The following is a 69,541-nucleotide window of genomic DNA, read 5'->3' on the forward strand; positions in this document are numbered from 1 at the left end:
AAATATCCATTAAAGAAAAATAAATCAAGAATTAGATAATAGAGTATATTGATGAACATGTTTTGATTGCAAAAGACAGAAAGCCAAAGTGAATTAGTTTCAAAAAGAGGCAATTCATTGATTCATCATTCTCTTGTCTCTCTGTCTCTGTCTCTCTCTCTCTCTCTAATGCACACACACACAGACACACACAGACACACACAAGGCTGGAACCATGGCTGAAGGCAGTCTTAAACTCATCCTTCAGCATCTTGGCTAGAGAGGATCAACTCGAATTTGAAAAAAACCCAGGGAAGGCCACCTGCATGGCCTGATGTGGCCAGTAGCCAGAATCCTATATGACCAACCCAGCAGGCATACTTGCCCCACAGCCCCAAGCCCCAACCAAGGAGTAAAGGTCAAGTATCAGAAGAAGTGAGAGGCACAGATTTGGCCCCAACCCCTATGATCTAAGCAGCCACCCCAATTTGTGTCTACTGCAAAACGGAGGTGGCGGTAACTCTAAGGAGGAGGCTGCTATACCTGACATCTAGCTCTGGGTTTCCTGGCAGCCAAGACAAAAAAGGAAACATGATGAAATATAAAACTCTCACTAACTAAAAAGGAGGCACATCTGACTGTCAAGAGAGATAAATATCTTCTAAGGTCTGAGGTCTGGGAAGAATCTGTCTTCATAGACTCTGAAGGACACTTAGAGCTTTCATTTCCTGAGCCCTGGGCTAGGCACTACCACCGATATTCTCACTTAATCCTAAGCCTCTTGGGGAAGGTGTTACAGTGTCCATGTTATAGACTTAGAGAGGTAAAGGCAAGGAAGCCCTCTCGGCCTCAGTCCCCAAGCACTGAGCCCCTCCCAGCTGCCACTGAATGTACAGCTGTCCCAAAGCTGCCAGGATGCTCCGTAAAGCCAACCCCTGGCAGCATCACAGCCTCCTGTTACCACCAAGCTCTGTTCACTTCTCCTAGGCATTTACTGGCCAGATTTGTCAGCAGCAGAGACTTTTGCCTGAGGACCTTCTCTGGCCACAAGAGCCCATTCTGCCAATGTACGGGACAGGCCAGAGTGCTGGGGGGGGGGGGCGGGTAATGCCACTCCCCTTGCCTGAGACTGATGGAATGGGAGGATAAATACCCCAGCTCCCTGGTCCTTTGGAAAGAACGCTGAGGTGGGAGTTCCCTGGTGGGATTAAGCTCCAGTTGTCCACAGTGTTCACTTGCTTGATAATACAGCCCTTATTAGCTTCCTTCCCCTCCCTGTCTCACTTCCCACTTCCTAATGGTGTTTCATGAGGCATTACCCAAAACACTTCTTGCACTTGAAATTTTTGTCTAAGGATCTGCTTCTAAAACCCAAACCGAGGCACCTGAGCTTTTGGGTTTTAACTATATATGCCAATGGTATGCTGGTAAAGAGAAAGCCATAATTCAAAAAGACACATGCACCCCAATGTTCATTGCAGTGCTATTTACAATAGCCAGGTCATGGAAGCAACCGAAATGCCCATTGACAGACAAATGGATAAAGAAGATGTGGTACATATATACAATGGAATATTATTCAGCCATTAAAAGGAACGAAATTGGGTCATTTGTAGAGACGTGGATGGATCTAGAGACTGTCATACAGAGTGAAGTAAGTCAGAAAAAAAAAACAAATATCATATATTAATGCATGTATGTGGAATCTAGAAAAATGGTACAGATGAGCTCGTTTGCAGGGCAGAAATTGAGACACAGATGTAAAGAACAAATGTATGGACACCAAGGAGGGAAAGCGGTAGGGGTAAGGGGTGATGAATTGGGAGATTGGGGTTGACATACATACTCTAACATGTATTAAATGGATAACTAACAAGAACCTGCTGTATAAAAAAATAAAATTAAATTTAAAAATTTTTTAAAAAAAGAATAAAGGAGGCAAATGACAAAAGTAAGAACTAAGACTTGAAAGTGGGAGGTAGGTATGGAGGTGTGTGACACCTGGGGATGTCAGCCTGGGAGTGGCTCTTTTTCATAAAAATCTAATTATGTTCTACAGACATAACTTTGATTTGTTTTGTTTTGTTTTGTTATGTTTGGTTTTGTTTTGGCCACGCTGCATGGCTTACGGGATCTTAGTTCCCCAACCAGGGATTGAAATTGAACCTGGGTCCCGGCAGTGAAAGCACCGAGTCCTAACCACTGGACTGCCAGGGAATTCCCATAGCTTTGATTTTTTAATCAAAATTTTAAAGTATGGAAGGCATCCACAGCAAGTGAGAGTGCGGTACACCTCAACAGCCAAGTAGGGTGGATTCATGGGGTGCAGGGCAGGGGGTGGGGAGAGGCACCACTGAGGGTTGAGACGGGAAGGCCAAGTACCCCAGGAGAGAGGGAACAACACAGCTGGTTGAACGGAGGGGTCCTAATGGCCTCCTTATTCTTGATCTGTACCACATTCTCGTTAGAAAGGTCCTTCGGTAGAAGCGAGGGTGGGGGAGATGGACAGCAAGGGACTCCAATTAGTAGGCTGGGCCCAGTTCTAGGGAGTGAGGAAGCAAATCGGATGGCGGCAGTGGTTGTGGGTATGAAGAGGAAGCAGGGGTGACAGCTATTTCTAGGGGACTCGCTAGCACACGATTCACTGGCTGAGGGGAACGAGGAAGAGGAGGGAGTTGATGGGAGTGATGGTGGGGAGCAGGTTGGAAGAAGAAAGATTCAGTCCTAACCGTGGACACCACCCCCAAGGCAGAAGGCTCTCCCTCCACCATCCAACACTAAAATCATTGTGTGCAAAGGTGAGGCTCCAAGGGGTAGAGTTAGGAGCTCAAGCTTGGGAGTCTTGGGTTAAAATACCTAAAAAGATAGAGCCGTATAAGAGAAAGGCATGGACTTTGCAGCTGGGCAGACCTGAGCCACTGTTGTGCCACCTCATGTCTGTGTGACATTAAGCACCAAGATGAGCCTGACCACGGCCCCCTCCCAGAGTCGCCAGGTGAGTCGGAGGAAAGAGCTGCTGTAAAACGTCTCCCACAGCATCTGCCAACACGAGCGAGCTCCCTCCCATCCTATGTCCCAACTCCCACTCCCCCGACAGCATGCAGGTCTTCAAGGAAGACCCTACAAGCTCTTCTGAGCTTGGCTCTTTCCTGCATCCCTCAGGCTGTGAGGTCCCAGAAGATTCCTGGGAGGCACCTCCAATTCCCCTACCATCAGCTCAGGAACGGAGACCACACGGGATTGATGCATCAACCAGAAAGTCAGCTTTATTAGCCCACCACCAGCAGAGAGGGAGGGAAGACGGCTGGGGCGAGCAGGGGCTGGACCCAGGCCTTCAGGTGGTGAGGCCGGCGTGTGGGCAAAGGCGGCTCCGGGACCCTCAGGAGCCTTAACTTTGCAGGAAACATAGTCCTGGCCGGATGGGTGCTGGGAGGAGAGGCTGGCTGTAGGGGAGAAAAGGTAGAGCGGTTAGGTGTGTTGGGAGCAGCAGGGGTGGGGCTGAAGGGTCTGTGGGGCAGGACAGGGGCGGCCCCCACTCACTGGGCGTCCTCGCCCTCCAGCAGGCGGTGGTAGGTGGCGATCTCCTGCTCCAGCCGTGTCTTCACGTCCAGCAGCATCTTTTCTTTTTTTCTTTCTTTCTTTTTTTTTTTTTTTTTTGCGGGCCTCTCACTGTTGCGGCCTCTCCCACCGTGGAGCACAGGCTCCGGACGCGCAGGCTCAGCGGCCATGGCTCACGGGCCCAGCCGCTCAGCGGCATGTGGGATCCTCCCAGACCAGGGCACGAACCCGTGTCCCCTGCATCGGCAGGCGGATTCCCAACCACTGCGCCACCAGGGAAGCCCCCAGCAGCATCTTTTACTCCTGGCTCTGCTGTTCCATCTCGCAGCGCAGCTGGGCCAGCTGCTCCTCCACGCTGCAGATCAGCTCCTGGATCTGGGCCAGCTGCAGGCAGTAGCGGTTTCTGGTCTCCTCCAGGGTCTTCTCCAGGGATGCTTTCTGTGGATGGGAGAGGGCAAAAGAGAGAGTCAACGGAGGGAGTCACTGCTGTACCCACAGGTCTTTGGGCATGTTTCCTGAGAGGTGCATGGATTTTTGACCCCAGCTGGGCTACTGATGGGCTAGACAACGTGGAGAAAAGTTATTCCACCATTTGTTCTGGACCTTAATTTCTCCATCTATATAATGGGTACAGTGATCCCTCCAACCCACTCCTGGGAAAAGAGAGAAGGAACTGTACTGCGGCGGTGTTCCATTACAGGGGGTGGTGCCATCACTGGCGACTTGGAGGCTGGGGCTGGGCCTGATCCTTCTTACCATGCAGAACTGGGACTGCAGTTTGACCTCCAGGCCCTGGAGCACCCTTCCGAGCTCATTCAACTCATTATGGCTGTTCTGCATCAGCTCTCTCTGTTAGAGGCCACTTCTTTGTTCAGCTCCTCTTTCTAAGATAGGAAAGAACAGAAGGTGTGGGGCACTCCAGAGGCACCCCAGCTGGGAAGTCCTGCAGGAGGACTGAGGACCCACATCACCTTGCTCAGGAACCAGGCCTCGGCATCTCTGCAGTTCTTGTCTGCTATCTGTTCATACCGGTCGCGCATCTCATTCAGGATGTGGCTCAGGTCCACGCTGGGGGCAGCGTCCACCTCCACGCTGACGTCCCCGCTGGTCTGACTCTGCAGGGTAAGCATCTCTAAGGAAGGGATGGGGGGAGGTGATCAGTTCAGCTGCCCCTTCCCTGGCCCCAGGTGCATCCGCAGCCCCACTGGACCAGCCTCCCGCTGCCAGGAGAAGCCTCACCTCCTCGTGGTTCTTCCGGAGGCAGGCCAGCTCCTCCTTCAGGCCCTCGATCTGCATCTCCAGGTCGGTCTTTACCAGGGTCAGCTCGTCCAGCACCCTGCGCAGGCTGTGGGTGTCGGCCTCCACGCCCTGGCGCAGGGCCAGCTCATTCTCATACCTGGCAAGACAAAGGTCAGGGCCTCAGGGTCCATCATGAAGCTTCTGAGGCTCAAGACCTGCTGGCCCTCGTGTCTGGACAACCTCACTGCTCATCCCCTACCCTCTGCTCTCTGTCCTCAGCCACCGCAGTGCTGCTTGCTTGGCCCTGAAGTCATCGGCTGCCAGCCTGGCATTGTCAATCTGCAGAAGAGGCTGTGGGGCTTCCCTGGTGGCGCAGTGGTTGAGAGTCTGCCTGGCGATGCAGGGGACGCGGGTTCGTGCCCCGGTCCGGGAAGATCCCACATGCCGCGGAGCGGCTGGGCCCGTGAGCCATGGCCGCTGAGCCTGCGCGTCCGGAGCCTGTGCTCCGCAACGGGAGAGGCCGCAACAGTGAGAGGCCCGTGTACCGCAAAAAAAAAAAAAAAAAAAAGAAGAGGCTGTGTATTCTCTATTGTGGCCTCAAAGATCTGCAGAGGGGATGAAGGACAGGTCTGGTTAGCCAAGGCCCTGCTGCTCAGGGGTGAATAGCAAAGAGGGGAGAAAGGAGCCTCACCATACTTGGGGTTATCTGGCTGGCAGGTCAGTCTTTACTCTCCCCCAGACAGCCTAGGGTGCCTTCTCCACCCAGCTCAGCATGTGCAGGGGATGCACCCACGTATCCGCCACCCCATCCTGGGCCCCATCTTACTTTGGAGAGAAGCTGATCCAAAGAATGCTTGCAGGGAGTAAGAGATTCAGGGTACCAGGTCCAGCTCAGATACGCTGATGCTAAAAAGGGACCCCTCCGCCACCAATTCTGAGTAGTCCATGGCCACTCCTCAAAAGCGGGCCTCAGTCTCCCTGTTTATAAAATGAAGACGGTAGCAAGCGTTTTTCTAGGGTCCACTGCAGCCATGACCTCTATCAACACTCCACCACCAGAGCCGCGCACCTGGCCACGCCACCTGGCCCCGCAGGTCCTCGATGGTCTTGAAGTAGGGGCTGTAGTCGCAGGCAGGCCTGGGCCTCTGCTTCTGGTACCAGTCGCGGATCTTCACCTCCAGCTCCGTGTCGGCCTCCTCCAGGGCGCGCACCTTCTCCAGGTAGGAGGCCAGGAGGTCGTTGAGGTTCTGCATGGTGACCTTCTCGTTGCCAGAGAGGAGGCCACCATTGCCACCACTGAGGCAGACGCCAAGGCCACCACCATATCCTCCAACGAAGATGCTACCCAGGGCCCCACCAAAGCTGCTGCTGCTGCTGAAGCTGCCACCATAGCCGCCCCACAGCCCGCAGACACCCCCGGAGGAGTAGCGGGAGGAGGAGACAGACGGGCCCCTGGGGGCCTGTTGGCGCTGGGGGCCCGGCAGGAGCCTCCGGCCATGACGGAAGACCCGAGGTTGGAGCCGCCGCCGATGCCACAGGAGCCCTCGATGGAGCTGGAGGAGGTGAACTGGCGGCGCCTGCAGGTGGGTCGTGGTGAGAAGAGAGAAGAGAAAGGTGCTCGGGGAGGCTGGGAGGATGCGGAGGCGTCCTCAAACCCCAGGAATGTTTATATGCACGTGAGGAAAGAGGGACCCTCCCAGCTGCTGACTCCGGGCCCCGCTCCGGATTTCATCACTCCCGATCCCATCCAGCTCCCCTCCAGATTATTCAGCCCGGGGTCAACTCATTCACTGTGGGCCTCTCTGAGTTTCCACATAGCTTTTGGGGGTGTGGAGCCGAGAGCAAACATACCAACTCATGTTGGTGGTGACTCACGCTAGGCAACGGGAATCTAGCTGCAGTTAGTTCCTGGAGCCTGAGGGGCTAGCAGTGCTGTGGCACAGGCAAATTTGTGGTAACTGCATCCCTGGGCAGTGAGTCAGCCCATGGCAGGACTCCCTGCCCCACGGTGACAGCCTTGGATGAATGGCCTCAGCGGTGCTGTCCAGGGGCTGTCTCGGGATGCAGCTGTGGGGACCCTACATGGCTGGCTGTGGACAGGAGAGCTGGGTTCATGGTCCTGCTCTGCTCTGCTCGCTGTGTGACCTGCGCCCCCCACCCGCCATCTACCCTCTCTGGGCCTCTGTTTGCCCTCAGTAAAGTGACAAGGCTGAACCGAGCAATCTCAGAGTCCTTTCCAGTTCTAAAAATTCTATGACTCCTATCCCAGTTTCAGAGGCTGCCTTTGAGCCCCCAGGACCTCCAGAAGTGGTGTGTACCATGAAACGAGCAGGTAGCAGCTTGAATCCCTGCTCTGCTCCGTACAAGCTGCATGGCATAGGTAGTCCTTTAGTCTATGAGCCTCTGGACCTCAGTTTACTCATCTGTAAAAGGGGAGGGCACACCGCCAGCCAAAAAGGAACATGCATGAAGGACCCTGCTGGCCCCTCCCCAATGGCCAGCCGTGACCCCCAGCCTCCCCTTCCTTCCTTTCCAGCCCAGCTACCCCTCACCCGCCCCTCCTCGCCCGCCTCTATGCTCTGGCACCTCCCTCCCACGTGTCTGCCCTCTCCTCTGCTCTCCCACACTCCCACCCTTTGAGCAGCTCCCCCGCCCAGCGCATTGCTTCACCTAATCACAGGCACCCACCGTAAACTGTGGTAGGAGGGAATCCCCATCCTGCTGCCGGTACTACCTGTGACCCCCGAACCCCACCGCAAGACTCCAAGACCCCACAGTGTCTCCAGGGCTTAGATCCCAACAGTTTTTCTCTGGAGCATCCACAGCTTCCAGGCTGGACTTGGCAACTTTATTCGTTCAGTCGAGGAGACGGGGGAAGGTGGCTCCCTGGTCACCAGCCACGCTCAGGTATTGCATGGAGTGCCCTACACATGCCACACAGTTCTGTGAGGGCCTTATTCCTGCCACCAGTTCACAGATGAGGGGGCTGGAAGGGTAAGTGAGCTTACCAAGACGCTTGAACCCCTGTCTGTCTGCTCGCCCAGCCCAAGTTCTTTCCAGCATCCTGAACCACTCTGTTTTTGCCCCTCCAACATACATCACTGTCTTGAAACAACCCTGTGAGGTGAGGAGGAGAGAGGGAGAACCAGAGAAAGCCAGAGAGAGAGGGTGATTTGCCCAAAGCCACTGGGTTTAAGCTGCAGAGCCGGGACTTGATCCCAGAGATGGGCTGTCTTCAACTGTCCCGCAATGCCTGGCAAACATGTCCATTATCTGCCTGGAATGAGCTCTGCCCATGCTGGACATGATATTGGCCTGAGGTCTGAAGGCAGGAGTGGGGGGTCTGGGCCCCAACAAAGAGGCCTCCTTGGGGTGCCCTGGGGGGTGACCGACAGAGCTGGCCACTGTCCTTGCTCTGCAGTGCCTCTGTGGAAGTGAGAGGAGGCGGAAGAGAGCTTGCCTCAGCCCGAGTCCTGCTGGACAATACCACCTTGAACCTTGGGGCGGGAAATTCTGTCTCAGCATAACCAGGGCTTTGTTTCTGCCACATCATGTCCCTCATCTGGAGGCACAGGGCCCAAAGGGATGAGCAGAGCTGGTACCCAGCCTATGCCTTCAGGGCCAGGCCTGGGAGAGAGAACTTGCTATTCCCTCCCCTAACCCCCAAAATAGGCAAAAGGGACCCTGGAATCTTAGACAAAACCCCCATCATCCCAGACTTCAGGATGGGCCTGGAGTTCGGGTCCAATCACAGATTCATCACCTTTGGAGCTGGAAATGGCCTTCAAGATCAGCAAAGACCACCAAGCCCCAACCAGAGAGCACAAAAGACTTGTCCCATGTTAAACAGGACAGAAGCAGAGGAGCAGACGGGCTTCCTTGGCGGTCCAGTGGTTAAGACTCCACGCTTCCAGTGCAGGGGGTGCAGGTTCAATCCCTGGTTGGGGAATTAAGATTTCACATGCTGCATGGAGCAGCCAAAAAATTTTTTTTGAAGAGGAAGCAGCAGCAGCAGCAGAGGAGCAGAGACTAGACCCAGGTCCAGGACCCTGACCGAAGTCCACACTGACTCTCCCGGTGGTCTCTGGGAGCTCCTCCTTCTCTGCACCACCCCCAACCCTCCACCTCCCTTCTCACCAGATCGCCGCCCCTGCCCCCATTCCTGGAGGAGTCGGGGGTGGGATTACACACAGACCCAGCCCTGGAGGTCGGGGATCTGCATGAGCTGAGAAGCTGCCGGAAGTTGCCAACCAACCCATCAGATCACTCAATCGACACCACAGCCCAAGCACCCACCGTGTGTCCAGCATTTGGGGTGCGGCAGGGAAGAGAGAGATGCTGACGTGGTCTCTGACCTTGGAACTTATCATTTGACCCTGGAGAGTAAACTAAGGCCAGGAAGACAACACAGTGCAGCAGCAAACCTGGGATGCTTGGCCCTCAGGATGCAGCTGGCATTTCCTCCGTGCCAGTGAAACCCACCTGCCCCAAGGTTGCCAAGAGCCAGAATCACCAGACCTGCTCAGCACAGAGTATAGAGTCCCACCAGCCCCTCCAGGCAGTGGGTTCCTTCCTCCACGCAGGCCTCTTTCCTCTCTCCTTGGCCCAGCTCCATCCCAGGTATCATCATCACATACCTGAACTGGCCAGGAAATACTATTGGCCAATGCCACACCTCAACTTGCAGTGATTCCCAAATCTGACTGAACACGAGAATCCCCATAGAGATTCCCGGGCCCCGCTCTGACCCACTTCATCAGCCTCGCCCAGGACAAGCCCGACGGTGGGGAGGTTTTACAAGCTCCTAGGGGATTCTGGTGTCCAGCCAGGCAGGGGACCAAGAGGCAACTGGGGGAGGGAGGAGAGGGGAAGGAGACTCCAGGGAGCCTGAGGGGAAAGGGGAGGCTGCTTCAAAGCCCCCAGCCACGGATGGCAGCCACAGTCACAGGCTTCAGGGCAGGATGAAGAAAGAGAGGAGCCAGATGAGCCAGGACAGAGCAGGCTGCAGTCGGGCCAGCAGGGGCCACATACTAGGTAAGTCATTCCTCCCCGCTGAGCCTCAGTTTCCTTCTCTGGCAAATAGGAATGGCAGCACCACTTCACAGGCACAGAGAGGTGAAACAAATAAAGCAGCTGTCACAGACTGGTGGCTATCACTGCATTTAGCGTCAGGTATTTATAAAGCGCCTACTATGTGCCACGCACTGTGTGGACACTCAGATGCAGAGAACGAGACAGAGAGGCCCTCGGGGCAGAATGTCTGGAGGAGGTAGAGACGTCCCCAACACTGAGTGTTCAGGCCATAATGGGAGGTAGGGGGCCTGCAGGGAGGGGACGGGCTCCCTGGGAGTGAACAAATGACCCCCAGGCAGGCTCCGGCCCCGTGCCTGGTCCCAGGATCTGGGTGAGTCTGTGAGTGCCTTACCCACCTTAGGCGGTCCTCCCCCACTGTGTTGGATCTCCCCCTTCCAAGGCAGGGCCTCTCACAATGGGCTGCACAACCAGGGGCCCTCAGGGGAGCCTGTGGCTGGGTTAAGCTGGGTGGCAGTCTGGACTCTGCCTGGGGACTGAACTGTCCTGGCTCTGGCCCCTCTGTTCCCCTCAGCCCCCCAAAGCCTGGGTGGCACAGGAGAACACACTGCATAAGGGCTGAGGGAGGAGTGTCAGGCCTGCCATTGTGCCCGGTTTACCACCCCTAGACTGGGGTCCCTTGGGGTCCCTCAGGGCCCCTCCGCACCAGGGCCTGGGTCTCTTGCTTCCCCCGGGCCCAGCGCAGACCCAGGCACAGAGCGACGCAGTGCCATGGACAGTGTCACTGCCGTGTCATTTCTCCGCAGAAAGCACCGTCAAGGTCACCCTTCCAGAGTGTGGGCGAGGTGGAGGAAGAGTCACAGGGGCTGACCACCCGTGGCCGGCCCGAGCCTGGGCATCAGGGGTGTGTGTCCCTCGTACGAGTGTGGGTGAGACGGCAGCCGGGGGAGGTGCAGACCGGCTCACTGAAACATCTTGTGCAGCAGGCGGGTGGGTGTGGATGAACTGTGAGTCCCTTGGAGAGTCCCACAGCTGGGCCCCCAGTCCAGCCGCAGGCACATGCCCCAGCAGCCCGGGTCAGCGTGGTGTGCCTGGACAAAGCCATACCATCCCCAAGGGGACCACAGGCCTCCACCCACAGGCACTCCTCCCTGCGGCCCCCACCTGCCCAGGCCCGGGCTGAGCAGTCCTGGAAAGGGCAGAACTTTCCCTCTCTGGGTCCCGCGCTCTGCCCTGTGGACCTCCAGCCCCGGCACCGCAGCCACTGCTCTCCTGGTGCAGTTCCCGGGACACCTGGCTGCTCCCCCATTGTGGCCTCCTGACCACCCACCCACTCGCTTTGTGGGCAGGGGCTTCCTCCCCCGCACAAGGGTGAAGTCCGGGGCTGCGTCTCCCAGCCCCACACTCGGACCCCTCCTCACTCACCCCATCAGTAAAAGTGGACCCCCAGGGTCTGCGGGGAGAGAGGGCCCTGCCTAAGAGCCTGGGTTTGGGCAGGGAGTGGGGCTCTGGCCTCTTTCAGCATAGCTGTCTCCCCTCCCATGCCCTACCCCACCCCTGACATGCCAGGCTCCAAACAGGGGGCTGAGTCACTGCCCCTAGGAGCCTCAGTGTCCCCCCTCCACACCATGGGGCACCTCTTCCCGGACCCTCCCCTCTTCCTGGAACTGTCGCTCAGGTAAACGAGATCACCCCCAGACGGACCATCCTCAGCCCAGGGCTGGTTCTCCCGGTTGTGGCTGGATGTACGGTGGGGGCCTGGTGGGTACGGTGCCTCCCTCCCTCCTGCCCTCCCTCCCTACCCTGATTGCCGCCCCAGGCAGCTGAGAGCTGCCTGTCCCTGCAGGAGCGGAGCCCACGCTCCCAGCCTGCTTTGAGTCCGGCATTTGCCTCTGCAGACACAGGCCCTGGACTCCAGGCTGTTGTCCCTGCCGTGGAAAGGAACTCAATGTCTTCCCTGCCCCTGGGATCGCGGCCGGAAGCGCTGTTGGCTGCGGCTCATCTCACCCGTCCGTCCTTTACTGTGGCTTCTGAGATCCACAGAGGGCCTTTGACCTGCCCAAAGTCCTCACACCCCGCGGCCCACGTCATAGACAGCGCTCACGGCCCTGTGCCACCTGCTCCTCCCGGGCCTCCGCTGGTCCCAAGCCTCCACCACGCCAGGCCTCTGGGGGGCTCTGGCTGCTCCTGCCCCCTCCCTGTCCCGGCCGCGCCCTCAGTCTCCAGGCACCGGGCGAGAGCACGTGTTTGGAGGGGGCCTGTCAGTGAACAGGGGTGAGGGCATACCTCCCCCCCCCACCCCGTTAACACCTTCCACCCACCCCCACTTCTTGAAGAAAACCAGGAAATCAGACCCGCCTGGCCCAGTGCTTTCCAGATTTACTCAAAGAAAGACTTCCGGGGCTCCTCTCCTGCTGGCTCAGCGCCTGGCCGTGGAGTGACAGGGGCGGGGCTGGAGGGTGTTGGAGCGGCTGAGGCAGGACGGCCCCTCCCCCTTCCCCAGGAGACAGTTTCCCACCTCTCCGACCTCCACGCTGCTGGAACCAAGAGGGGACAAACTGCCCAGGGAGGGCAGTGCAGCTCCCCGGGCACAGCCTCCCCTGAATGCCCCATCCTGAGCTCACCATTTGAAGACATATCCCTGGGAGAGGCCCCACCCTCTCTCCCACACTTGCGGTCTCTGGAAGCACAGGTCTCAGCTCACGTTCCTGGGGTTGAGGCGATGGGAGCATCCGGACCCACAGACCCCTTCTAGGGGTTTCCTGAGACTCACACAGGAACCTGGGCCCTAATCACCCAGCCTGCCTCCCCACCTTCCGTCCTCCATCCCCGCCCCCTTCAGAAGGATCCTGATTCCTGGCCTGGCCTGCCTCCCTGCCCCTCCCCACCTTGTCCCCTCTTAGAGGAGGACACAGCCCACAGGGCTGTGAGGGGCAACCGATCGGATGCTTTACCCCTGAGCCTCTGGCTCCTGAGATCTTCCTGCCCGTTTATGGATGAGAAAATGAGGCTCAGTGAGGGTGAAGGCATGCCCAAGGTCATGGACCCAATTACAGGCCAAGAAGAGGACACCTAAGGCTGCCCCCTGACACGCTGACCTCAACCTGGGTCTGGCACTGCCTGGGCCACCCTCCCAGGAATCACCAGCCCTTGGGAGATAAAAAGCAACTCCCTCCCCTCGAGTTCTGCCCAAACCTAGTCTTCACCCTGTTCTAAGATGACCCCTGACCTCCAAGTCAACAACAGTGGGTGTCCACGGCCTCCTCCCCCTACCCCCATTCACCCCACCACCACCGGTTCACCCCTTCTGCGCCGGGGCCACGTGAGTGGCCACAACCAGGGAGCATTCCATGTCTCAGTTGACAAGCTTTATTGGTCAGGGAGGGGGGATGGGAAAAGGACTGAAGCCAGGGGCTGGGGCTACAGTGGCTGTGGAGCCAATGGGGGGCCCCGGAGGGCCTGGCGGGGGGAGCAGAGTCCTCAGTGGGTGGCCTGGCGGACCTCCTCGCGGGAGGAGATGACCCTGCCATCTTGGACTTCTTCCACAATGGTGCGCACCTGGCGGGTGGTCACAGCTGCAGGAGACAGACACTCAGGGTGGGTGGGGGCCAAGAGGTCCTGGCTCAGCCCCCAGCCCCCTGAGTGGAGCCGGCTTTCTCCCCCATGGCCACTTGGTGTCCACGCCTCTGCTGGCCCCTCAACATCACATCCGCACAGGTGTCCCCCTGACCTTGCCACTCGCTCCCTCCCACCCTGTTCCTTCCTGGTGCCCCTAGGTGAATCCTGTCTCCCAAATAGATGGTTTGATTCTGACCCACATGTCCTTCTGCAAGAGGAAGACTGCACAGACTGGATGCTACACGAAATGGGGTCTGTCTCCATTTCTCTGCATTCTCAAGGGCATAGATTATGCTCCCTTCAGGAGTGGATCTCCAAGACAAGACCCTGGTCCACACCCTTAGGCTAGATGCCCCAGGGCAGGGATTTTTTCTTCCCCATCAGACTGGGATCTGGAGGACAAGGATCAAGTCCCTTTCTGCCATCAGACAAGAGACTCCAGACACAAGACTGCTTTTGTTCATCTGTAGGGTCCCAAGAGCAAAGATCGTGAGACCATGTCCCTACCTCCCCATCAGATGAGACTCTCCAGAGCTGGGACCATGTCTCCCACCTCAGACTAGGATCTCCAAGGTAAGGGCCATTTCCCTGCCTCTCGCCCATTGGACCAGATAGTGTCCCACTCACTTGATTAGGACCCTGAGCCCTACCGGGTCCCTTCCCCCACCCCTGCTGAGCAGCAGCCATCATTTCCTGGAGCTCCCGGACACCCTCCCCCAGCAACGTACAGGTGGGTCGCCTGCCCCGTGCAGCCCCACCCTCAGCAACCAAGATGCTTACGATCTCTGATCTTGTGCTGAGGCAGCCTGCAAGAAAAAAAAAAGAGAGAGAGAGAGATTAGATGTGGGTCTCAGCCTCACCTCTGCCCCAGGCCCCCAGCCCTGGCCCGGGGGCCTCCCCGCTCACTGGATGTCCTCGCCCTCCAGCAGGCGGCGGTAGGTGGCGATCTCCTGCTCCAGCCGTGTCTTCACGTCCAGCAGCATCTGGTACTCGTGGCTCTGCTGTTCCATATCGCAGCGCAGCTGGGCCAACTGCTCCTCCACGCTGCAGATCAGCCCCTGGATCTGGGACAGCTGCAGGCAGTAGCGGTTCTCTGTCTCCGCCAGGCTACCCTCCAGAGATGCTTTCTGCAGGAGAGAGGGAGGGGCAGGGGTCAGAAGGGTTCTCAGTGCCTCCTCCAGAGACCTGGGCGCCTCCCCCACACCCCCGAGGCCTGGCAGCGCCCCTACCGTGCTGAGCTGGAACTGCAGCTCGATCTCCAGGTTCTGCAGGGTGCGCCGGAGCTCTGAGACCTCGCTCTTGCTGCTCTGCACCAGCTCGCTGTTGGTGGCCACCTCGCGGTTCAGTTCCTCTGTCTGCAGACAGGACACAGGACAGGGCAGCGTGAGCCCAGCTTCCCTTCTCCAAGGCAGGTGACCCCCATGGCCTCCATATGCTCAGCCCAGGGTCCACTCTGTGCCCAGACAGGCACCTGGGCTCTCCCCACTCTCCCCAATCCCCCCTCACCATGGCCACCTTCCTGACCTCCCCTGGGCCTCTCAGGCCTCCTCCCAAACCTCACTGTGGGAGCAGTGCCTTCTCACCACCTTCCCACTTCCCAGAACTCAGAAGCCTTTGAAAGGATGTTAAGTTTTATGTTTAATCTCTGCAAATGTAAAGCACAAGAATAGGAAACTTGAGAACCAGCCAGGACAGTAGTCAGGCCCCTGGTGCTAGTTCCTGACTTCTTGAGGGACAGATGCAAGCTCCTGGGGTCTTGACCCTCTGGTTTTATTCCTGAGGGGTCTCCCTACCCACCCACCGGATTCCAGCTTCAGCCAAGCTCCAGGCCTGCGGATGCAACAGGGGACCCTGACCCCCGGTGTCCGTGTGGCTCACCGGGGATAAGGTAGCCAAGATGCCAGGCGCTGGGCTTACTGTGGGGACTCAAGCCTTGCACCCCATCCGCTGGGGGAGGCCTCTGGCCTGTGGCAGCCCCCACCTTGCTGAAGAACCAGTCCTCGGCGTCTTTGCGGTTCTTCTCCGCCATCTTCTCGTACTGGGCGCGCATCTCGTTCAGGATGCGGCTCAGGTCCACACTGGGCGCGGCATCCATCTCCACGTTGACCTCACCGCCCACCTGGCCTCGCAGGACGTTCATCTCCTGTGGAGGAGGGGATGGTGGGTGTGGACATGCATCCTGATCTCTCACTCCCAACCCTTCCCAGGCAAGTTCTCCAGACCCCTCCCAAGGACACCTCCTTTGTTCTGCCTGCCCTCTACTCTCTGACCCTCCGAATGATTTTTATTCACCTGCTCTATGTGGGCTTTGCCTCCACCATCAGGCTAGGGGTTCCCTGAGGACAGACTCTGTGTTGCCTCCATTAGACTGAGGGCTCTCTGAAGATAGAATCTAATTCTTAGGCCTGAGCCCCCAAAACATCCTGTCTAGTTTCCAAACTTCTACCTAGGGGCCAGATTCGAGGGTTTGAGCTGGGACAAGGGGGCAACCTCCTCGATTATCTCTGTCCTGGTGAGGGAAGCCAGCAGGGGCAGAAGAGGCCTCTGTGGGCCCCTGGGAGGCTCCCCAGATGCAGGGAAGCAAGGTAGTACATGGAGGAGGCTGCCCTGCGTGGGCATCAGGGCTCTGCAGACAGAGCAGCACTGTAAGGCGACCAGCCTGGACACCTGTGCTCTTCCCGCAGTCTCAACCTGGCACGGCCCCACAGCCCTGCCACCCACTCAGCATCTTCTTTGACCTACTGCCCCGGCTGCCTCACCTCCTCGTGATTTTTCCGGAGGTAGGCCAGCTCCTCCTTGAGGTTCTCGATCTGCATCTCCAGGTCGGCTCTGGCCAGGGTCAGCTCGTCCAGCACCCTGCGCAGGCCACTGATGTCGGCCTCCACGCTCATCCGCAGGGCCTGCTCCGTCTCGAACCTGCGAAGGGAACCAGAGACTTCCGTCAGGATGCTCGGACTGGCAGGTGCAGGTTCTGGCCAGCACCCTGCCTCCGAACAATGAGGGGGTGGAGTAGAAGCCCATCGCAGCCCTGGGGGCCTGGGACCACGCAGGGCAAGACCCCACCCCCACCTGGCTTCCTGGGTCCTCTCCCCTCTGCCTCCTGCCCCCTCGTCCCACTCTTCCATCACCTGACTAAGCCCAGCAACCTTCAGCATCTGCTGCGTTTGCTGCATCCTGGGCTAAGAGGTGCAGGACTCTTAGCAGGGACTCCCCCACCCCCAGCTCCTGGACCTTGCCACCAGCAACTGAGGAGTCCTGGGGTAGGGAGGGGTGCCCCCAGTTCCTCCCCAGCCTCCCTGGCCAGGGCTCACTTGGTGCAGAAGTCATCAGCAGCCAGACGGGTGTTGTCGACCTGCATCAGGATGTTGGCGTTGTCCGTGGTGGCCATGAGGATCTGGGAAGATGGGAGAGTAATCAGGTCACTGCGTGGGAGGAGCTCAGCACAGACCAGGGTTCTGAGACGGGTCTCTCTGTCTGGGGGCCAGGATGTGGCTGCCTCCTCCAGGAAGGCTCCCTTCCCACCCAGCCATTCACCTTTACTGCATTACAGTTGGTAAGAGAGGCGGGGCCCGCCCGAGTCTGATGGCTGAAACCTTGCCCCCCTCCCCCATGCCAGGCTCTGCCTTAAGCCAGAGTGGACAGCCATCTGGGAGTGCCAGGCTGGGAATGCAGGAGAGCAAGAAAAGAATGGGAGGATGCCCCGGGGCAGAAGCTGTTCCCCAATCCTGGAAAGAGGACGGATATGGGAAAGCTCATTTTACAGTTGGGGATATAGTGTCCCTGAGAGGTTCACCCAAAAAGGAAGACTAAAGGAACCCTCACCAAAGAGTAGTTCCAAATCAGAAGTCGTGACCCCTGCTAAGCCCTGACCCCGGGCTCCAGCAGGCAGCCCCAGCCCCGCCCCAGGTTTGCTGAGCCCCAGTCTTGAGGGTGCAGCAGGAGAGATGGGGAAGCCAGAAAGATCTCCAAATAAGGCACACAAGTGGCCTCCTGAGGTCCCGTCCCCTCTCTCTCACTTCCTCCTCCTAGCAGGTGCCAGCAGGAACTCACTCAGACCCCTGACCCCACCGTAGCCCTACCTCTTACTCCAAGGAAAGAGGTGCCCGAGTATCCGGTGACCCCAGGGGCCCAGCCCTCCACGTGCATCCATTCATCTTATCCCACAATCACACAAGGTGGCAAAAAGCTCCATGATGGGAAACTGAGGCTCAAAGGAGCTCCACAAGGCCTGCTTGTCCCTAGCCCAGGCTGCTGCCCCCAACAAAGAGACCATAGGCCACAAGGTGGCCCCAAGATGGGCTCCCAGAAGCCAAGCCGGAACCAAGCTGTCCTTAGTTCCCCAAGACCCTTTGGTAGCCCCCACGCTGGACTCCAGGCCTTGGTCAAGGGCAGGAGGTAGGGGAGGAAAAGCTGTGCCCTGCCAGGTCCCCTCCCACCACAGCCCCTACCTGGTTCTTCAGGTCCTCGATGGTCTTGAAGTAGCAGCTGTAGTCGGAAGTCGGCTCTGGCCTCTGCTTCTGGTACCAGCTGTGGATCTTCACCTCCAGGTCAGCGTTGGCCTCCTCCAGGGCGCGCACCTTGTCCAGGTAGGAGGCCAGGCGGTCGTTGAGGTTCTGCATGGTGGCCTTCTCGCTGCCCCCCAGCAGCCCATCACCGCTTCCAAAGCCACTGCCACCGCAACCAGTGCCAAAGCTGCCGCTGCCATAGCCGCCGCTGCCATAGCCGCCGCTGCCATAGCTGCCACTGCCATAGCCACCGCCAGAGCCGAAGCTATAGCAGCTAGAGTAGCTGCCGCCCCCAAGGGCTTTGCCCAGGCTGCCAGACAGCTGGCAGGAGGTGAGGGACAAGCCGCCCCCCAGGCCAGAGGAGCCCTTGATGGAGTTGGAGGAGGAGAACTGGCGGCTGGTGGTGGTCATGGTGGCGGCAGCGGGTGGCAGGCAGACACGGAGAGAGAGGGCTCGAGAGGAGAGAGGCCCAAGGTGTGCGTTGCCGCCAGGGCTCGCCCGCCTCCTTTATAGGCCCTGACAAATGGGCGTAACGATTACAACAGGCTCGCTCCTCTGTTCCCATTCCCCTGGGCTTTCATCACCGCTGGCTGCCCGCCAGCTTCCAGGTGACTGTGGGTCTCCTTCCCTCCCACCATCGGGGCTTTGCATCATTTCTCCGAACCCCCGTGCTGGGCGTCTGCTTGTGTGTATGTGCATGTCCCTGGTCTCAGGCCTGTCACCTGTAATTCAGGCAGGCCCTGCAGCTACGCTTTCCCATGACCTAATATGGACAAAAGGAATAAGCAGGACGTCACCGTCACTGAGCCGTCCCAGGAAGCTGCCCCCAGCCACACACCACGCCACACATGATCCTGGCCCTGGGCGAGGTGCGGGGGAGACAGCGAGGACGGACCGGTACCCCATCTTGCCTTGGAAACTAGACCCAAACCCACCAGGCTCACCACACAGCAGCTCGGTCAGGTCGCAGATTACCACCGCATTTACAGATAAGGAAAGTGTGGCTTGTAGAGGGAAAGTGTCCCACCGCCCCACCTAACTCAGAACGGGGCTGGCAGGGCTTCACCCTTCATCACACCCTGCCACAGCACCTGCACGCCTCCCCAGGGGCCTGTGACACGCTGGCCCCCTTCTGCAGAGCCCTGACACCAAGGAAGCACTGCAGGGGCCGTGCTTCCCTCTGTCCAGTTTTCTGACCCTGTCCCCATCCCTGGAAGCCCCTGGAGACCCAGAGTCCTTTTCTGACCCTTTCCCCATCTCTCTCTCACAAGTGGGGAGTCCTGAGCTGGAGTGGGCAAAGGGGAGCTTAGCTGCAGGCTGGGGAAGTGGCAGGCTGAGAGGGGGCATCGTGGTAAATGCAACAGGAAGAAGGGTGAGAGGCAGGCCCCTTCCACCCTCCTTACGCCTCCTATTCCCCAAGAGGCCTCAGGCAGGGGGCATATACCTTTGGGTCCCAGCCAGGTGGAAAACCAAAGGACACTGCCCAAGAAGAGGGTCTTCCTGAGACCCGCCCCCCGCCAGTCCCCTCCCCGCCATCCCCTCTCCCTCCCCCTCCCCTCCCCCTCCTCCCTCCCCTCCCCTTCCCCTCCCCCCGCTCCCCTCCCCTGCAGTCTCCCCCAGGGACCCCACCCAATCCCCTGACCTGGCCCCTCAGGATGGGCCAGGTGCCCGCCTCACAGCCCCACCCTGCCCTGCCCACCACCCTCAGTTCCAGGGTCCCAGCAGGCCCAGTGGGCGGAACGTGCTCGTGTCTCAGACTGCCGATGGCTTCCACTTCCCAGACAGGCCCAGACAGCCCCTGCCAGCAGCTGAGAGAGATTCCCCAAGAGCCCAGCAGCTGCTAAGCCACCAAAGCAAGGAGGATGCCCCCCCGCCGCCCATGCTCATATGCAGAGGGGCCACCCCACCCCACATACCCGCAAGCCCAGCAGAGCCGGTCTGGTTTCCTGGACTGGCCGTGCCACTGCCGTCCCTCGCAGGCTTCAGCACCCTGGACCACTTCTCCAGAAAGCCCCCTGCCCAGCGCCCCTCCCTCTGATCTTGACCTTGTACCGCCTCAGGCTGAGACAGGGAGCTGTCTATAACAGGTGTGGCTCCCCGGAAAGTCTACGGGGCTCTCCCAGGGACCAGCCACAGGCAATGGGGGCCCAGGGGCTGATTCTCAGGAACTTTCCCAATCTGATGGGCTGTCCCATCCCTCAGCCCTCAAGCCTCCCATCTCCCTCCTTCGAGCCCCAGGCCCGGATGCGGGGGGCAGAACAGGCTGGCAGGGGATAAGCAGCCCCAAACCCTCCGCAAACTCTCCTTGTCCCCCCATCCCTCAGCCCACACTGCCCAAGCCAATGACCAGACCAAACCACAGGAGGCATTGAACTTCAAGCAAAGCTTCAAATGCAGTCACTGGGGCAAACTCAGGAGGTCCCCTTGGTGAGGGGCTGTGGGAGGCAGATACGGAAAGGCAACCGCGGTGGCCCAGACCGGAACTTGGGGTGCAGCAGTAGAGTGCTGGGAGCTGCAGGCAATGGCCGCCCCTTGACGACCCTGGAGGCTGGGCTGTCACAGGTAGACGGGGCCTCAGTGGGGGGAGCGATGGACCTGCTCGCGGGAGGGGACCACCTGGCCATCCTGGACTTCCTCCACGATGGTACGCGTCTGGCGGGTGGTCACCGCGGCTACGGTGGAGGAGGAGGGAGGCACAGGGAACCTCAGGCTGGAGGCCCTCCCCAAGCCTCCCACACAGAAGGGTCCTTAGCCTCTCCCCACCTGCCCTGGGCAGGACGAGGCAGGCTCTTACCTTCCCGGGTGGGCTGAGAGACCACGGACGAGGAGTACTGGGTGGCCAGGCTGCAGGGAAAGGGGGACCTGTCAGCCCAGTGGTGTTGGTTGGGAGCCCAGCCCCCCGGGAGGAGAGGCCCCGGCAGGCCGAGGGGAGAGAGGTCCCAGCAAATCGGAGAGAAATCACAGCAGGGAGTATACGGGAAAGAATGGCAACCACAGGGTCAAAGGGCACAGGCCCAGTGGGCAGGAGTAAGGAAAGGGGATACCCCACCAGAAGGCCCAGAGGCACTTTGTGGCCAACCAGGGATTTACAAGGAGAAGCTGAGCAAGTGGTTTCTCCATATCGTGAAGGGACCAACAAATAAACTTAATTAAAGTAGGAGAGACTGTGGCTAGACTATAGATAGACTTAGCCATTGTCATAGAGCAAAAAGCTGGAATGTGTGACTAAGCATGGAGACTCCAGGACATCCTCGGCCCCTTTACACTAGGGCCCCATCACCCACCCAACTCCAAACCAGATCGCCACCCATCCCAGACAATGGGATCTCCAACCATGCCATCACTGGAACCAGAAAGCCAGGATCATTATTGTTTTGTTTTGTTTTTTGTTTGTTTGTTTGTTTGTTTTGCGGTATGCGGGCCTCTCACTGTTGTGGCCTCTCCCGTTGCGGAGCACAGGCTCTGGACGCCCAGGCTCAGCGGCCACGGCTCACGGGCCCAGCCGCTCCGCGGCACGTGGGATCTTCCCGGACCGGAGCACGAACGCGTGTCCCCTGCATCGGCTGGCGGACTCTCAACCACTGCGCCACTAGGGAAGCCCCAGGATCATTATTAACCACTTCATGTGCTAACGCAAACGTTCATTGAGTCCCGCCTGCAAGCCACGCTCGCCCCCGCATTCAGGCATCCAGTCCTGCTGTTTTTAGCGATAAAACATCCTCTTGGTGTACCACCTCCCCTTCCCTGCCCTTCGCCCACCTTATGGCAGGTCTTCTCTAGCCTGACGCCCTTGCTCCAGTCTCCTGACTGGTCTCCCCGACCCCACCCTCGCCCCTCGGATGCATTTCTCCCTCTGCAGCCAGAGTGAATGTTCTAAGATGTCTTGATGATCATACTTCGCTCTGCGCAAAAGCCCCCGTGGCTCCCCACTGCCTACTCCATCAAGTGGGACCCCAGCCAGTGTTCTCAGCTTCACCTCCTGCAAACCTCCACACCTCCTCCTGCCTCGGCCGGTGCTGGCCCTCCCTGGGTGAAGGCACCCAGCCCACCGAGCAGGTGCGGGGTGCCCTCCACTCACCGGGCCACATAGCCCTCCAGCAGGCGGCGGTAGGTGGCGATCTCCTGCTCTAGCAGCGTCTTCACGTCCGGCAGCATCTTTCCTGGCTCTGCTGCTCCAGGTCACAGGGGAGCTCGCACAGCCGCTGCTCAATGCTGCTGATGAGCCGCTGCAGCTGGGCCAGCTGGGCCCCGCAGTGCACCTCGCTCTCTGCCAGGCTGCCCTCCAGTGACGCTTTCTGTGGGTCAAGGTGGAGGTGGCTGGGGAGACCGAGCCCCCAGAAGGGGGACCCACGTGTGTGAGTTTGTGGGTGGGGCAGTGAGTGGGGCAGAGTGTGCAGTGACAGGCGGGGCAGGCAGTCGCTGGTTCTCCGAGTGGGGGTCCAGGAGGCGGGGCCCACTTGGAGTGACGGGTACAGGACAGGGAGGGGACAGAGGCCCTACCATGCTGAGCTGGGACTGCAGCTCGATCTCCAGGTTCTGCACGGTGCGGCGTGGCTCCATGATCTCCGTCCGGCTGCTCGGCAGGGCCTCGGTGTTGGTGGCCACCTCACGGTTCAGCTCGTCCGTCTGGAAGGCAGGATGGGCCCTAGGGGCTTGCAGAGGCTTGCAGAGGTGGGGCAGGGGCCTGACCTCCTAGACCTGCCGCTCCCCGGCCTCTGCGGGGCCCCAAGCCCACCTGCACACCCTGGAACTTGCAGAATTCACCTTGCTCTGTGGTCGTTTGTTTCCTTACTGGACGGCAGGTACCGCTCTAGGGCAGGCCCTGGGTTTTACTCTTTTTGCGCCTGTCGCTGTCCGGGCACTGCGGCTGCTCAGTGCATGCTTACTGGGGGCATGAGAGTCTGCATTCAAACACACACCTACCTACGAATGCCCGGGCTGGGAGAACCCCTAGTGGGATCTGGATCTGGATCTGGATCTGCTCCCCAGGCCACAGTGAAGGGTTGTGTGAGCATAAGGCCTCTCTGAGCCTCACAATGTCCCCCTGAACGTGAGGGGTTGGTTCCCTGGTTTCCAAAGGTCCTTCCAGCTGGGAATCCACAGTCTGTGGATCTGTACGTTTTCCAACATGTGCTCAGCACACAGCGCATGCACGCACCTGTGTGTGCACCTGCTCACGCAGGCCACACACCTTGTTGAAGAACCAGTCCTCGGCGTCCTTGCGGGTCTTCTCCGTGACCTTCTCGCACTGGTCACGCGTCTCGCTCAGGATGTGGCCCAGGTCCACACCGGGGGCGGCGTCCATCTCCACGTTGATCTCACCACCAACCTGGCCTCGCAGGGCGTTCACTTCCTGGACAGACAGGGGAGCAGGAGCTCACTCAGGGCCATCCTGGGAAGAGTCCCTGCGGCTGCCTTCTCTGTCTGGGGGAGATGGGTGCAGAGGACAGACAGACACAGACAGGCCAACAGCTCCTCCCCCTGAAGGTGGAGGTGGATGTCATCACGTCTCAAACATGCAGGGCTGTGGATATCAACAATCTCCCCCAACACACACTCTCGGGGTGGACATTGCCCGGTCCCGGTGTGTGCTGGGCCAGGAGAGATGGCAACTCCCGGTCACGGTGGGGCATGAGCCAGGACAACCTCACTCCAGCCCTGACCACCCGCCTCACCCCCCATCACCAACCACGCAGCACGGGCACGGGGAAAGCAGCCCCCTGTCGGTATCGGGGGGAGTCAGACCTCACTAGGAAACGTGAATCTGCTGGGGGATGCAATCCCTATAACCAGCCTCGAAGCCAAGTAGAGACATTTTCCGGACTCCTGCTACTCGGGCATTAGGCTCCCTCAGCTCAGGCCAGCCCAGAAGTCGGATGGGAAGGAAGCCACAAGGTTCATTAATCCCCCTGCAGGGTCTTGGATCCCTATCGTTGGGTTGAGCCTTGGGGTCCCTGGGAGGTGGGAGAAGTGGCAGAGTGGTGGAGTCAGGGTCGGGTGTGGATATGGCTCAGGCAGACCTGAGGGAAGACCCACCCCTGTACAGCCTTGGACAAGTTCCTTAACCTCTCTGAGCCTCGGTTTCTTCACTGGTAAGAAGAACTTGCTCCTTTCTCCCAGGGAGGCTGTCAGTATCAGCGGAGATAATTGCTGTGAAACACTCATAATGGGCTGGGCAGATGTTTGTGGTTGGTATGGCTATCACCATTACAATTAAATATAATAATTAGCTGCGTGTTCTTAGACTGATTCACCCATTAGATAGTTAACTGCCACCACACAGTAGGCAGTGCCTCGAGGGACAGAGAAGTGTCTCTGGGGGGAAAGAGCCCTCCAGGCCTCAACCAGGGCCCAATGAGAGTCTCCCAGGGGCTTCCCTGGTGGCGCAGTGATTGCAAGTCCACCTGCCGATGCAGGGGACACGGGTTCGTGCCCCGGTCTGGGAAGATCCCACGTGCCGCGGAGCGGCTGGGCCCGTGAGCCATGGCCGCTGAGCCTGCGCGTCCGGAGCCTGTGCTCCGCAACGGGAGAGGCCGCAAAAGTGAGAGGCCTGCGTACCAGAAAAAACAAAACAAAAAAAAAGAGTCTCCCAGGGTCAGAGCCGGGAACCCACCAGAGATGGGAACTGGATGGACAGCGTGGCCCTGGCCCAGGAAGATTTGGGGGCCCCGGCCTTGCTTGTCCTCAGGCAAGTTTCTCCTGCATGCCCGAGCTGGCCTCTTCCGGAGGCAGGCCAGCTCCTCCTTGAGGTTCTCAATCTGCATCTCCAGGTCAGCTCTGGCCAGGGTCAGCTCATCCAGCACCCTGCACAGGCCGTTGATGTCGGCCTCCACGCTCATCCGCAGGTTCAGCTCCTTCTTATATCTTGGCGGGGGAGCGGTGGAGGCGGGGAAGCCTGAGACATGGAGTGCCATTAGGACACCCCCGTACACACAGAAAGCCAGACCCCCACCCGCCCCTTGAGCTGTCCCCGAGGCCCAGACTCACTTGGTGTGGAAGTCATCGGCTGCCAGGCAGGCATTATCGATCTGCAGCACCAAGGTGGCCTTGTCGATGGCAGCCGCCAGGATCTGGGGGACACAGTGAGCTTGGTGAGCAAGCGCCCTGGGCAGCCACAGGAAGACCTTGCAACACCCCTCCTTCAGCCCTTTGGAGAGTGGGCCAGAGTGAGGGAGATGAGGGTCCCTGTGGTCTCCTCCTCTGAACAACCTGCTGGGGGGCTCACAAGGGGTGGGGGCATGATAGCCAGGCACAGGTAACCATGGTGCCAGGAAAGAGACCCATATGCACCCCTCTCCCACCACGAGGGTCACTGCCCAAGCTGCCTGGACCTCACTTCATCTTTCCCCAACTAAATTCACCACTAGGGCTTCCCTGGTGGCTCAGTGGTTAAGAATCCACCTGCCAATGCAAGGGATACGGGTTCGAGCCCTGATCCAGGAAGATCCCACGTGCCGCAGAGCAACTAAGCCCGTGCGCCACAACTACTGAGCCTGAGCTCTAGAGCCTGCAAGCCACAACTACTGAGCCCACGTGCCACAATTACTGAAGCCCGTTCGCCTAGAGCCTGTGCTCCACAACAAGAGAAGCCACCACAATGAGAAGCCCGCGCACCACCACGAAGAGTAGCCCCAGCTTGCCACAACTAGGGAAAGCTGGAGCACAACAACGAAGACCCAAAGCAGCCAAATAAATAAATAAAATAAATTCACCTCTAGGCTCAGTTGCCACCTCCTCCAGGAAGCCCTCTTCGATTCCCCATCTGGGTCCTTCTTCCCCATCATATCTCCTCTCGGCCCATCTCTCTTACACAGTACTCCTCCCAAGTGCGACATTTTTCTGTGACTTTTTTGTGTGTTTTTTCCTCTCCTCCACTGGACTCTGAGCTCCAGAGGAACAAGGCCCTGTCTCATGTCTGTCTCCTTCAGTTTGGAATCCCCAGCCCTGCGTACAGTGCCTGGCCGAGAGTCAGCCCCCAGGAAACATTAGTTTAATTAAACGATTAATGACATAATTAATAATGTTATGGCTGGCCCCAGGTCAAACCTAGGGCAAGGTTTTCTTTTCCCACAGGGTCACCTGGGAGGTTTAAATGACAACAGGGAAGGGACAGGCTCTGGAAGGAGCAGAGGGTTCACTATTATTACTGCTGCTATCGTTATCGTTGGGAGAAATACCCAAGAGAGGCTCTAGTCAAAGGCCATGGGGCTGGGGGGAGGGGGAGGCCCCTCCACACTGCCCAGAGGAAGCAGAGAGGAGGTCACAGTGGAGGTGGCAGATGAGCTGAGTAGAATCTGGAATATTTGCAGGCTGAGGGCTGAAGTATAAAGCTGTAAGAGGGGACAGCGCCAGTAAACTCATCCTGGGCCTCAGAGCCCACTCGTGGCCCTAAGTTCTGAAAAGGTACCCTGAGTCAGGCTCCGTTTCCAGACTGAACCCAAGAGCCAGTCTGACTGAACCTGCCCCAGGGCCTCACTAGGCCCATCAGCAGCCTGCAGACTGGGCCCCCATCCACCTCCCTGCTTAGGAGGCTGATTGGGTCCAGCGAGGGGGCAGTGGCTAAAAACCGCCGAGGGGCAGTGACTCAGAAGCCTGGTGCGCAGTGCACTGGGGGCTGGCAGTGAGGAGCTAGCTGACCCCGAAGCTCAGGGACACTGACTCACCAGGGCTCCCCTGAGATCCCTGCTGCCCAGATCAAGCCCAGTATCTGATCTGGCACTCCCAGTAGCTCTGCTTCCAGTGGGCAATTGCAGGAGTTCCCTTCCGGGCCTGGGTCCCGGGCAGGAGCAGGCAAAGCCCCTCGCAGGGCAGCAGGCCTGGTTCTCCACCAGGAAACTGAGTGGGCTGACTCTGGACCAGCCAGCCCCCAGCCCGGCTTTCCCCAAGCCCGGCTCTTGCACCCCTTTGACCTCTCTCCTGCCTCTGGAGGCTGCAGCCCTGTAGGTCCCTCCAGGGGCAAGGTTTGCACAGAAGACCCAGGTGCCGTGTTTACAGAATGCCAAGGTCATGTTCACAGAGATCATAGTGTGTGTGTGTGTGTGTGTGTGTGTGTGTGTGTGTGTGTGTGTGTGTGTATTTGTGTGTGTGTGTGTGTGTGTGTTGTCTCCTCCATCAGACTAAGTTAGAGAAATATCTCCCCTTGGAAGCTTCCAGTCTGAGTGGGAAGACACAGCTCCTTTCCTCAGGGACCACCACCCCCAATCTGCATCTGCAAGCAGAGACAGCCTCTGCTCTTAGGGATCCCCAGAGTGACCATCATGGAAGGAGTGAGGAGGACCAACAATGAAAGCAGCTGTGAGAACATGTCAGACTCAGTGAAATCAGCCCAATGAACAGAGCTGAACTCAAAGTGCGGAAGGGACCCCCAGACCCAAGGATAAAAGGCAAGTGCCGTGCATCCAGGAGGACTGCCTGGAGGAGGTGAGGCAGGCGGGGTGGGGGGGGGAGCAAACTCAAAGGGAAATGGGATAGTGAGAAGGAGACATTGAGCCTCATCTCCCAGCAGCCACACCAAACTCGTTCCCACCTCTATGCCTTTGTCCACACTGATCTCTATACTTGGAATGCCATCTGCTGCCCTCAATCAAGATTCTGAAGCCTTCCCTGCCCACTCCTCTATCACCCACCCCAAATACCCTCCCCCAGAAAGGAGGAACTCCAAACAGCCTCCCAACGTGGGATGTCCTCCAGGCCTAGGACCAGTGACTGGTACAGGGCTGGGTTCCAGAGCAAGTGAGAGAGTGAATGAATGAATGAACAGGTGAGGGATGGAGACCTAGGCTGGAGGAGAAATGTTGGCAAAGGTCCAAAGTTGGTATGGTGTGAGTCAGAAGCAGGTACTAAGGACAGAGGGCAGGGAGCGCCCACTTTGCTCCACAGGTCCTCGATGGTCTTGACGTAGTGGCTGTAGTCGAGGGCGGGCCCGGGGCCCTGCTTCTTGTACCAGTCGTGGATCTTCACCTCCAGGTCAGCATTAGCCTCCTCCAGAGCACGCACCTTGTCCAGGCAGGAGGCCAGGCGGTCGTTGAGGTTCTGCATGGTCTCCTTCTCACTGCCCCCCAGCAGGGCGTCTGCCACCCCAAAGCTGGAGCCAAAGCCCCCATCCAGGCTGCAGAAGCAGCCCCTGCCATAGCTGCCCCCCATGCCCACGGAGAAGTGGGACGAGGACACAGACATGTTGCCAGAGCTGCTGGCTCCCCGGAGGCTGGGGGACTGGCAGGCACCCCCAAAACGGATGGAAGACATCGAGAGAAACCCCTGCCACCAGACACACACAGGCCCTTGACAGAGCCGGAGGTGGAGAGCCGGTAGATGCTGGTGGTGGGGGCGGCCATGGTGTCCACAAGTCAGGCGCAGGGTCTGGTTTGCACAGAGACCCCAGGGAGCCCTTTACAGCCCTTTATAGCCAGGCTAAAGGGCGGCTGGGTCCCTGGCTCTTGAAGTCAGAGCCAAAACCCCAGCCATGTAATTTGCCTCTGTACCAGTTGCCCAGGGCCCGGGGCTCAGGCTGGACACACCGAGGCATCCCGACCCTGGACTGGGCACAACGGCTTCTTAGCAGCCCATTGTCTGTTAGACAAAGGTGGTATTGGAAGCTCAACCCCGGGGTAGGGTGATCCTCCATTCTCAATCACAATTAGGTGGCTGAGCTCATTCTTGGGGGGAGTCCGGAGAACGCAGCCCTGGGAGCCAGAAAGGGCCTGGAACAAGGCTTCACAGGCCCAGAGCCTGGGGCTGGTCTGGCCCCGCACCCAGCATTCTTGGGTCCCAGGGAGAGGGTGGAGAGATGCGGGGGACACCCTTCCCTACCCCCTACAATGTGGCCCTGAGGGAGCCCCCCAGGCTGGGCGGTGGGGGGGGCGAATCAGCCTCTGACCTGAGGGAGCCCCCCAGGTCTCTTGGGATTATTCCAAGTCTGTGGGAGGAGACGTAGCCCCTGGCCTGGGGGCTGCCCTATCTGAGGGGAATAGTCACAGCCACTGATCTGAGGGAGCTTTGGATCCAAACCTTTCAGGAAGTCAGTTCAAGAGCCTCAGTTGCCTCATTTGCAAAATGAGGGTAATTCCTGCCTCCCAGGGTCTTTGAGGGAATCTGGAGAGATGGTTGACATCAGTCAAGCTGGGGCTGAGGGGGAGAAGGAAGTAGGGGGTTAGGGGGATCCCTCCTGCTCACACACACACACACCCGCAGTACTTGAGGGAAGACACTCCCAAGGGGCCCCCAGAGGAGATGCGGGGCGCAGGAGAAGCAGGACCTGTGTGGCAGGTACCCCTCCATGGAGCCATGCCCTGGGGAAGTGTGGCCTCTGCGAGGACAAAGCACAATCCCACATCCTGGCGGCTGGCACCCGCCGACGACGCCCAGCCAGGAGATTACCAGCCTTAATTGCTTCAGTGCTAATGATTTATGTGCTGCCAGTACCCCAGCGTCTGCACCGGGCCTGTCTGAATGGGAAGCTTCCAGGGGCGGGGAGGCCTTCTGGCCAGGCAGGGGCGGAGGGAGACACGTGGGCGGCCTGGGCTCTCGGGCCACACACAGGGAAAGAAAGTGAGTGCCCTCGCACGCAAGGGTGTCTCCTTGCTTGGAGAGTGGAGACTCCACAAGCTACTGTGAGAGAGGGGACAACCTGATTGACTTCACCCTGCTCCCACCCCGCCTGCAAAGTCTGGGGGTTCTCAGGGTTCCTGGGGCACAGAGGGGGCTCAAAGTCAAGGCTAGGGAGCAAGGTTAGAACACTGGGGCTCTTCCATGAGGCCAGACACCAGGGAGGACTTCTTCCTACTCCAGGACAGTCTTGGGGAAGGGAACCAATAGAACCTGGGGCCCAATCTTGAGAACAAAAAACGGAGCTGGAGGAATCAGGCTCCCTGACTTCAGACTATACTACAAAGCTACAGTAATCAAGACAGTATGGTACTGGCACAAAAACAGAAATATAGATCAATGGAACAGGATAGCCCAGAGATAAACCCACACACATATGGTCACCTTATCTTTGATAAAGGAGGCAGGAATGTACAGTGGAGAAAGGACAGCCTCTTCAATAAGTGGTGCTGGGAAAACTGGACAGCTACATGTAAAAGTATGAGATTAGAACACTCCCTAACACCATACACAAAAATAAGCTCAAAATGGATTAAAGACCTAAATGTAAGGCCAGACACTATCAAACTCTTAGAGGAAAACATAGGCAGAACACTCTATGACATAAATCACAGCAAGATCCTTTTTGACCCACCTCCTAGAGAAATGGAAATAAAAACAAAAATAAACAAATGGGACCTAATGAAACGTAAAAGCTTTTGCACAGCAAAGGAAACCATAAACAAGACCAAAGACAACCCTCAGAATGGGAGAAAATATTTGCAAATGAAGCAACTGACAAAGGATTAATCTCCAAAATTTACAAGCAGCTCATGCAGCTCAATAACAAAAAAAACAAACAACCCAATCCAAAAATGGGCAGAAGACCTAAATAGACACTTCTCCAAAGAAGATATACAGATTGCCAACAAACACATGAAAGAATGCTCAACATCATTAATCATTAGAGAAATGCAAATCAAAACTACATTGAGATATCATCTCACACCAGTCAGAATGGCTGTCATCAAAAAATCTAGAAACAATAAATGCTGGAGAGGGTGTGGAGAAAAGGGAACACTCTTGCACTGCTGCTGGGAATGTGAACTGGTACAGCCACTATGGAGAACAGTATGGAGATTCCTTAAAAAACTACAAATAGAACTACCATATGACCCAGCAATCCCACTACTGGGCATATACCCTGAGAAAACCATAATTCAAAAAGAGTCATGTACCACAGTACTCATTGCCGCTCTATTTACAATAGCCAGGACATGGAAGCAACCTAAGTGTCCATCGACAGATGAATGGATAAAGAAGATGTGGCACATATATACAATGGAATATTACTCAGCAATAAAAAGAAACGAAATTGAGTTATTGGTAGTGAAGTGGATGGACCTAGAGTCTGTCAAACAGAGTGAAGTTAGTCAGAAAGAGAAAGACAAATACCGTATGCTAACACATATATATGGAATCTAAGAAAAAAAAATGTCATGAAGAACCTAGGGGTAAGACGGGAATAAAGACACAGACCTACTAGAGAATGGATTTGAGGATATGGGGAGGGGAAGGGGTAAGCTGGGACGAAGTGAGAGAGGGGCATGGACATATATACACTACCAAACGTAAAATAGATAGCTAGTGGGAAGCAGCCACATGGCACAGGGAGATCAGCTCGGTGCTTTGTGACCACCTAGAGGGGTGGGATAGGGAGGGTGGGAGGGAGACGCAAGAGGGAGGAGATATGGGAACATATGTATATGTTTAACTGATTCACTTTGTTATAAAGCAGAAACTAACACACCATTGTAAAGCAATTATACTCCAATAAAGATGTTAAAAAAAAAATAGAACCTGGGGTCACCTGAATGGGTCAGAGGCCAGCCTTGCACCACCCCCACACCTTCACAGGGAATGACCTTCCCCCTTCCCACTGGAGCCACTCTCCCAGGAAGCCCCCTCCCCCAGAAGCTGACTGATCTCCTCCCTCCAGCCAGGCCTCACTCAGTTCAGAGAAGTGAATTTGGAGCAGAGCCAGGGGCCTGGGGAGGGGGCCAGGCCACAGGGCAACACCCACCCTCTGCCTCTGTCGGAGCCTGCATCTCAGCCCGCACCCCACTTCCAAAGCTCTCAGACCTTAGTCTTGAGGCCCAGTTTCAAGGGGCAGAGAGTTCACTAACCTTCTTTTCTCCCTCCAAAGTCACCAAGGTCCCACCGTCACTTCCATTTGCCACCCCCTGACGTCAGGCTGTGTGTCAAGGTCTGGGCCTCGGTGGCTCCACACCAGTGACCACCAGGCCCTTTGCCTCCGGCCTTTGGAGACTCTGCCACCTCTGAAGCTTCTCCAATACCTTGGCCCAGAGAAGCCTCACCTGCTGCTGAAGGACAGGCCCGGCTCAACCCCTCTCCCCAGGTGAAAGGACAGGGTCAGAGCCAGGAAGGCCTCCCTGGCCCTCTGGAAAGTGTGGCCGCCCTTGGCAGGCCTAAGAAGAGCCCGGACACTCCTCTCTCACTGCTCAGGACAGCCCTGGCCAGATCCTGTCAACGATGCCATGAGGAAACCGAGGCCCAGGGTGCCGGAGCGGCAGGGCAGCCAGCCGGGCGCTAGCAGCCGAGCCTGGCCTAAAGCTGGGCCCCAGCAGCACCCACTCCCCCTGCCTGGGGAGGAAGGCCTGGCAGGAGCCGGTCGGAGGGCTATGCCAAGGTCCCCTCAGCTGTGAATTCTCCTGGCCGGGCCTGTCCTCCACCCCAGGCAGCCAGAGGGGCAGCGCCAGGCCCACAGCCCTCACGGTTGTCAGCAGCTTGGCCCACGAGGAGGAGGAGAGGAAAAGGAAGAGGCGATCCAGCCCCACGGCCTGCCGGGGGGTCCAGCACAGGGGGCAGGGGACAGGAGGAGGAGGCCCCAGGGAGACGGCTGGGACAACTCCCAGCATCCCTCAGTGTCCCCAGCCAGCCCCAGCCTTGCCCAACCCCACAGGCCCTGGATCTCCTCGCTAGAGGCCGCCGAACGGCCAGCGTGCTCTCGGATTTGAGCAAGACTAGGGTGTGGGGGGAGAGTCCCCAGGACCATCCCACCCTACGATGTTGATGGAAGGAGCAAGGTGTGGGGTGGCCTGGGGGCCGCCGTGTACACTTGATGTTTGATAGATGCGTATCGATGTTGACAAAGGTCTCGCCACATCGGCCCAGTCGACCTTGGCTCCTACAGGCCCCCCAGCATTAACTGTCACCTTCTTAGGACAGTGCCCACCCCCACCCAGAACCCAGGGCAGGGCAGGTATGCAGCAGGTGCTCTGTAAGTGTTCGTGAGTTGTTAGGAACGGGTGAGCCTGGGCCGTGACTGGGGCGGAGACAGGGGCCCCGGAAGGGAACACATGGCCACCTCTACCCTCCCCCCAAGGGAAAGGGTCCGTATCAGGTGAGGTCAGGAAAGTGAGAGGCCGAGGTTCTGGTGGTGGGCTCCCAGCTGGGACCTTGGCTTGGCTGGTGAGGAGAGGACCCCAAATCCTTCACGGGCCCCAAAGACTGGACCCCACCCCCAAGGCCCTGCCACTAGGGCCTGTCAGCTCCTTTCCTCAGACACAGACACAGTCCCTCTCACCTGCAGGCACCTTGCCCAGGATAGGTCACCAAGGAGCTCACAGGTGCCCCTCCCTTTACCTCAAGCCTGAAGCCTCCCCACCCATTGCCAATGGCACCCTCACCCCGCCACACCTGCCCTTAGGTGGAATCCTCTTCCTCTATTCTGTTTCCTCAGCTTCTGTCCTGAGGCCCCAGCGCCGACCTGCCCATATCCACCCACTAATGATTTACATCTGACTCCAAAGAAGGCCCCACCCTCCGTCTCGGGGCGGGGCGGGGTCTGCGGGAGGCTTGGAGCCTTCCTGGCTCCCGCCTCCCAGGAGGCACGATTAAGAGAGTCAGAGGCGGGTCGTCCTGCAGTGCCCCCTGAGCTCCAGGGGTCCCCAGATGCTCCCTTCCCCACACAAGCATACGCAGCCACCTCCCAGTAACTGGCTTCCAGGAAACATGTGCCTGGGGTGGACCCAAGACAGGATTCAGCCGCGCGGGGGAAACCCCGCCCCCCTGGACAAAGCCACATCAGCTGTCCAGGGCCCCGCCCCAGAAAGGGCCCGGAGGTCCCAGGGCCCCCATGGGACCCCAGGACAGGAGGAGAGGGCAAGGGAGGGCCTAGAACCAGCAGGAATGGGTGGGGAGGAGGTTTGGGAAGGGGAGCCCAGGCTTTCCAGCGAGGGAGGGAACCCTTGCTTCTTCCCAGACTAGAAGACTCCAGCTTAACAGGGCCAGCTGGTCCCCTCTGGCCCTCCCTCTCTCCCCCCTTCCTTGGCCTCAGGGAGTTATGGGGGAGGAAGAGAGGGCAGCAGGTCAGGAGGTCCCCCTTTCGGACCTGGGACTCACCCCCTCCCCTTTGCCCTGCAGGCTGAGGGGGCACCGAGGGCCTGGGGGAACCAAGTCAGAACCCCCCGCCTCCCAGGCCCCGGGCCCTGTGCCGCCGGCCGCTCTGCTCTCTGCCCTCCATGCCCTGCGAGGCTGGTCGCTCTCCATTAATTCACCCTCACTTGTCCCTGTTCTTCGATGCTCTTGAGTGATTTCCTCCACGGGCAGGTGTGGCTCGGGCTCCCCGAGAGAGAGGCTTTGTCTCTCCCCTCAGAGTGGAGGCTTCCTAGGATAGAAGCTGTATCTCCCCAGTTGGACTGGGAGCTCGCTGGGGGTGGAGGCCGTGTCTCCCCCGTGTGAGCCTCGGGGTGCTCTGAGCATGGCCTGCCTCCTTCCCTCGCCTGACAGCGCCGGCAGGAAGGGGCGCTCTTGACTCTTGGACAGCCCAGCCCACCACAGGATGATCCACGTGCCTGACCAACAGGGAGGAGCACACCTGTGCAGAGGCCTGGGCTCCATGGGATACTCGGCCCGACCCCAGGCCCCCCACCTGCTCCTCCCCATGAAACCCTACCTCATCCCTGAAGCTGCCCCAACCTGGCAGTTTCACAGCCCCCTTGTCCCTTCCTCTGCCTCAGAACCCAGGCCCTGGGGCTTGTTATTTAACATTTCAGGTGTGATACACTTTCTCCAGCAAGGTTTTGTGGGGGAGGAACCACAGCCCCTGATCTTCACGACCCCCATCGTGAAGCACGTTATCTGTGATCACGACTCCGCACCTCATGAAAAGAGCTCAGAAGGCCAAGTGCAAGAGCCTGGGTCAATGTGGACTCTGCCGTGGACGAGTCATATGCCTTCTCTTAGCCGCATCTGCAAAATGAGGCTCCTCGGCTTCCATGACAAACTCTCTGTGAGGCTTACGTGAGACAGCTTGTCATAGCAGCTGGCCTCAGTCCTTGTGCCCACTAGGGATTCGGTGGGGGGAGGATCAATGACTCCAAAGCTGTCTAGGTGAAGGCCCCCGGGGTGAGATGTAACCCTTCCCTCCCCGTGCTAGGCAGACGTCCATGTCCTTATCCCCTTATATGGCAAAAGGGACTCTGCAGGTGTGATTAAGTCAAGGGATTTGCAATGGGGAGATTATTCTGGATTATCTGGTTGAGCCCAATGTAACCACAAGGGTCCTTAAACGAGGGAGGCAAAAGAGTCAGAGTCAGAGAAGGAGATGTGACAACAGAAGCAGAGGTCAGAGTGATGCAGCCATGAGCCAGGGAAGCAGACTCCAGAAACAGGAAAAGACAAGGAACAATTCTCCCCTAGAGCCTCCAGAAGGGGCTCCGCCCTGCTGACACCTTGACTGTAGCCTCCTAAGATGCATTTCAGACCTTGGACTTCCAGAACTGTAACTTAATAAGTGTGTGTTGCTTTAAGGCCCTAAAGTTGTCATTTGTTCAAGAGCAATAGGAAATGAATACACTCCCCCAGCCCATTCTAGCACCAATGAGTGCTAGCCACTCTCACTTGTGTTAGAATTATTTGGATCTGCTTCCCTTCTAGAATGATGATCCTTTACAGCCAAAAGATGGCTTTCTGTTTATCTCTGGACCCACTCTAAGGTCTAACTCGGGGCTTTGTGCACAGGAAGTGCCCAGTTAATGCTGGCTGTATAAATGCAGGCAGTAAGAGCCCAATGCTGGGCTTCACTCAGCACCCATTCATCACATTCATGGCGTGGCCGTCACCGGGCTGGCTGCCCAAGAACTCAGCCCTGAGTCAGCGAGTCCTGCCCATAATGAGTGCAGGCAGGTGAGCGAGAGACAGACAGATGCACAGTCCATCCAAGCACCGTGTTACTGTGTGGTGATGAAAGTATGTGTGTACAAGCACCTGGGAGGAGCGGAAGGAGCGACTCATTCAGACCAGGCTGCTGAGGGCAGTTTCATAGGGAGGGGCCAGAAACCTGGGTTTCAAAGCCAGGGCAGGGCTTTGCCAGGAAGAGAAGACGAGGTGAGAATTCATCCAGGCAGAAGTGGGGACGCGCCCAGCGTGTTTGGGGGCCGTCAGGAGACTTGCAGCTGGATCACAATTTCAGGGGGAGCAAAAGGAAAGCAGATCTTGAAGGAAACCCATTTGTTCAGCTACTATTAATTGAGCACCTACTGTGTACTGGGCACTGCCCTAGGCTCTGGGGATAAAAGAAACCATTTTTGCTTTTATGGAGCAGACATTCTAGGGGGTAAGATGGACAGTGATCAATCCAGAGAATGAGACATTCTTCACGGAAACATGAAAGGGAATGGGAGTGCTTCCGGGGCAGGGCAGGAAGGCCTCTTCTAAGTGACATTTAAGGGGAAAACTGAATTAAGGAAAGAGCGAGCGGGTTCAGGGAAGGGCATTCGAGGCCAAAGTAAGAGCTAGGGCAAAGACCTTGGGGCAGAACCAAGACACTACTTTTCAGGGAATTAGAACAAGGGCCAGTATGGCTGGCGTGGGGTGAGCAAAGGAGAGAGTGGGGCTACATAAGCTCAGAAAGGGGCAGGGCAACGTAGCAGAGTAGTGGTTCTCAGCCCTGATGCACAGAGCTGGGGCCAGGTGGTGCTAATGAGAGCCAAGCCTGAGAACCATGTTCCAGAGCCTGGGAGACCAGGGTAAGGCCGTACATCCATGTCCAGAAGTTTTTTGGGGGGGCTTTCCCTGGTGGCGCAGTGGTTGAGAGTCCACCTGCCGATGCAGGGGACACGGGTTCATGCCCCGGTCCGGGAGGATCCCACATGCCGCGGAGCGGCTGGGCCCGTGAGCCATGGCCGCTGAGCCTGCACGTCCGGAGCCTGCGCTCCGCAACGGGAGAGGCCACAGCAGTGAGAGGCCCATGTACCACAAAAAAAAAAAAAAAAAAAAAGAAGTTTTTGTTTGTTTGACTGCAGACTTCCCAGAGCCCTTAACAAGCTTATGTGCATTGTGACTGTACAAGGAGAAGACAGAGCACTAAGGGTTTACCAAACTTAATCACCCATGGACCCACTCTCAGGAGGTGCATGTGGAGCTACGGTTCCTTGGAACCCATTTTGGGAATCGAATGGCCAATTCATAGGGCATATTAGTGGGAGAAATGGCTAGAATGAAAGTTGGAAAGAAGGCCCTCCATGAAAAGTGTGCTGCAGAGTTCGGACCTTATTCTATAGCAATACAGTCATCCAAGCATTGCTGTACTGTTTTGTTTTGTTTTGTTTTTAGTTTGTCTGTTTAGAGATTTTAATTATACAAAGGGAGATGACTGATCTCTTCAATGTCTCAGTTTCCCAGTTAATAATATGTCTTGGAGAGCCACCTCACCCTCTTTTTTCTTTTAATTTATTTAAATTATTTTTTATTTTTGGTTGCATTGTGTCTTCATTGCTGCGCGGGCTTTCTCTAGTTGTGGTGAGCGGAGGCTACTCTTCGTTGCGGTGCACGGGCTTCTCATTGCAGTGGCTTCTCTTGTTGCAGAGCATAGACTCGAGGCACGCGGGCTTCAGTAGTTGTGGCACGTGGGCTCAGTAGTTGTGGCTCGTGGGCTCTAGAGCACAGACTCAGTAGTTGTGGCACACGGGCTTAGTTGCTCCACGGCATGTGGGATCTTCCCGGACCAGGGCTCAAACCCGTGTCCCCTGCATTGGCAGGCGGATTCTTAACCACTGCGCCACCAGCGAAGTCCCTAACTCTCTCTAATGCATCGTGACTGTGAGCTGTAATTCACTCACTCCTGTCCCCCCCCAAAACGGAGCCCAGGGTTTTTTGCTTTTTACAAACAATGGTGTAATAAACCTCCCTGAACATAAGCCTGGTGAACTTTTACATATATATCCTTAGGGGAAATTTTAGCCGTGGGATTCCTGGGTGAAAGCATAGATCCATTTTCTCTTTTGATAGCTCTTGCCAAATTTTCATTCAGAGTGAATTGAAATTATATCTTTGCTTTAAAATACTCTACTCTCCCCCACAAAAGATGGTGGAGGGGAGAGAAGAAACAAGAATGGCCCCATGTTGACAGACATAGAGAACAGACTGGTGATTGCCAAGAGGGAGGGGGTTGGGGGAGGCGTGGAGTGGGAGTGTAGGGTTAGCAGATGTCAGCTATTATATACAGAAGGGATGTCAGCTATTATATACAGAAGGGATAAACACCAAGGTCCTTCTGTAGAGCACAGGGAGCTATGTTCAATATCCTGTGATAAACCATAATGGAAAAGAATATTTTAAAAGGAATATATATATATATGTATAACTGAATCACTTTGCTGCACAGCAGAAATTAACACAACATCGTAAATCAACTATACTTTGATTAAAAAAATATTGAGGGGCTTCCCTGGTGGCGCAGGGGTTGAGAATCTGCCTGCCAATGCAAGGGACAGGGCTTCGAGCCCTGGTTTGGGAAGATCCCACATGCTGCGAAGCAACTGGGCCCGTGAGCCACAACTACTGAGCCTGCGCATCTGGAGCCTGTGCTCCGCAACAAGAGAGGCAGCGATAGTGAGAGGCCCGCACACCGCGATGAAGAGTGGCCCCCGCTCGCCGCAACCAGAGAAAGCCCTCGCACAGAAACGACGACCCAGCACCGCTAAAAATAAATAAATTTATTTATTTATTTATTTATTATAGAAAAGAGAAAAAAAAGGAATGGCGGCATGTTGACAATTATTGAAACTAAGTGATGGGCATATGGGAGTTTGTTTTGCCATTCTCTCTACTTCTGTGTATATTTGAAATTGCCACAGTTTTAAAAAAAAGGTCACGGGCAGCCCCAGGGCCCTGTACCAGTCATGGATCCTCACCTCCAAGTCTTCCTGAAAAGTTCTACACATTTTCGTTCCCACCCACCGTGAATGAGAATGACTCCTCCCTCCACCCACCCAGACCCATCAGCACTGGGCCTCATCAAGCTTTGAAGTTTGCTGTTGTTTTCCAAGTTTTGTCTTTTTGATAGTTGAAAAAGTCCTCTCTATTGCTTCAGTTTCCATTTCCTTAATCATGAGTGAGACTGACCATCCTTCCCTAAATTTGTTGGTCCCTTCTTGTTTGGTTGGGTTTTTTAATTTAATTTTTATTTTATATTGGAGTCGAGTTGATTTACAATGTTGTGTTAGTTTCAGGTGTACAGCAAAGTGATTCGGTTATACCTAAACATATATCCATTCTTTTTCAGATTCTTCTCCCATATAGGTATTATAGAATATTGAGCAGAGTTCCCTGTGCTATACAGTAGTAAGTCCTGGTTGATTATCTACTTTATATATAGAAGTGTGTATCTGTTAACCCCAAACTCTAGTTTGTCCCTCCCCCCTACTTTTCCCCTTTGGTAACCATAAGTGTGTTTTCAAAGTCTGTTTCTGTTTTCTAAATAAGTTCATTTGTATCATTTTTTTTAATATGGAATGCTTCACGAATCTGAGTGTCATCCTTGCCCAAGGGCCATGCTAATCTTCTATTGTTCCAGTTTTAGTACATGTGCTGCCAAAGCCAGCACCCTTTTTGTTTTTTATGAACCAGCTGTTCCTAGTCTTCACCATTTTTTTTTTCCCTGTGGGATCTTGTCCCTCCTGACTTGTGTGAGCTTTTGGTCAATGTGGGAAGGAGGCCTTTCCCACATGGGTTGCAATGTCTCTTCCCAGCTGACCACTCGTCTTCCAACTTTGTTTACAGTGGTTTTTTTTCCCCCAAACAAAACGATTTCCCTTAGATCACATTTGCTAATTTTTTCTTTTATGCCTCTGGGCATCAGGTAGTTTGAAGAAGCGCTCACTTTGGTGGCGATGTGAAAGCCGGAAGGGGGCCAAGGGCCAGCTCCGGGGGCTAAAGGGATGGCCTGGGAGAGAGATGATGAGGGCAAGGATTGGACACAGTGGCCAACAGGGAGATGGGCCTAAGCGGGGGAGGCGTCAGGATGACTCTGCATCTTCGGGGTTGAGCAGGTGGGCAGGTAATATGCCACTGACTGGGTCCGAGAAACCAGAGTTCTAGAAAAGCAGCATTCAGAGGAAGAAATCAATTCACTGACCTCAAAGCTCGTACCACCCTGTGTGGTCACACCTATTTCCTGTCTCCTCCTCTACTCAGGCAGGGACCCTGCCTCCTTTCTGTCCCCAGGAACAGACATAGCAAATGGTGCTTGATAACTGCAGAAATGAATGAATACGTGAATGACCTGAGTTCGAGGTGCCTCTGCCTGGGTGGAGATGCCCGGCTGTGGAAGGAGGCACTCACAACTGAGGGGACTTTCTCCTCCATAATCCCCCCCCCACCACCACCACCAAGGGATAGATGAGGCTGCCACCTCGTCTGAGCCAGCTGGACCTTGGCTGGGTCGTGGAAGGCGCTGCCAACGGCCAACCGGCCACGTGGAAGCCTGTCACGTTTTGTGGCATAAGACAAAGGGGCTGCATTTGGTCCTGAAAACTCTAGCTGCCACGGGCTTGGTGGTTGTGGCAGCTGGGGACGCCTCCTGGGCACCAGGCGAGGAAGTCCTCCACCTAGTGGCCAGCAAGGGAAGCGGGGAGACTCCCGAGGCAGAGCCCTGGGACTAGTTCCCTGGGGAACGTTCTAGAAAAGCTGGCTGGCCTCGAGGAAGACTTCCAGGGCAGGTTAGGAGAGCCAGTCGCGTTTCTGGGTTGATTTCAAGGTCGCCACCTGGAGACAGGGGTTGCAAACACTGACCGGACAGCATCTGACTAGGGAGCAGAGGAAAGGGAGAAGGAGGACACTGGTGGGGCTCCCACCTCACGTGGTCGTCTCTTCTCACCCTTCTGCTCCGTAGCCCCCAAGGCGGAAGCCAGAATGCTTTCATCAGGACTGCAGGCCCGGGCGCTTTCCAAGAATGATCTGATCCTAGTTAAACCCCGGGCTCAAGACCGCGCCGACTGGAGCCTCAAATCCGTAGCGGGAGCGCCCTCTGCTGGCCTCCCTGGGTCGCGCGCCTCTGCCAAGCAGTCCTGGGAGGTGGCACCTGCGACTAGCGTAGGGACCAGGGGACTCAAGACATCTTCCACCTGCACTTCACACCGGCGCCTTCTCCAGGGGCCTGGCTCCTCCTCAGTGTCTTCAGCTCCTCTCCCTGTAGTCCCATGACCCCCATAGCACCAGGGGCCCCGGCTGGGCCATTGCGTCCATTCCAGGGCAATGGACATGAAATTCCTTATTGAAGCTGGCCTGTACATTGCATTATGCCTCTCCCCTCGTCCTCCATCTCCAAAAAAACCTTTCCCTGCCTCTGGCAACAAAGCCCTCCTCCCGCAACCCCGTTCTTAGACCTTTCTATTAAATGGCTCACCCCAAAGGTACTTCTTACCGAGACTCCCCCAGCCCTGAGTGGGAAGGTCCCCGAGGACCGCCCCCTTCGTGAGGACCACCCCCCTTCCTGCCTCCAGCTCCCTGGGGCAGCAGCTGCTGTGGGCTGGCTCCTGCTGGACCGCCCCCCACAGAGTATGGCACCTGCTCCCTTCACAATAGATGGATCACGTCTGCGTGCAAAGATCTGTGAGTGCCTGGTGTGCGCATGTGTCCGGGCGTGACTTGCGCGTGCGTGCACAGCGAGTACGTGCACCTCTGTGGGGTCTGCAGAGTGACCTGGTTGGGGCTCCTACCCGGGCGGCGGCGGAGCGGAGAGGGAGGAAGCCGGCGTCCGGCGCCCCCAGGAGGCAGCACTGAGCCTCTCTGGCCCCGCCGGCAGCTTGACTGACAGGCAGAAAGAAGCCTGTGTCTCACCCACGGGGCCTGGAGAGAAGTGCTTCAGATCTGCAAAGAGAGCAAGGGAGTAACAGCCCCAAATCCACACTGCGGGTCGTGGTGAGATGGGAGAGGGTGCTGTCAACGTTTCTAAAATTGAGTGGTGGGTTCACAGGTGTTTGTTGTCTGAATTCTTAAATCCTACCCATATTTTGTAGATATTATTTTGAATCCATTTGGTGGTACTTTTTTTCTTTCTAATAAAGTTTGACCTCAGCTCTCTCTAGAACAGGGAAAGACCCCTTGCCCCTCTGAGTCAACTTCTGGGGCAAACATGAGCCTGGCAGCTCCTAGGGTCTCTCCAGACTCCTGGGAGGGTTCCCTGGGGTTGACCTCCACCCTGGGGAAGGGGAGACCCGAGCTTCTCCCACGGCCCTGGGTCCCCTGCCACCACCCTCCAGGATTAGCCACATCTTTACACACAGCTTACACGCACATTCACACGCCCATGGTCACATGCTCACAGACTGACATATTCATACACTCACGCGTTTACACACTCACATTCACACTCTCCCACTCATACAACTTAACACTCACACGCATTCGTGGACTCTTATGCTCTCAGGCACATTCACGCACACACACTCAGGCTCCCACCTTCACACACTCACCCACAGCTTTCACACAGTCACACTCACACTGCTAGACTCACACATTCATAATCACAGATGCACACAAACTCACACACTCATAGATCCATACACACTAGCACAGAGTATATACACATTCACAGACACCCACACTCACACTCACAATTAGCTCGCACACACATTCACGCAGACTCACGCACATTCACACTCACAGACTTACACACCCACACCCACACGCCCGTGCACACTCACCCGTATCCACACCCTCACACACGCATACAGACGTGCACAGCCTCACACTGATTCACAGACTCACGCTCACAATTTTACACACTCATGGCACTTTCACACTTGTGCACACTCACACTCACACAGCCCCTCCCGGCTTGTCCTTTACCCACCCGCTCACACAAAGCAGCCATTGCCATGCACGCTGGCCCATTAACCTCGAGTCCTCCCCCTGGGGGGGAGTGGGGAGCTTCTACCCAGCTTGCTCTCAGAGAGGTTTCTGGAATCTTCCCAGGAGGCCCCAATCCCAAGGTAGAGGGATGTTCTTCCTCAAGCTGGAGGGAGCAGAATCAGTGCCAGGATCACATGACAGCCCCTCACAAGTCTGCAGGCCTCAGAGGGACGCCCCAGGCTGCCTGCACCCATTCGCTAGTTTGTCCTCTCGCTCCCCGACCTCTGCGAGGGAGAGCCCGGGGCGCGGCGGGGGACACACGTGACAGTGGGTCCTGGTCTTAGGGAGCTGTGTCCCCGGGGAAGGCACCAGACGTCGTAAGCTGGTTGAGCAGGTGGGGCCGTGGGAGCACCTAAGAGGGACCCCCGATGCAGCCCAAGAGGCAGGACAGCTGGGGCAGGAGTCTGAGCGGGGACCTGTATACATAAGGCTCACAGGTAGACACTAGCCTTCCTGGCAGATGACTGGCGTGTGCAAGAGCCGGGAAGCCCCGGGACCTGGCACCCTCAGGGAAGTGAGATGCCCCAGATGGGGGTGTTGGCTGGGGAGGCCGAGATGGGAGCCGGGCCTGGAGAGGCAGACAGGGGCCCGCAGTGGAAGGCCCTGTATGCTCTGCTAAGGAGCACGGCCTCTCTCTTGAAGGCCACAGGGTTCCCTGATCAACCATGAAGGACAGGCAAGGACAAAGGCCCTCTGCAGAGGCCAACAGTGTGTCCAGAAGCTCTGGGAATGGCAGGTGCCCTCAGCCCCTATCCCAGAAGGAGAGTTGGCCCAGAAACCCCATCTCCTCGTTCAGGGAACACCCCACAGGTGAGCCGCGTGCTTCCCTAACTCATCAGAACACGACTCCCGTGAGTGACAGAGTCTGTCTGTGCAGAGGGTCAGAAACAAATGTGCAAACCAAAAACCTGGGAATCTTCAGGAAAAGTGGCCCGCTTCTCCCAAGCAGCCTGGCCCAGCTGAGCCACTGGCTCTAGCCCAGCAAGGAGTAAGGGGGTGTGGGGCTGCCCCACGGGAGGGAGCAGGGGCTGGGGAGGCCAGCGGAGCAGAGCTGAGGACAGCATGGGAAAGGCACAGGGTCCTGGCTCCCCAGCCAGCACCCATTCCTGTATGAGGGAGGGTGGAGCTACTCCAACCTACACGTTCCAGCTGCTGCCGCACCCTTCCAGCCTGTTCTCACCTGTTCCCACGGTTTCCCAGCCTGCCCCGGGCCCAGTTCTCAGTGCTAACTCCCAGAATCCTTCAGGGTTCAGAATCCAGCTAGAGAGACCCTGGTCTGAATGTCCAGAAATCCACCTCCACTGGGACACCTGCCTCCCCCCAACACAAACATGTGCACACACACAAACACGCACACAGACACACATGCACACACACACTGAACCATCCTTAGCCAAGGACACCAGGACACAGAGCGGGCTTTCAGGGGCTGAGGCACTTCCTTCCACTGCAAACAGCACCACTCCCGGGGCAAAGTGCTGCCCTAGAGGGTCCGCAGGAACAGGGTCACCCAGAACGCCAGCTCTAGGGCTCAGCCGTCAGAAGCTGGGGAGGGGGGAGCCTGAGGGGTGCTCAGTGATGGGCTAGATGGGGTAGGGGCTGTGCCCACCTGCTCCCTCCTCCCCTGGCCCAGGTCCCCTGGTCGCCTGGCACTCAGCCTGCTGCCTCTCCAAGTGACATGCTGAGTTGACATCTCAGCTTGTCCCCTGCCCCTCCTCTGACAGCCCCGGTGTCACCCTTCCCAACCTTCCATGCAGGACAGAACTCCCACGCCCACCCTGGGCGCAGGCCCAGGGCCCGTTGGTTGCCACCAAGGCCTGGGAAGTGGTTTCTGCAGCCCAAGCAGCCCTGGGCCTGCCCAGGAAACAGCCCGGCCCTGCCTGCTGCGGGAACATGACGGAGGCGCCCAGCCCAGGCCCCACGGGCTGAACTCAGAACTGCTGAGGCCACAGAACTGGGTGACTCGGGAAGGCAAGTGGCGCCTGGCAGCCATTCGCTGAAGTGAATGAAATGCTAGCTCCACCAGCAGCCCTCAGAGGAAGTGGGGAACTGTGGACAGGGTCCCCAGATCCCAGATTTGAGGTTACCTCCCCTACCCCCAGGCAGGGGCCTGGCCTGACCCACAGAGGCTGATGGAGAAACTGCAGAGCTGGAGTGGAGGGTCCCCCGGTGGGGAAGGGGTGGTGGCCCAGCACAGCCCATCTCAGGTCTCAGTCTCAAGGTCACAGTCCGCCCACCAAGAGCCCAGGGGCCTCACATCCCCCCCCGACCCCAGCCTGCACCCCACCCAGCAGGTATGTAGGGGGGTCTGTCCTCCTTTGACAGGAGACGAAACTGAGGCCCAGAGAGAGGAGGTAGACTGTGGGCAACGTTTCACAAAGGAGAGGTGGGGACTGACCTTGACCAACCCCTACATGGATCCCTAGCAGTCCCCTGCCCTGCAGAGAGCCCGGCGGGCATGCGGAGGAAGCGGGGAGGGCAAGCTGTAGGCAGCCCCCAGAGCTGGAGCCCCCGTGGGCACAGGACCCCCCTCCGAGCCTCCGCCCCAGCACCGCACCTGGCACCCAGGGTTCCACGCTGCTGAGGACAAAGGCCTCCCTGAGAGACTGGGCGCTACAAACAGGATGAGCCCCCTGCTGCTTCCTGGCCTTGGAGGGGCCCTCGTCTCCCCCCAGCTGTCAGAACACCCTTCGCTGTTCCACCAGCGCTTGCCGAGCCATGAGCAGGACCAAGGCCCAGACAGCAGGTGGGCAGCATAAGCCTCAGCCTCCAGGTCTCCGAGCACAGAGGCAAAAGGGGGGCCTGAGGAGGGGGTGAACAGTGGGCACCCCAATACCCGGGCCATGGTGGGGGGCTGGGGCTCCAGCAGGATCCCCCCCACCCCAGCCCGCACCGCACCCAGCAGGTATGTGCAAAGCAAGCGGTTCCCACACCCCGGTCCAGGCGGCTGCCAGGGGTGGTCCCTACAAGGCCAAGGCCATGGTGCTGAACTGCCTCTGGAGCAGGCCGGGTCCTGGGCGGGACCCAGGACTCATAGCTTGGCCAAGCCCAGACGCACCCAGCTTGTGAGGAATGTGGACACCGCCCGGGCTGGCCCTGGGAACGCTGCCACCCCCGTGGCGCCTGCCGGGGCCCCGACTCAGCCTGGGTGGGACGTGGGTATGGAAGATGCAGCCTCAGCAGAACCCAGTCTCCCCGGCCCCACCCTCCCCGCTGGCCCACCGGGGACTGAAGCAGGGTGCAGGGCCTGACAGAGGGGCCGAGAACTGGGACGGCACACACAGGGTCTCAGGACTTGGGAGAGAGCAGGGACACAGATCCGACTTGCCCTACTCTGCACTGCCCAGGGCCTGCCTGCATCAGCTACCCCCAAACATCAGAGAGCTGGGCGCTCTAAACACAGTGGTCTGGCCCATGGGACCTGAGCCCTCTAGCACAGGCATCTCACGTCCCTGAGTCTCAGTTTCCTCATCCATAAAGGGGGGCCAATGATGGTTCCTCCCCACAGAGCCAGGCAGAGGTGGTGGGAGAAGTTTCTGCTTCACCTGCAAGCATTGGACCAGCAGTTTCAATTGATCACAGCTCTGACCAGTCCTGGTAACCTGGGAAAGGGCCCATCAGCTCTGGGCTGGTCCCCCAACCCAGGGAGGAGAAGCAAAAAGACCCTCCGTTTCCATCACTGCCTAAGTGACAGAGGCATTCACCAGGGAGGCCCGGTGAGCCCTGTGCCCCAGAGCTGAGTGACTCCATCTGTCCTCTGTCTCTGTCGCCCATATGGATGTTCCCAAACTCCCCAGGACAGAGGCTGGGCCTCCCCCCTCAGACCCGGAGCTCCCAACGTCTGGGGCCATGTTCCTCCCTGATGGGGGCTCCTCAGGGACAGAGACCCCGTCTGCCTGTATCGCCCCACAATCCCAAGCCCTGGGCCACAGAAACCAAAGGCCAGTGAAGGTCAGAAAAACTGTCCTTCCCCTCTCCGGCACCATCCCAGCTTCCCCAGGCCCTGAACCCCCCTGGTCACCCACCCAAGCAGCCCCCAAACATGAGGCTGGAACGGCCTCGCAGTGCCCCTGCCCCAGCCTGGGGGCTGGTGAACGTCCCATCCCTCCCCTGCTGGGGAGGAGGCCCTGCTGCCCCCCAGCCAGAAGAGAAGGACCCTCTCCTACCCTCCCTCCCTGAGCCCTTCCCACAGCCCAGCTGGCCCAGGAGGGCTCTCTTGCTTAGACCCACACTTCTCCCTGTGATCTACCTGGCCCGTCTCTGCCTTCCACACGCTACCAAGTCTGAAGGGCTGAGGTCGGGGCCACACCATCCAAGGCTGCTGGGACAACAGCCCTGGCTCCCCTGAGCTTGAGAAGGGAGGGAAGGGTCTCTAGGCCCAGGGACCCTGCTGCCCCCTCCCCCAGCCAGGCTTCTCCCTGGCCAGGCATGAAGGCCCAGGTTCGGGTGTGACCTTGGCAAGGCAAAGAGTCTGTATTGTTGGGTGTTGTGCCTCCATTACCAAGGAGACAGGCTGGGGCTGGCTCCCTGCCATGTTTGGGCCCCAGGCTGAATGCATGGGTGGGGAGGGAAGGCAGAGGATTTGGGGTGTGAGCTCAGTCCCCGCTCCCAGGGCCTGCGGGCGGGGAGGGCCGGCCAGGACTCGAAGCTACCTGGGCCGATTCAGACTTGCTCCCACCCTACCTTTCTGCCAGCTCTGGGAGGCACCAGGCCAGGTGGAACCGGGCAAGGGAAGGGCTGGTTCCCCTGCTGCTCAGATAGGGGCAGGGGCCCCCGCACAGCAGGCACTGCCATGTCCTGACCCCCAGGACTGACTTCGCACCACCCAGGACTCAGGCCACCTGGGAGAGGATCCCAGGACTCCAGGTCAAGTCACCACCCCTCTTCGACTTCAGTTTCCCCATCTGTAAAGTGTCAGGAGCTGACCTGGGCGGTGCCTGAGAAGCCTCCCTAGTTCTGTTTGCCCACCACCATGAGCTGGGCCGGCTTGAGCCGGGAGGTGGAGGGGATCGCGGCCGGCTGGATTTCTGCAGGCCGCTGCCCATCCTGGGGCTGGCACACCTTAGTGCCAACAGGTGGCAGAGGACAGGAGCCCAGGGCTGTGGCCAGGAATGGTGTCAGAGGGGAGGGGACCTCCCTGTCCCCTCGCCCGATGGCTAGGGCTACCCTTTCTCCCTCTCCCAGCAATGGCCAGGCAACAGCTGAAAGAATCTCAGCCTGACCTCCAGTGACTCCTCACCGGCTCCCAGCCCCTCAGACAAAAGGCAGCTTCAATCGTTAGAACATGCGTTGAGCACTGACTGTGCGTCTGACTCTGTGCTCAAGGCTGGGAGGCCGGACCGAGGCCCCATCCCAGCGCCAGGGACGCAGCCATGGTGCAAGAGGCCACGGGCATCATGGAGCAGCCCATGGGGACGGAGCAGGGCAGGCTTGGGGGGAGGGGGAGGAGGAAGGAGGGGGAAGGGGCTTAGGGATGTGGACAGTCAGCAGCTCTGCAAAGAACACGATGAGTGTGGGCATTTGGGGGTGGGGGGGTGGAGGTGAGGCCGAGAGATCAGCAGGCAGACGGGGAGCTGGTCTCCAAGGGCCTTGTGACCAGGCTGAGACACCGAGAATGGAGGTCATCGCAGGTGGGGGGGGAGGACCTGGCCCCAGGAGGTAGGGACCCACCTCCCCACAAGCAGACACCATCTCTGAGCCCTGACCGAGGCTCTAGACACCCCCTGGAAATCCCGAAACCTAGGTCATGAGCTAAGACCCATCTAATCCAGACCCGCCCTCCAAAGCCTTAAGTTGGCAAAACAGAGAGAAAAGAGGCTTGTTCGTGCAAGTGTGCCAGCTGCTGGACCACTGGGCTGCTGAAGGTGGGGCATCCACAGGGCTGACCTGGCTGGAAGCAGAGGGTCCTGGGCAGGGATGGCCCCAGGCTGGAAGGGGAGCCAGCGACTACACTCAAATGCCCACGGGGCTAGGCCCCCACGTGTGGACAGTGCAGGGGGCTGGGTCCCCAGGGAATGGAGGCCCCCGGGAGCAGCTCTCCCCGTTTGCTGCCGGCACAGAGACTCCCAAAGAGGCCAGACCTGCCTGCCTGCTCAGGAAGCTGGAACTCAGGATTTGATTGGGAAGCCTCTGATCTTTTAAATGTAGACACTGATTCCAAAATAACACCGCAGGCAGGTCAAACAGAGCATGTGCATGAGAGAGCCTCAGAGTTCTGGGGGCCTGAGGGACAATGGAACAAAATAGCCCCCTGACAAAGGAGTCAGCTGAGACCCATAGAAGAAAGACCAGGCCTGCAGATAGTTAGGACCAAGTCGGGCTAAAGCCAAGGCCCCTGACTCTCCCATGCTTCCCCGGCACCTCCACCCACCTCCCAGAGGAACCCTGGGAAGAGCAGCACACACCTCTCCACACCTCACCTGCACCCGCCTTGCAGACCCACCCAGCTGAGGGGGAAGGGTCGTGTGGCCCCTCACTAGCCACCCCCCCTCCCCCGCAGGCCTTTGACCCCACACTTCCGGCTCCCAGGGTCTCCCACACTCCTCAGACCCCACAGCTGCAGAATTGCTCTCCCACTCTATGGAAAAGGGAAACCGAGGCCAGAGAGGCCAGACCATTGCCCAAAGTTCCTCTATGACAAGTTCCAGACCGTGGGGAGGGGCATCTGTGTCTGCTTGCAGGTCCCTGTAACTCAGGCACGACCGGGAAGCCCCAACTTGCAGCGCAGGGTGAGCACAGAGCCAAGTGCAGAGAAGCCAGGCCTCAGCCTCCCCTGCTGGAGACTGAAGTGGGGGCTAAGCAGGGGCCCAGGCACCCTTAGGGTCAGGGGTGAATGCACAAGGCAAGAGCAGGCACCGACCCCGGCTAGAGAGAGCAGTGATGAGAGACCAGGGTGCTGAGGGCCCAGAATGTCAGTGGTTCCCCACACCAGGGGCCCCTCTCTCTCCTCTGGCACTTTCTGCCATCCCATCCCTTAGCCCACTTCTAACCCTGGGCCACAGTCAGGTGTTTTAATGTTGGCCTTTGTGGGGCTGTGGGGGGAGAAATATCCCCATACACATGTTATCTGGTGCCCCAGGGCCTCGTGGGCCAGCCCAGGGGTCTTGAGGAGCCACATTGATGCTGAGATGTTCAGCGTCTGCTCAGTGCCGGGTCCCAGGCCAGGAGACACAGATGAACAGGCTTGGGCCTGATGTCAGGGTGTCCCAGCCCAGAGGGAGAAGAGGGCAAGAGAAAACTAAAATCCCATGGAGCAGCCAGGTCTTTATCAGCTGCGAAGGGCAGGGAGGGGGAGAGAAGCGTTCCTAGCAGCTCGTACGCGCAGGATTCATCTCGGCATTCAATCTGGTCTTTTTTCAACTTTGTATCTGTATACAGGAAAATGCACGTACGGAGCAGTAGTTCATAAAGTGATCCCTCCATGAGGGAGTCCCAGCTATTATGACACATTAAAATTACCTGTTAAGATATGAAAATGCAAATGGATCTTAACGAAAACTTTCCTTTTTTAAGGACATGTGGAAAGCAAAGTTGGAGGATTTAGAATGCTATAATTTCCTAAAACACAGACATATTTTGAATATAAATGATCTGAGGGACAGACATAGTGTAGGTGCTTGGTCCAGAAAGTGAATTTTTATAATTCATATTATCGCCATACTTCTTACATAGTAAATACAAAATAAATGTTGAATAAATTAGAAGAAAGAAAGAAAGAAAAAAAGGAAGGAAGGAAGGAAGGGAGGGAGGAAGGAAGGAAGGAAGAAAGGAAGAAAGAAAGAAAGAGAGAGAAAGAAAGAAAGAAAGAAAGAAAGAAAGAAAGAAAGAAAGAAAGAAAGAAAGAAAGAAAGAAAGAAAGAAAAGAAAGAAAGGAAGGAAGGAAGGAAGAAAGAAAAAAAAGAAAAATGCATGTGTAATCCCTGTGCAGCTCGGTGAATTTTCACAAAGTGAAACCAGCACCCATATAACCAACACCCAGATCGCAAAGTGACTTCAGCATTTCCCAGAGCCCCCACCCCCCCCACCCCATGCTCCCTTCCAGGTACTAACCACCCCCCAGGGGAACCATTACATCTAACAGCACAGACTCATAGGACCTGCTTTCGTGCTTTATATAATTGGACTCATAACACAGCTCCTTTTATGTCTTCTTGCTGAACATTACGTCTGCAAGTTTCTCTCACTGCTTGGAGAATCCTGTTGTGTGAACAGACGTGTAGGATGGTGACAGGGACGTGGGAAAGGACATTCCAGGCGGGGGAACTTGGGTGACGAAGGCAGGGAGGTGAGAAACAGCCCAGCTCCCAACCTTGCTCCCACAGCAAGTATCTGGAGCTTGGAGGACCTTGCAGGTGCCCCTCCTAACCCAAAGAGGGTCACTGCTTAACGCCAGACCAGCTCCCAGGATGGGCATCAGCCAGGAGCCAGGCCTGAGTCTGCAGCCCAAGGCCTCCCCCAAACCCCCGGCTCTGTGTCCTGTCCACCGCCTCCCAAATCCAGGCTGCTGCCCCCCACCACCACCATGTAATCTGCAAGAAGAGGAAAGGCACCAGAGAGACATGCTCATTGTATGCAAATAAGATGCAAATGAACTAGACTCCCTGGGTCAACGTGGACAGTGACCAGAGCAAGGGGACAGCCAGACCTTCAAACTCCAAGGGGATAGACCACCCCCTAGCACTGTCTCAGTCCTTCCACTAGTTCCTAGCATACACAGCCCTCACCCCCAAACCTTCATCCCGAAGCTCCAGCCTCCTGCTCTTCGTTTCACCTACTGGTTCAACTTTGAGTGACAAGGATGGAGGCCTTGAGGTGGGCTCAGCCCCTGCCTTCCAGGAGCTCACAGTCTATCTGGGAAGTGGACACAGACACAGCCACCACTCCCCAGTAAAGAGCCAGGCTCAGGACAGCGCTTCTCAGCCTTGAAATTACCTGGGGACTTGGGAACTCAGTAGTTCTGGGTGTGGCCCAAGACTCTGCATTTCTGGCCAGCTCTCAGGGGATACTGATATTCCTGGTCCCAGGCCACTCTGCAAGCACCCAGGAGTATAGAGGTGTGTGCACAATGCCCCTGTAAACATGAAGGGGGCTGGGAGAAAAGCAGGTAGAAGAGCGGTTAGGAACCAGCAGGCCAGGATCAAATCTCAGCCCTGTCCTGATTTGCAGTGGGCACGTGTCTCCCCAACCCAGAGCTCGGGGTCCTGAGCTAAAAGATGCCCACGGATAACAACTGCCCCCACCTCACCAGGTTCCCGAGGCTTCAGTGAAACAGGACTTGTCAAGGGCCTCCGTGAAGCCTGGCACATTGCAAGTACTTGATAATTGGGAGACTTTTTTTTTTTTTTTAATCCAAAGTTGACTAGGAAAGGGCATGGGGAAGATTTGGGGGTGAAGGAAATGTTCTCTATCTTGATTGGGGTGGTGGTCCTTTGGGTACACGCATTTGTCAAAACTCATGAACTCTGGGACCTCCCTGGCGGTCCAGTGTTTAAGAATCCCTCTTGCAATGCAGGGGACGCCTGTTTGATCCCTGGTCCGGGAACTAAGATCTCACATACCACGGGGCAACCAAATCCGCGCACCACAACTAGGGAGAAGCCCACACACTGCAACGAAGGTGCCGCGTGCTGCAACTAAGACCCTACGCAGCCAATAAATAAATAAATAAACTCATGGACTCTGCACTTAAAATGGGTGAATACTTCAATACCTCAATTAAAGTTGAATTTTTACAAAGAGAGCAATGAAATTGGGACTCGCAAGGTGAAAAGGACAGGGGTTTCATTAGAAAGAGAGAACTGCCCAGGTGGAGGCACGGAGGTGGGAAAATGAAGCCACAGGAAGAAGGGGAGGAAACAGGTCTCCCTCACTGAGCACTTCTGTGAGGGATGGAGGAGAGCCAAGGTCAAAACTGGGAGGAGAGCATCCTGACCCCCTCCAAGGGCTGCTGGAGACCAGGGTCCATGGAGCCCTTGCTGAGTGTTTCTGGCTGGCTGACATCAGTGTCCCCTCATTGAGCACCTACTGTACGCCAGGCACTGGTTTGGGATTTCACCTAGATCGGGGTTCACCTGATCCCTTCCCAAGAACTAAAAATAGTTTTTACATTTTTACGTCGTTTATTTTAAAAGTAAAAGAACAACATTTCGTGACACGAGAAAATGGTACAAAATTCAAATTTCGACGTCCAATAGTTAAGATTTATTGGAACACGGCCACGCCCATTTGTCCATGGGTTGTTTCACACTCCAAGGACAGAGTTGAGTAGTTGTGACAGACCAAATGGCCAGCAAAACCTAAAATATTTACCATCTGGCCCTTTACGAAAGAGTTTGCCTCTTAAGCCTATAAAGTAGAGGTTAAGACCGCACTGTACGAATGAGGAAGAAAGAGAGTACTACGCAGCCTTCCTCCGTTGCTGAGGTTTGGACCTGCCCCCAACTCCAGGCAGGGCTGACCCCGCCTCCCTAGCCCTGCTGGCAAACCCGACCCACCTCCTCCGAGCACCCGGCAGAGCAGCAGCGCCCCCAGCGCCCCGACTCTTGACGTCTGCCGCCACCTGGTGGCCTTCTTCTGAAGTGCAGCCAGGGGCCCAGGCGGACGGGGTCCGAGGGAAGGCGGGGCCCGTGCAGTTAGACGTAGCAATGACCGAGGCCAACCGGCAAACTATTCAGAGATTGAAGCCTTCAAGCTAGTGTCCACTGAAAACGTTTCACCTCGTTCCTGCTTATTTGATGGGTGAGAGTACATGTGACAGTGCCTAGTGAGATGCCTAGATGCTTAAAAACGTCAGGTGTTGACTGTGGCTCTCAGTCTCCGCTTCCTGCGGGGATGGGGGGAACAAGAGCTGAGGCCAGAGGATGATTGGAAGGAACTTGAAAGACCTTGAACTGACCCAAGTCCCCCAACCATGCATTGGGCTTTGCATGCTTCTTTCATTCTTTTTTACCTTCATTCATTATTCATTCATTCTTCCAATAAAACTTTCTTGAGCACCAAATGAGGCAATGCCCTGATAACAAGACAGTGTCCTTGCCACGTGCATCTGACAGTCCAGTGGGAAAGGCTATTACCCGATAATTTCAGTAAGGCATAAGGAGCCATATTTAGGGGGAGCAGAGAAGCCTAAACCATCAGGGCAGCACACAAGCCTTTGGAGAAGGCTTGAAGTGGCCCAAAGATGGGTGAGTGCATGTGCAAAGGCCCAGAGGTGAGTGTGCCCAGCAAGTTGCTGAAAGAAGACCTGAGAGGCAGGAACACAGAGAGCAGCCGGGCAAGGACACAAGACGAGGCTGGAGGGAGAAGCGGACTGTGCCAGGCAGAGCCTCCAATGCTGGGTGGATGCACCAGGGTCAACGGGCAGCCCCTGCAAGGTCTAGGAAGAGGCAGGGCACTTCTGTTCCTCAGGCTCACCCATCCCATGACTGGGCAGCTCTGATGGCTGCAAAGTTATTCATTCTGGGGTGAAGCAGCCAGCTGTAAGCTCCCCCTGCCCCCAGGACAGCCTCTCACCCCCTCACAGCCTCACTGGCTGTTCCCTGACAGAGGCAGCCTCACAGGGCAGGTGGGGGGGAGCTCTGGAACCAGGCTCCAGGTGCAAATCCCAGCTCATCCCCTTAATGGCTGTGTAACCCTGGGCCTCTTACCTAACCTCTCTGAACCTCGATTCTCTCCTCTGTGAAAGAGGCCTAACACTGCTCACCTCAGAGTGGGTGCACTTGCGAGGGATGGAGGTAGGAAGTGCTCCCCGCCCTCGGTGTGCCCCCAGGGCCCTGGGCTGACCTATGACGTGGGTCTTAGGAGTCGGTCATCAGTGAGCGCTCCTTGTTTGCCACTTCACTCCCAGTACAGTCTTTGCCACCTGGTGGGTGCTCAATAATTTTAGCTGGATGAATGAATAAATGAGTGAATGAATGATCACTGTGCTGATTACATGCAAACCCACAATTGCCGCTCGGGACACAGGACAGCACAATTACGAACGGTGACACAGCTCCCCAGCTTAACCAGCAGTACCCTCGGCCCTATCACATCCCTGGTGAAGGTGCAGAGGCCCAAAGCTCGGAAAACAAACCCACTCAGTTAAGAAGTAGAGGAAACTCAAGACTGAGCCCTGCGTGCTCGCGGCGCCCTCTGTTGGACACACCCATCATTGCGCGCCGCGGGAGGGGGTGGGGGGAGACGCAGTCCTTATCCCCGCCCCGCCCCCTCCTCCCCTCTCTCCCCGCGAACCACTGGGGATAGTCCCGCCCCTTCCTCACACACCCCGTCGCCCAGGGAAGCCCCAGAGTGTACCTGACCCTCCGCAGACACCTTTGTCCTCCCTCTCGCCTCTCTCCTGCGCCCTCGGCAAGCACATTTCAGGCATTCCTAAATCCCCGCCTTCCCGCCCCCGCTCTCTCAGTTGGTCTCAATTGTCAAATGTTGGAGCGGAAAAGGACTTTAATAATAATAGTAAATTATTAAATTCCTTCCCTGCTCCAACATCGCCCCTCTTCTGGGCCACACAGAATCCCAGAAAGGGGGAGAATGTGGTGACCGTCAGGTCATTAGTGCAACCATAATTTCGCCTTCGGGAAAATCGGGGCAGGGGGACTGGGAGAGAACCGGAAGAGGAGACGTCGTGGGCATTTGCCGCGAACTGGACTCTGTGATCGGCCCTTTCCTGGTACAAAGACACTTGCCCGAGGCCGCAGTGCAGAACCAGGACCCAAACCTGCCACTCCCTCCCTGCCTGGTGCTCCTTCCATCCTCCTGGGATCTCTCTTGGAAAAGGGACCTTGGAAGAGGGCGGTACAGGAAACACACGCACACATTCACTATAGGCCTCCAACTGGTGTCCCCACCCCAGACCTAACGCCCCCAGCCCTAGAGAGAGGACTCTCCTCCACACACCTCGAGGGAACCGAGTAACCTTTCAGGGCTTTGGACGCTGGGAAGGTGGTAGGAACAAGGGAGGGAGGGGGGGACGGGCGGCAACCTCACCTGTTCTGAAGCCCGGTCTATGCTGCCATCTTGTGGCCTTAGCAGGAAGTGCGCCTGTTCCGCCCCTCTGCGTTCGTCCTGTAAAGTTCCAAGTTAACCTTGGGTTGAGCGAAAGTGTGCTCTGGCTCCCAGGGACATAGGAAGGAACAAGGCACAGCCCGTTCCTTTACAGTTCGTTTAAAGCTTACAGTCTGGCCGGGTGGCCTCCCAGTGACATGGTCCAAAACTCAACTCAGAGTCAGATACTCACCAAAATAGAAGGTCTGCAAAAGGTTCCAAAAGATGGAGAGGCATCAGGAAAGTGATGTTGAAGCTGGGCCTTAAAGGGCAGGTAGCACTGGCGGCAAGCGAAGATGAAAGAAGACACTCCAGGTGAAGGGACCAGCCTGAGCAAAGGTACAGAGGCAGGAAAACATCGGTTCTAAGGAATCCAGTTTTTCCCAAGCCTTGGTCAGATGTAAGGCATTGAGGGCAAGATCATTTGGGAGCCTGACGGGCAAAGCTGAGTTTGTACTTAAATCCTTATGCAGCGAGGAACCAGCAAAAGTCTCTGAGCAGGGGCTCAGCTCTGTCAGGGATCTCTCCAGGAAAAAAAGCATAGTAGCTGCAGAGGAGGGGAACAGGGCAAACAGGAGAGAAGTTTTGGGCAGCTGAGAAGGTGCTGGGCAAAGAGAACGGATGAAGAACACGCAGCGCTGATGGTGGTACTACTGAGAGTGCTGACAAGCCAGGGCCACCAGGAGAGACGAGGACTTCAGCTTGAGGTGCTCTCCGTGAAGACGTCCTTCACGCAACTAGAAATAATAAATTAATAAAAGTGGAAGCAGTAACACTCGCTCACATGTGTACAGACTACACAATAAAGAAAGCACTTTAATTCATGCATGCCTTTGACTAGTATTTATTGAGCCCCTACTATGCGCCTGGCGCAATGCTAAATGGTTTGGGATCCATCAGTAAACGGTGGTTGATTCCAGTAGGGGAGACAGACATTAACAACATACGTAAAGTACATGGTGTTCTAGAAGGTGCTATGGGAAAAAAGGAGCAGTAATGCAGGGAAAGGAGTATGGGAGGACTGGGTGGAGGACTGCAATTTAAAACGGGAGTTGGGGGGGAGGTCCAAGAGGGAGGGGATGTGTGTATGCGTACGGCTGATTCCCTTCGTTGTGCAGCAGAAATTAACACAACAGGGCTTTCCTGGTGGCGCAGTGGTTGCGAGTCCGCCTGCCGATGCAGGGGACACGGGTTCGTGCCCCGGTCCGGGAAGATCCCACATGCCGCAGAGCGGCTGGGCCCGTGAGCCATGGCCGCCGAGCCTGCGCGTCCAGAGCCTGTGCTCCGCAGCGGGAGAGGCCACAACAGTGAGGGGCCCGCGTACCGCAAAAAAAAAAAAAAAAAAAGAAGAAGAAAAGAAAGAAATTAACACAACATTGTAAGGCAATTATACTCCAATTAAAAAATAAAATTTAATTTTAAAAAATATAAATAAATTAAACAGGGTGGTCAAAAAAGGAGACATTTAAGCAAAACCTCGAGCGGAAGGGTAGCAGGGAATCTTAAAAAAAAAAAAACAAATACAAATGAACTTTTTTCCAAAACAGAAAGAGACTCACAGACATAGAAAACAAATTTATGGTTACCAAAGGGGAAGGGAGTGTGGGGGAGGGATAAATGAGGAGGTTAGGATTAACATGTACACGTCACTACATATAAAACAGATAAGCAACAAGGACCTACTGTACAGCACAGGGAACTCTACTCAATATTTTGTAATAGTCTATAAAGGAAAAGAATTTAAAGAAGAATTTATTTATTTACTTACTTACTTAACTTATTTATATTTATATATAACTGAATCACTGTGCTGTACACCTGAAACTAGCATGATATTGTAAATCAGCTATACTTCAATTTTTTAAATTTTTTTAGTTTACTTTCCCCTAAGAGGCCTATATTCCCCCCGCCTTCCCTTTTTTCTATTAAGATGGTGTTTAAAGCCTGAATTCCACCTTGGAATTACTCATTTTTTTCCCTGGGTACCTCTCCCGTATGCATGAGGTATACAAGTTAATAAACCTGTTTGTTTTTCTCTTGTTAATCTGTCTTTTATTACAGGAGTCTCAGCCAAGAACTTAGAAGGGTGGAGGGAAAATTATGTTTTCTTCCCCTAGAACACTTTGGGAAAGAAAGCCATGTGAATATCTGGGGAGAAGCTTCCAGATCCCAAAGTGGGAGCATTTCTGGCATGTTCTAGGCCCTGCAAGGGAGCTGGTGTGGCTGGAGTTGGGGGTGGAGGGTGGAGTAGTTGAGATGAGCTGGGAGAGGTGATGAGGATTGATACAGGGGCCCTCTAGAACATGTGAAGACCGGCTTTTTCTCTTGAGCAGATGGCAGTCATGACGTGATTTCCATTTTAAGGAGCTTCCTCAGGCTGCCGTGTGGGCACCAGACTCCAGGGAGCTGGGGTGAAAGTTGGGGGGCTATTGCAACAATCCAAGGCATAGATGATGGTGGCTCAGTCTGGGGCAGGAACCAAGGAGGGGTGAGCAGTGATCAGGCTCTGATATATCGTGCAGAGAGCGCTCAGGGTTTCCTAACCATTGGATGTGGCATGGGAGAGAAAAGTCAGGATGCTGTCTCCACGGGGAAGGAGCTGCCATCAGCGGAGATGGGGCCACTGTGAATGGGGCATCTTGGGTGGGGAGGGGAGATTAGAAGCTCAGACTAGGGCTTGGTAAGTTTGGGGTGTTTTTTAAACATCATAAGGCGGATATCAAGTGAATTAACTTCACTCAACCCACTTGGTAACCACGTGTGTGTGCGTTTGCGTGTGTGTGTGCTTTACTGTGGCAAGTACACGTAACATAAAATTTACCATTTTGGGCTTCCCTGATGGCGGAGTGGTTGAGAGCCCGCCTGCCGATGCAGGGGACGCGGGTTCGCGCCCTGGTCCGGGAAGATCCCACGTGCCGCGGAGCGGCTGGGCCCGTGAGCCGTGGCCGCTGAGCCTGCGCGTCCGAAGCCTGTGCTCCGCAACGGGAGAGGCCGCGACAGTGAGAGGCCCGCGTACCGCAAAAAACAACAACAAAAAAAAAAAACCCCATAAAATTTACCATTTTAATCATTTTTAAGTATATCATTCAGTGGCATGAAGTAGATTCACATTGTTGTACAACCATCATCCTCCTCATCACAATCCACCTCCAGAAACTTTTCATCATCCCAAACAGAAACTCTGTACCCATTAAACAATAACTGTTCATTCTCCCTTCCCCCAACCCCTGGCAACCATCATTCTATTTCTACAAATTTGCCTATTCTGTGTACTTCATCTAGGTGGAATCATCCAACATTTGTCCTTTTGTATCCGGCTTTTTGCATTTAGCATAGTGTTTTCAAGGTTCATTCATGTTGTAGCATGTGTCAAAATTTCATTCCTTATTAAGGCTGAATAATATTCCATTGTATAGGAATTCATTTTGTTTATCCATTCATCCATCAATGAACATTTGAGGGTTTTCCACCTTTTGCCTATTGTGAATAGTGCTGCTATGAACATGGGTGTACCTCTGCTCATGTCTCTCTGCTTTCAATTCTTTGGGGTTTATACACAGAAGTGGAATCGTGGATCATATGTGGATTCTATGTTTAGTTTTTTTTGAGGAGCTGCTATGCTGTTTCCCAGCCCTGTGTGTTTTTTCCCCACTTTTACACAGGAAGGCTTGAGAATCAGACAGGGAAAGGAACTTACAGGAGGTAGCAGAGCCCTGAGCCAAGGTTGCTTGCCCCAGAGATGTTTCTGGTTGTCCTGGCCACTGTGATTCAGAAACCCCTGCTAGAGACAGACCTGGAAATTGAAACTTGTGGGAGCTGAATTGAACCGAGGTGCAAACTTAGGAGCCATCTTCATAGAGCTGGTGGGGAACGAGTTTGCCAGTTTGCTGCAGAAGAGAGGAATGTGAGACCCAAGACAGCAGGAAGCAGGAGTTTGGGACCTGGCAGGAGTCCAGAGAAGGAAGGGGAGCTAACAGAGAAAGCAAAGGGAGAGCTACCTGTCAATACAGTCCCAGGCCAGGCCATCCAATCACAGCTTGCTAGCAGCTGTGTGACCTTGGGCTGGTTACTTACCCTTTCCTTTTTACTTATTTATTTATTTATAAGTAGATAAGTCCCTACTTACCCTTTCTGAGCCTCTGTCTCCCCATCTATAAAATGGTGATGATAAAAGTTCTTGCCTCGGGACTTCCCTGGTGGCGCAGTGGTTAAGAGTCTGCCTGCCAATGCAGGGGACATGGGTTCAAGCTCTGGTCCGGAAAGATCCCACATGCCGCGGAGCAACTAAGCCTGTGCGCCACAACTGCTGAGCCCGCATGCCACGAATACTGAAGCCCGCGTGCCGAGAGCCCATGATCTGAAACAAGAGAAGCCACCGCAATGAGAAGACCACGCACCACCACGAAAAGTAGCCCCTGCTCGCCGCAGCTAGAGGAAGCCCGCACGCAACAACGAAGACCCAATGCGGCCAAAAATTAATTAATTAATTATTTTAAAAACGTCCTCGCCTCATCGGGTTGACATGACAACTTAACATGATGAACTAGGATTTCTAAAGCCCTTGGCAGAGAGCTGAGAGAGCGTCACAGAGCCCAGGGAGGAAAGAGTCAGAGGAGTGGCTGGGAGAGAAGGGACAGTCCCTCCTTCAGCTGGGCTGCTGGAGGGAATGTGAACCAGTTTGTCTCTGCAGGGCAGTTTAGCAAACACCTTAAAGATATGCTTATCTGTTGACCCAGAAAATCCACTTAGAGGAATTATCCTCAGAATTCCTGAAAGGCAGTGCAAGTTTAATTACCCACAAGGATGTTCATCCAGTGCTGTTGATGAGAACAGAGGATTGGAGATGATTTTAGATGTCCAAGAAAAGGAAACTGGTTACATTATTTATGCTACATTCAGATAAATAAAAACTACATAGCCATTAAAAATGTGGTTGTAGAATTGTTTTATCAGCACAGAAAGAGGCTCTAATATATATATATATTTGTTACTCTTTTATTTCAGAAATTTTTAAACATGCACCAAAGCAGAAAAAAATAATGTAATAGACCTCCGTGCACCCATCACCCAAAGTCAACCATTACCAACTCACAGCCTTCATCCATAACCCCACCCACCCCCTCCCTCCTCCTACATATTATTTTCAAATAAATCCCATCATTTCATTTCATCCATAAATATTTCAGTATGTAGCTAGCAAATAAGAACTCTTTTTCTTTAACATAACCACATACAATTATCACACCTAAAATAATAATTCCTTAATAAAGGAACATGGTTTCTCTACTCATAAGACTTATGAACAAAATGTGTTGGTTTTCCATACCAAGCAATTCTGACACTAACTACCCAGAGTTAGTACAGACCCCACAGGTTAAAGTTCAGTCCCTCTCTTCAGACGTCAATCACAAGTGGTGGGTTCTAAGGTACCCATAGTTCTGTCCAACTTGGCTACAAACTGGGGTTCCCACAACCCCCTCCTTGGGCTCGATAATTTGCTACGATGGCTCACAGAACTCAGACAAACACTTTACTTACTATTACCAGTTAATTATAAAGGATATTATAAACAACAGACTTGAACAGCCAAATGAAGAGGAATACAGAGCAAGGTGCAGAAGGGTCCCAAGCTCAGGAGCTTCTATTCCCAGGGAATGAGTACACCACCCTCCCAGCACGTGGATGCGCTCATCAACAGGAACCCTGTTGTTTAAAGTTTTTATGGAGCTTCCATTATGTAGGCCTGATTGATTAAATCCTTGGCCCCTGGTGAGTAACTCAGTTTCCAGCCTCTCCCCCTCCCCAGAGGAAGTTGGAGAACAAGACTGAAAGTTCTAACCCTCTAATCACGTGATTGGTTCCTCTGGTAACCAGCCCCTATCAGGAAGCTATCTAGGGGCCCCAGCCACCAGGCATCCATTAACAGACAAAAAGACACTCTTATCACTCCAGAGATTCGAAGAGTCTTAGAAGCTCTTGTGTCAGGAACCAGGGACTAAGACCAAATATTCTAATAAAAGATGCTCCCAGCACCCCTATCATTCAGGAAATCACAAGGGTTTTAGGAGCTCTGTGCCAGGAACTGGGGCCAGAGACCAAATATTTATTTGTTTTATCACAATACCACACAATATAATCAAATATCTGGTCAGTGTTTAAATTCTGTCTTATAAATGACAATTTTTTCTTTTGAATTTGGGATCCACATAAAGTCCACACAAAACTACTGGTTGTATATATCTTAAGTCTTTCAAATGATGGGTACCTCCTCCCTGTCTTTTCTTTCCCCTCCCAATATATCTGTTGTAGAAAAAATGATTTGTCCTGTAGACCCGGACTGCTGGTCAACCCAACGGCCAAAGAGTCTGGACTTCATTGATTGCATTCCCATGGTGTAATTTAACATGTTTCCCTGTCCTCTGTATTGCCTGAAACTTGCTAGTTAGACCTAAAGTCTTGATCAAATTTAAGGTTTCCTCCTCCTTCTCAGCAGGGGCAATTTATAGGTGGTGCAGGAGAAATATGTTGTTTCTCTTTTGGTGACTTTAGCAGCCATAGATGATCAATGCCCAGAACCATTCATTCATTAGGGGTTGCAAAACGGCAATACTCTGATTGTACCGTTCCTTCTTCATTTACTACCTGGGAATACTGCTATAAGGAGAATCATGCCCCTCCCCTGCATCTAAATTTGTTTCCACTAAGGCACAGTTGTTACGGGAAAGGCAAGTTTTCAAAGTGATGAGATGATTCCCTAGCATCCTCCAACAGTAACTGATAAGGCTTTTCTTTCCCCGTTACAAACTTATAAATTTAAATATATTTAAAATAAACATATTTGGGGACTTCCCTTGTGGTCCAGTGGTTAAGACTCTGCATTCCCAAAGCATTGGGTCCAGGTTTGATTCCTGGTCAGGGAACTAGATCCCACATGCATCCTGCAACTAAAGATCCCACATGCCGCAACTAAGACCCTGTGCAGCCAAATAAATATTAAAAAATAAATATATGTGGTATGTTTCAATCTATTGCATTTATTATCCTTATAATTATGTAAAATATTTACATGGTTCCAAAAGCAAATCTCTAAAACAAGATAAAGTCAAGGAAATCCAGTTTCTATTCCTGCCCCCTCTACTATATCCCCTCTTTCCCCTTACAAGTAACCTTTTTTTAAGACCTTTTTTTTTTTACACACACACGTATCCTTTTTCTTACTAAGACTAGCGTAGCTCCTTTTCTATTACATGACAAAAACAATTTACAAACAGTTTGTAAAGTTTGATCCCAAACAAAAAAATTGTTTTTAAATGTACAGTAAAAGAAAAAATATGTATTTTTTTGATGTTTCTAACCGCATCTGCTCTCTAGGGATCCTACAATCCTGCACACTTTTTGTTTTGCCAAGTGGAGATGGGTCATGACTGTACCCATGCAGAGGGAGGCATGGCGCAGAGCTGAACTGCAAAATCAAGGGGGCAAGAGTTTAAGGCCTGGAACTGGGAAAGGATCAAAGGGGGAGATGAAGGAGCCAGCACAGGTGGGTCCCGGATGGAGAAAGAGCCGCGTTAGAAAGACCAGGAGGGGTCTGCACAAGCTAAGACTTTTGAGCTAAGTTAGGGGAGGTGGTGTAAATGCCCTCTGTTGAGGGTCACTGGGTAAAACTTACATCGTTCACTCATGTTTTAAGTAAGAATGGATTCTTTGGGGAAGATCTGAAGCCAGGCCGAAGGCTGTGTACAGCATAGCAAGGCACAAGGCAGAAGGACACTCAAAGCAGTGGGCAGTTTCATAAAAATCCATGTAAACAGGCAGAAACATGCCAAAATGGGTCCTGGTCATCCCTAGGTGGTAACTGATTTAACAGGTGGTTTTTTTGGGGGGGTCACTTTTCTACTTTTTAAATTGTTATGCAATAAGAATGTATTATTTTACAATTTGGGGAGATATCATCATTATTTTGAAAATAAAGTAAAGCATAGAGGTGCTGAAAGAACTGAAGGAAGTGGGTTCACTCAAGGGCCATGCCAGGCCGCCCTGCCCTGGGCGGGGGTTCCGTGCCTCCCCCGCCCTGGGAAGAGAAGCCAGCAGTGATTTGGGGGTATCTGTTGGGGGGCACGGCCAGGCACAGACAGTCCTCCAGGGCGGAAGTACCCTCACAGTTAAGGACACAGGCTCAGGGCTTGAATGCAGCCCTGCAACTAACTAGCTATGATCTTGAGAAAATAATCCCAGCTCTCTAAATTCAGTGTCCTCGTCTGTAAAAGAGAAAAGCCATTCCCACTTGGTGGGGTGTTGGGAGGATTGAACAAGACAGTAAATATAAAGTGCTTAACGCCAAGCGCATCACTTAGAAGCAGATAGTAAATAACATTTCTACAACAGGCCATGGCCTCCCTATAAGGCAACCAAAGTGTCATAGTTTCCCCCATGCAGAAGCCCAGGTCAGTCTTGAAGCAGAAGCCCAAACCTCACTCTGTCCCCAAAAGAAAATCCTCCCCTCAAAAGCACCAGTGAGTAATTGGTATTTTACGAACGATTCGGCAGGAGCAGTGAGGATGGGTCAGGTGGGACACCCACAGTGCACAAATCCAAGTTCTCCCAGACCCTCCCTCTCCACCTGTCCCCACAGACTGCATGGCCCCCAGCCCCACTGGCCACGCCTACCCCTCCCTTGGAGTCTTCCCCGGGGGTCTCATCCTTCGCCCAGCATCTTAGCTCCACCAGTCTCCTCCACCTGCCAACTAAGGCCCCTCAGGGCACTGGAGCTGCTCTCCTTAGAAGGTGAGCTGCAGGTTATAGAAAAACCGGTGGATTTTTTCCTACATACAGCAAAGGACACTGAGGTTCAGAGAGATTATGCAAGTTGTCTTGTAATAGGGAAGAACAAACCTGACTTCCATACTGGATCTGTTTCTTTTACTTTAACCTCTGCATACTGCTGCTTTTCTTACAAGTTAAGAATGTTGCTTATAGCCTGCAATTTACAGGATAGCCCATTCTTAAGGCTCTGACCTTTAAAGGTATAACACTTTCCTATTCATATAGAAATAAAAAGTTGCGGAACAGAGAATAACATTTTTCTTGTTGAAGGTTTACAGGAACATTGAAACCTGACCTACCAGACAGCTACAAGGGGAGGGTGGGACGAATTGGGGGATTAGGATTGGCATATATACCCTACCAAGCGTAAAATAGCTAGCTAGCGGGAACATGCTATAAAGCACAGGAAGCTCAGCTCAGGGCTCTGTGGCAACCCAGATGGGTGGGATGGGGTGGTGGAAGGGAGGTCTAAGAGGGAGGGGATATAGGTATACGTAGAGCTGATTCACTTCATTGTACAGCAGAAACTAACACAACATTGTAAAGCAATTATACTCCATTTTTTTTTAATTGTTTTAATTTTAAAAAAAAAAAAAGAAGGATTCTGGCACCAAGAAGTTTGCAGCAACCAACCACACCCCCTACCCTTTTAGTATAAAAGAAGCCTGAACTCTGACTCGGGGAAGACCGTTCTTTGGGACACTAGTCCACCATCTTCTCTGTCTGCTGGCTTTCTGAGTAAAGTCGCTATCCTTTGCCCCAACAACTGGTCTCTTGATTTATTGGCCTGTCCTGTGGTGAGAAGTACGAGCTTGGACTCGGTTACAGCCTGAGGACACAGAACAGACAAGCAGCAGGACAGCATCTCAAGTGGTCCCTTGACTTAAAACCCCCATTTTGTTAGCAGGGCCTCCTGTAGGGACTGAGATGATTCCCCTGGGTTTGGGCTGCAACGCAGAAAGCTCTCAGATCCTCGGGAGCATCTGGGAAGAGAGAAAGGAAAACACCCACGAATACATGCTCACACTCACTCAGATATGCATCCACACGCACACTGACACATGCCTATAGCCTGCACATACACTCTCACCGGCACGTATTCACACACACCCACACATACACACACACACACACACACACATACATTGTCCCGCTCATCTCTGAAGCACAACTGAACTCTGGCGGCCCCCCTGACCCTTCTGTCAAAGTGTGGGTTTAGCCACTGTTTGTTTAAAGAAAGGAATTAGGGATCAAAAAAGAGAGCGGAACCCCAGCTGAGGCCTAAAGCACATCTCACAACGACCCCGTGCAATCTGGGTCAGTGCTGCAGCAAGCCCAGGTCTGCCTCCTTTTCCAAGTGGTAAGAATAGCAGCCTTCATTCACTGAGGAGCGGTAGGGGGACGTGATTCCCATCGTGTACATACATACTGGTAGCTCCCAAATAAGGAATGCAAGAAAGATCGCGTTTAAATTAAAATTAAAGTTAAATCCTGTGCCAGTTATCCCACCAGCTGCCCAGAAATCTGACCTTGGATGTGACAGGGCCTCCAGCGATTCCCCAGGATTCCCTCTAGGTCACGGGGTTTTCTGTGACACCAGAGCTCCAGGGAGGCCGCTTGGACCAGATCAGCCATCTGCCTTGGTTACCATGGAGATGCCTATTTCCCCAGAGGATGTGATCCTTTCCTGGTGGGAGATTCTGCTGCTTCCATGCCAGGTTCAGAGCCCTGGGGAATCTGAATCAAGGCTGAAGGTCCCCAGGAGTCCCACACAGCCATGCCTTTGCCATGTCCCAAGCTCACCCTGGAGAGGTGCCCACCTCTGTCCCCCCATTCTCAGGGACGTGCTCCTGTCCCCTGCTGCTCTGAGCTCTCTCTCTTTCCCTTCTCCACTGACAATCTGGCATAATCTACTTAGTGATTTAATAACATTACATTTTTATCCTGTCACACATATTTTTCTCTTTAAACCTCCTCAAAAGCTTAAGAGAGAAAGTATTCGTATCCCTTTGTGCAGATGAAAAATATGGAGGCTGGGAGACTAAGTCACCCAGGCAGAAAGAGATGGAGGGGATACTCAGATTCAGGTACTCCAGAGCCCGTGCTCTGGGGTCAGGACTCGGAACTAGGAGTGCGGTAACGAACAAGCCAGTATTATCAGCAGGCACAGATGTCTCTTTCAGACAAATTTGTCCTGGCTCCATCGTTACTTTACAAGCTCCCCGGGCTGGGACAACCTCCAAACTAGGCAGTGGACTCTTTTTTTTTTTTTTTTAATAAGATTTTTCTTTTTGATGTGGACCATTTTTAAAGTCTTTATTGAATTTGTTACAATATTGCTTCTGTTATATGTTTTGGTTTTTTTTGGCCGCAAGTCACGTGGGGTCTTAGCTCCCCTACCGGGGATCAAACTCGCACCCCCTGCATTGGAAGGCGAAGTCTTAACCACTGGGCAGCCAGGGAAGTCCCTGGATAGTGGACTCTTATATACCCTCCTTGGAAATGTCCCCAACAGGAACACAGAGCTACAGATTTTAGACCTGGAAAAGGCCTTAGAAATTACTGAGTCCTCCTTCTAGGGGATAAAATGCAAGCCCTGAGAGGCGAACAGGGTCGCCCAGGAAGCTGGCGGTAACCAAGAACTGGGTGTCCCACTTTCCTAGCCACCTGCCCCTGGCCTGGCCTCTGAACAGTAGGCTGGCCAAAGCAAAGCCTGTGTGTGTTTGTGGCAATAACTGTTTACAGTGCACTGAGGTCAGGTCTGGCACCGGACACCAGGTCCCTGTAAGAGGAGCTGGGGAACATGCTTACCTAGGGCCACCCTCCCTGCCCTGCACCAGGAATCCAGGTCCAGGATCTCCCTTTAGAGCCCAGAGTCGGACCTCTGAAAAGGACCTTTTCTCAGTGCTTCACCCCAGGACTCTCTAAGAGGGCAGCAGAGGTTGCAGCCTGGAGCCAGGGGTTGGCCATTCCTAGTAACTGAGCAACGGTGAGACAAGTTGGGACCTGGGGCTCTTTGCTGCAGGGTTTGCACCTGAACAAACATCTCCTAGAGCAACAAAATGCAAAGAAACTACGAGGGACTAAAAATAACTGCATGCATACACAGTTGGGGCAAATTATGGATAACAAGATACAGAAAGACCAAAAACCAACTGCCGCTTCTGAAGACCCAGGAGCAAAAGCAGGGTACTGCGTACGCCCCCTGCACTCAACACCACCAAAGGGGTGGACAGACCCCCTGAGCCGCCCCTCTGGCCCAACCCCTGGACACACCCCTACCCTCACCTCATATAAGGAACCAGCTTCCTGGTACCTTGTTCCTTACAAGCAAGGGAACCTGTTACTCGTTTTCGCTCCCCCCTGCTGCAGCAGGGCCCCCAGTGAAGCCTTGCCTGAATTTCTTGTCTGGCCTCTTGTCAATTTCTATTGATTAAGGAAGACCAAGAACCCTAACTGGTAGCACCTACAATGCCTGTTCATTCGACAAGCATTGAGCACCCACTGTGTGCAGGCACCTACTGCACATACACAGCAGAGAGAGGCACGTACCCTATTCTTTTGAGCTCACAGTCTAACAGGGAGATAAATAAGGGAACTGGCAGAGCCAGACCACGGGCATGCCACCTGTGCCGTCACACAGGGCCCCACGCTTAGGAGGGCCCTGTGCTTGGCTTAATGTTCTGCTGTTGCTGTCTTCAAATTCTGAATCGTTTTTGGACAAAGAGCCTCACTCGGTCATCTTGTACCAGGCCCAGCAATTTATGTAGCCAGTTCAAGGAGCAGGCAGGCAAAATGCAGTGTGATTAATGCCAAAGAGAGGAAGCAGGGGCACAGAGAAGACTCCCACCTGAGTCCTGGAGGATGAGCGGGAGATATCAAACAGAGAAGAGGAGGGAAGAAAAGGGACAGCACGTACAGACCCTGCAATGAGAAAGATCGGGTGGTTCATAGAACGTTGTAGAATGTGGGGAGTGGTGATACACCGTGAGGTGAAGGGGAACTAGAACGAAGACAAGCCAAGATAATCCTGATGAACAAAACAGAGGAGCTCGTGCTATTGGGCACAGAGAGACTTTTTCTAAAACTCCTATAATTGAGACATTATGGCTCTGGAATAAATAGAGCACTGGAACAGAACAGAGTCCGAAAACGAACCCATGCATAAATGGAAATACGATTACGATAGAGAAGGCAGGACAAATCAGGTACTAGCCAATAAATGGTGCTGGGACAATTAGCTATCCACATAGGAAAAAGAATCAGACCCCTCTCTCACATCACACACACACACACACACACACACACACAATTCCAGGTGGTTTAAAGACCTAAATGTGATTGGGAGATTGGGATTGACATATATACACTAATATGTACAAAATAGATAACTAATGGGAACCTGCTGTATAGCACAGGGAACTCTACTTCACTTTGCTGTACAGTAGAAACTAACACAACATTGTAAAACAACTATATCGCAATTTTTTAAAAAAGACCTAAATGTGAAAAAGCAAAGCTTTAAAACTTTCAGGGGGAAAAAAAAAAAAAAAAAAAAAACAGGGTATCTTTATGAACTGGAGGCAGAGAAAAGATTTCTTCAATATGACATAGAAAGGATCTTTTCCTAAAAGGAAAAGATAAGTTGGACCACATTGCTATTTTAAATTTTCTTATAACAAAATATGTGTGCACACTGGGGGAGCCAGCTCTGACTCGTTCACTCTCTCTCCCCAAACCCCTTTCAAGCACAGCCCCGTCTATGAGTGTAGAGGTTTCCAGCTGGAGGAAGATTGTTCCTTAGCTTCTCAGACTGGGATGGGTGTGAGACTGGGACGCCCATGCCTTCTAGCCATGGTTTCCCAATTCCTGATATCAAGGAAGCCAAATGATTATTCAAAAGACTACTTAGGGGCTTCCCTGGTGGCGCAGTGGTTGAGAATCCG

At 55.0% G+C, this 69,541-nt stretch overlaps 3 protein-coding genes, 1 long non-coding RNA gene and 1 other non-coding gene across 5 annotated transcripts; all 5 read right to left on the bottom strand.

Annotated features, from left to right (window-relative positions):
* Nucleotides 1–3,099: 3,099 nt before the first annotated feature.
* LOC131746926 (keratin, type I cytoskeletal 16-like) lies at nucleotides 3,100–7,438 on the bottom strand. Its single transcript, XM_067020465.1, is given in 12 exon segments — nucleotides 3,100–3,418; nucleotides 3,520–3,609; nucleotides 3,839–3,975; nucleotides 4,294–4,386; nucleotides 4,389–4,421; nucleotides 4,509–4,667; nucleotides 4,777–4,933; nucleotides 5,075–5,163; nucleotides 5,859–6,214; nucleotides 6,217–6,353; nucleotides 7,095–7,169; nucleotides 7,410–7,438. Coding segments are annotated over 12 exon segments (1,674 nt in total).
* A 5,723-nt stretch (nucleotides 7,439–13,161) lies between these two features.
* KRT17 (keratin 17) lies at nucleotides 13,162–18,629 on the bottom strand. Its single transcript, XM_059048693.2, has 8 exons — nucleotides 17,874–18,629; nucleotides 16,737–16,819; nucleotides 16,185–16,341; nucleotides 15,407–15,568; nucleotides 14,655–14,780; nucleotides 14,332–14,552; nucleotides 14,206–14,231; nucleotides 13,162–13,382 (listed from the first exon to the last, which is right to left on the bottom strand). Exons 1-8 carry the CDS (start codon nucleotides 18,339–18,341, stop codon nucleotides 13,288–13,290), a joined length of 1,338 nt encoding a protein of 445 aa, XP_058904676.1. The 5' UTR covers nucleotides 18,342–18,629; the 3' UTR covers nucleotides 13,162–13,287.
* Nucleotides 18,630–20,470: 1,841 nt separating this feature from the next.
* On the bottom strand, nucleotides 20,471–28,175 carry LOC131747065 (keratin, type I cytoskeletal 42-like). Its single transcript, XM_067022083.1, is given in 8 exon segments — nucleotides 20,471–20,640; nucleotides 22,009–22,090; nucleotides 22,093–22,225; nucleotides 22,431–22,556; nucleotides 23,122–23,283; nucleotides 24,638–24,794; nucleotides 24,918–25,000; nucleotides 27,798–28,175. Coding segments are annotated over 8 exon segments (1,257 nt in total). The 3' UTR covers nucleotides 20,471–20,504.
* An 11,145-nt stretch (nucleotides 28,176–39,320) lies between these two features.
* LOC131747201 (U6 spliceosomal RNA) lies at nucleotides 39,321–39,423 on the bottom strand. The gene has a single exon (XR_009332827.1). It is a non-coding gene; the product is annotated as a U6 spliceosomal RNA (small nuclear RNA).
* Nucleotides 39,424–55,965: 16,542 nt separating this feature from the next.
* On the bottom strand, nucleotides 55,966–66,226 carry LOC136793274 (uncharacterized). Its single transcript, XR_010838339.1, has 3 exons — nucleotides 66,125–66,226; nucleotides 59,899–60,129; nucleotides 55,966–56,509 (listed from the first exon to the last, which is right to left on the bottom strand). It is a non-coding gene; the product is annotated as an uncharacterized lncRNA (long non-coding RNA).
* Nucleotides 66,227–69,541: the final 3,315 nt, after the last annotated feature.

Source organism: Kogia breviceps, chromosome 19 (assembly GCF_026419965.1).
Source record: "Kogia breviceps isolate mKogBre1 chromosome 19, mKogBre1 haplotype 1, whole genome shotgun sequence".
Classification (NCBI taxonomy): Eukaryota; Metazoa; Chordata; class Mammalia; order Artiodactyla; family Physeteridae; genus Kogia; species Kogia breviceps.

Coding starts and splice junctions, on each gene's coding strand:
- KRT17 (XM_059048693.2), bottom strand. CDS start 18,341: ATGACCACCACCAGCCGCCAGTTCTCCTCCTCCAACTCCATCAAGGGC. Junction 16,342..16,736: donor GCTGATGACTTCTGCACCAA/GTGAGCCCTGGC, acceptor TTCCCTTCGCAG/GTTCGAGACGGAGCAGGCCC. Junction 14,553..14,654: donor TGCAGTTCCAGCTCAGCACG/GTAGGGGCGCTG, acceptor TCTCTCCTGCAG/AAAGCATCTCTGGAGGGTAG.